General features: G+C 49.3%; 7 protein-coding genes across 8 annotated transcripts; 3 read left to right on the forward strand and 4 right to left on the reverse strand.

Moving 5' to 3' along the window:
* Positions 1–16360: 16360 nt before the first annotated feature.
* LOC112887962 (transcription repressor OFP8-like) lies at positions 16361–17352 on the reverse strand. The gene has a single exon (XM_025954265.1). The coding sequence runs from the start codon at positions 17227–17229 to the stop codon at positions 16501–16503; it is 729 nt and encodes a 242-aa protein (XP_025810050.1). The 5' UTR covers positions 17230–17352; the 3' UTR covers positions 16361–16500.
* Positions 17353–20367: 3015 nt separating this feature from the next.
* LOC112886412 (serine/threonine-protein kinase Nek4-like) lies at positions 20368–26013 on the reverse strand. 2 transcript variants are annotated; one of them, XM_025952311.1, is made up of 15 exons: positions 25683–26013; positions 25145–25379; positions 24993–25059; positions 24849–24914; positions 24725–24771; positions 24592–24637; positions 24431–24511; positions 24308–24350; positions 24149–24198; positions 23640–23721; positions 23488–23537; positions 23252–23325; positions 22937–22988; positions 22211–22855; positions 20368–22129 (listed from the first exon to the last, which is right to left on the reverse strand). In XM_025952311.1, exons 2-15 carry the CDS (start codon positions 25240–25242, stop codon positions 20681–20683), a joined length of 2850 nt encoding a protein of 949 aa, XP_025808096.1. In that variant the 5' UTR covers positions 25243–25379; positions 25683–26013; the 3' UTR covers positions 20368–20680. The 2 variants fall into 2 exon arrangements, with proteins under 2 accessions (XP_025808096.1, XP_025808097.1); XM_025952312.1 differs by lacking the exon at positions 25683–26013 and having other exon boundaries at positions 25145–25593.
* Positions 26014–30228: 4215 nt separating this feature from the next.
* Positions 30229–32984, forward strand: LOC112883853 (histone deacetylase 8). The gene is made up of 3 exons (XM_025949107.1): positions 30229–30565; positions 30676–31256; positions 32429–32984. Exons 1-3 carry the CDS (start codon positions 30277–30279, stop codon positions 32729–32731), a joined length of 1173 nt encoding a protein of 390 aa, XP_025804892.1. The 5' UTR covers positions 30229–30276; the 3' UTR covers positions 32732–32984.
* Positions 32985–46502: 13518 nt separating this feature from the next.
* On the forward strand, positions 46503–49176 carry LOC112887281. The gene is made up of 3 exons (XM_025953420.1): positions 46503–46660; positions 46789–46862; positions 48225–49176. Exons 1-3 carry the CDS (start codon positions 46641–46643, stop codon positions 48941–48943), a joined length of 813 nt encoding a protein of 270 aa, XP_025809205.1. The 5' UTR covers positions 46503–46640; the 3' UTR covers positions 48944–49176.
* A 4899-nt stretch (positions 49177–54075) lies between these two features.
* LOC112888000 (DIBOA-glucoside dioxygenase BX6-like) lies at positions 54076–56135 on the forward strand. The gene is made up of 3 exons (XM_025954313.1): positions 54076–54267; positions 54607–55507; positions 55612–56135. Exons 2-3 carry the CDS (start codon positions 54644–54646, stop codon positions 55978–55980), a joined length of 1233 nt encoding a protein of 410 aa, XP_025810098.1. The 5' UTR covers positions 54076–54267; positions 54607–54643; the 3' UTR covers positions 55981–56135.
* Positions 56136–56451: 316 nt separating this feature from the next.
* Positions 56452–59312, reverse strand: LOC112886732 (ankyrin repeat-containing protein At5g02620-like). Its single transcript, XM_025952710.1, has 2 exons — positions 58558–59312; positions 56452–58467 (listed from the first exon to the last, which is right to left on the reverse strand). The coding sequence occupies exons 1-2, from the start codon at positions 59285–59287 to the stop codon at positions 57116–57118; spliced, it is 2082 nt and encodes a 693-aa protein (XP_025808495.1). The 5' UTR covers positions 59288–59312; the 3' UTR covers positions 56452–57115.
* Positions 59313–61954: 2642 nt separating this feature from the next.
* LOC112887095 lies at positions 61955–63297 on the reverse strand. Its single transcript, XM_025953186.1, has one exon. The coding sequence runs from the start codon at positions 63212–63214 to the stop codon at positions 62153–62155; it is 1062 nt and encodes a 353-aa protein (XP_025808971.1). The 5' UTR covers positions 63215–63297; the 3' UTR covers positions 61955–62152.
* Between the last annotated feature and the right edge of the window lie 6268 nt (positions 63298–69565).

The raw sequence follows: 69565 nt of genomic DNA on the forward strand, positions 1-69565 counted from the left end.
CTATGCCGATACATCACTCGACTAGTTCTACCCGATGTGTAAATCGGCTAATATGCCGATGCACTAAATCGGCTAGTATGCCGATTCACCGATCGACTAGTACACATACACAAATCGGCTCAGCCGACGTTCACTAATCAACTAGTTTTGCTAAAGCATGGATCGACTATGCCGATACGCACGCGATTGGCTAGATACGCCGATACTCACACAGACCAGTTAAAACACAGCTGCTTTAGGAAACACCCCTCTGCTAAAATAATCGATACCTTCATCGATCAATTAGGAAGTCGATGCACCTATCAATCGGCTACACAGACCCAAGTACACAACCCTAGATCAGTAAGATAGCACAGTCGACACACCTCTGTTAGGCACAACCAAGGCACATCAATCGGCTAAATCTGATGCACCCTCATCGACTAAGGCAAGCCAATGCACCAACCAACCAGCTAAACAAAAACATGTTGATAACTAGATCCAATCAGCAAGATCCTTCCTCGTTCTATCCTTGAAGCACTGTTGAAAGGATCGATGGACCAAGAGGGGGGGTGAATTGGGCCTTTTTCAATTTCTAAAACAAGATAAAACAACCTTAACCTATGCAAAACTAAAAAGGCACCAATTCACCAACCGGATAGCTAAACAACCTACACAAGCTAGTTAAGATGAAAAGAGATAAAGCCTAGCAAGGTAGAGCTAACTAGTGATCCCTAAATCAAGCACATGAACAAATTGCATGAAAGATAATGCTTGAAATAAGTAAAGTGGACAAGGGACAACCGGATTTTTTCCCGTGGTATCGATGTGTTGGCACACACCCCTAATCCACGTTGTGACACTCACAAAGAGTATTGTCACCTCCCAAGTCACCAAGACGAGGGCGCTCACTAAGAGTCTCCGTTCACCATCCCGGTGTGGTGGAGATCAAGCCACGTACAAATCTCTTCTCCGGACTTCCACAATCCTTGGCAAGCTCCGCGAGAATCACCTCGATCACCAAGATCGCCTAGGTGATGCCAATCACCAAGAGTAACAAGCTAAGGCCTTCACTTGAGCAAGAACCAATCACAAAGAATGGATGCACACAAGCTTCTCTCTACTCAAGTCCTTAATCTTGCTTCTTGAATGATTGAATGAACAAGTGTTTGAAATGTTGAAGCTCAAGGTGGCTCTTGACTATAGTATGAGTGTTTGGATGTTGCCTGGTGTCAAGAGTAGTAGAATGACCCATTGGAGGGGTATATATAGGCAGCTCACACGAATAGAGCCGTTGGAGAAAAAGCTGCCAGAAAAACTGCGTAGCGCCGGTTAATCCGACGTCCCTCCAATAGTCATCGTCGGTTTAACCGGTGAATGTAAAACTCCCCCTTTGAAAAACTAGCCGTTACTGTTTGGGAAGATTAACCGTCGTTGCATCGGTTTAACCGGTGAGTGTAATCATCCATTGATCAACAGAAATACCAAGTCACTGGACAACTGCACCGACGTCAAATTTCAAATAGCGTCGGTTTAACCGGTGAGTCTATTTGTCCAATGATCAACTGAAAACCGAGTCTCTGGACAACTGCACCGACGTCCAATTTCAAATAACGTCGGTTTAACCGGTGTATTGACTTGTCCAGACCAGCTGACCTCGTTTAACCGACGTATAGAAAACTTGAGGCGTCGGTTAATCCGGTGATAAGGATTTTTCTGGTTTTGTCTTTTCTGACTTGAGTCTTGAATGAAATCCAAATATTTTTGAGATATAAGTTGAGAACCACTTATTTGAGCTTCTAGAAACCTGAGTGACCATTGTGTGCATCCATTTTCAAATGACCATGTCCATGCTCAAGTTACTAAGCCTAAACCCCTCTTAATAGTGCGATCACTACAAAACTATAAAACCTATACTAACCTAAGTGTCCTTCTCAACCTTATGACACTTAGGACTAGAAAGATCCTTAGTCTTGACATGTTATAGAGTTGAATGCCGAGATCGCCTTTTTGAATAATGAAAGTTAGGGGCCTCTTTTGACATATAACCAAATGAGCAATAATGATTTATAAAGCTGCACAAACTCATTAGTCACAATAATGGTTGTCATTAATCACCGAAACATACCTTAAGGGCCTAGATGCTTACAATCTCCCCCTTTTTGTTGATTGATGACAACATAAACATAGATATCGAGAGAGCGAGAAAGATAAGGCACGAATAAACACAAGCAAACTCGAAAAGAAAGGAACCAAACGAAATCCATAGATATGTCTCAAAAGCTCAGCATGCTCAAATGACAAATGTACATATCCATGAACTAACATCAAATATAATACAATAAGAAACATCAAAAGTCAGATCGAGCTCTCTCTAAAGCTACCCTCCCCCTGACTCCCTCTCCCCCTTTGGCATCAAAGCACAAAAAGGCTACTGATCGGGGTGCCGCGGGACGGCGAGGAAGCGATCCGGGTCATCGTCGTCGTCGTCGTCGTCAGACGGAGGATCCTCAGTGACTGCCGGTAGCTGCTGGTCTGAAGGGCCTGCTGGTGCTGAGCTGACCGGAGGTGTAGCTGTAGTCGAGGCTGTCGTCGAGGCCCTGGTGCTAGCACTGCCTGGGAGAGGGTCCGTGGACGTAGTAGCTGGCTCAGCAGAAGATGTATCAACATCTGAAGTGGTGAGTGCTGAAGCTGCCGGCTGTGAAGACTGCTGGGCTAAGGACACCTCTCCGCCTCCCCCTGAAGGTAATGACTGTGGTACTGCGGGGAGGCCAACTGACTGCACCGCTGTGGGTGACTCCTGGAAAAGTGAGGTCGCAGGCAGAGGAGAGAAGATAGGACGACTCGCAGACCCAAGTAATGCTGACAGTGAGAACATGATCTCCGGGGTCGCAGAAGAAGCTGGAGCAGTGGAGGCCGGAGCAGGTGTAACTGCAAGTGGTGGTGCTCCGGCGCCCTGAAGGCCTGACTGTCCTGGCTGCTGAGGGGCGAGTCCGGTGTGAGAATATAACTGTGAAATCATCCCGAACATCGCCATCATGCCCTGCTGCATCTGCTGGAACTGAGCGTCCGTCCTCTGTGAGACTCTGTCAATAAGGCCGACGAAACGCTCCTCCGTAGCAGCACGCTCTCGGGCGGCCTCCCTCTGGATCTGTGCAAGCTGGGCCTCATGGGCTCTCCTGGCCTCCTCCTGTGCCCGGCGGTCCTCCCTCTGCTGAGTGACCAGCTGCTGTAAAAGTGCGGTGAGCTCAGACGGCTGAGACACCTGAGACTCAGAAACTGTAGCAGTAGCAGCTGTCACTGGAGCTGGCTCTCCGGACCCCCCTGCCTCGTGATCGTGACTCGCTGGAGCAGGTGCAGGGAAGTACTCCTCGTCCTCGGAGGAGTCTGACTCAAGATCGGACCAGTGAATCTCATCCTCTCCTCCTGGAAGCTGTGCCTCTGCAGCAAGTAATGCCTCGTCCTCCTGGGCCACTCGGGCCTGTACCTCGGGTGACAAACGTGCCATGGCAGCTCTATCAGCCTGCCTGCCTCTCCTCCTGTCCGAAGGTGCTGTCGGTCTGTAGACGGGGAACCAGGGAACCTCGTCCTGTCTGTATACGGCACTGACTGGTGACTCAGCTGGCACTATCATGGAGCAAATGAAACTGATCCAGTGAGCATATGGGAACTGACGCACGACTCCCATCCCATCAGTGATGACATCCTCAATCTCTGCCAGTATGAAATCAACAATGTCGAACGGCTCGTGAGTGAGGATGTGCAGTAGAAGCAGCTGCTGCAGACCTGTGAACCCCTCTGGGTAGCCACTCCTCGGGAGCAAAGTCCTCCGGAGTGCCATGTGAACTGCGTAGGCCTCAGGGGTCAGCAAGCTGGGGACTCTGGCGTAGGAAGCAGGGAATGGCTGACGGAAGCACTGAGAGATCGCCTCGTGAGAAGGTGCAATCCCGCCAATCATAGCCCTGCGTGGTGGATCGGCATCACCGTAGACCATCTCGTGCAGAGAGACATCAACAAGATCAACTCCAAGTATCCCTGCGAGTGTCGCTCTGGACAAACCAAACACCTGCCCCCCAAACATGAAGTGAACTGCTCTGCGCTCTGGGGCGATCCAAGCTGTGGCGTAGAAAACTCTGACCCAGTCCTCAATATATCTGTTCCTCTCAATCGAGAGCAACCTGGGCAGACCCCTGAAGTGCTCGAAGTGCTCACGGACATCGGCTCCCCCTGCAGCTGTCCTCAGTGAAACCCAGTCAAGAACCCTGTGAGGGAAAATCCTGTGGCCCCGTCTCTGGTAAGTCTCGTAGAAACTGGCCTGAAGAAGTGTCCAGAATCTGCGATCGACCCGGCTGTCTCGTGTCACGGGAAACCACTCCTCCTCCTGAACACTCCACCTGAGCCTCTTGACCTTCGCCGCATTGGCCTTGGTCAAGTTCTGGAGCAGTACACCTGGCTCCAGACGCACGACAGTGTCCATGCGGAACACTGCGCGCTCGGCCGCTAGGGCCTCGGCTCTACGAGCTGCTGCTGCTGCTGCGGTGGACCTGCGAGGCTCCTGTGGCTGGTGACCTCCTCGCGTCCTAGGTCCAGTGCGACGCTCGGTCGCAGGTGAGGGCTGCTCTGCAGGGGACGTCTGCCGAGTGCGGCCAGAACGTCGTAGAGCTGGTGACTGAGGTGTAGCCTGCCCCTGAGACTGCTCAGACTGGTCTGTCGCTGACTCTGACTCGGACTCTGCCGCTGAAGCTGACTGTGCTGACTCTGCTGCTGCTGCTGCGGCTCTGGTGGCCCTGGCTCCTCTGACTCTGCCCATGCCTCTGCCTCTGCCTCTGCCCCTGGCTTCTGGATCTCTGATCGCGAAAGGACGAGCACGGCCTGACGCCTGCTCCTCGGCGGCCTTTGCCACCATCTCGGCCCTTTCGGCCTCTCTCGCTGCGCGAGTCCGCTTGCGCGCGGGCTCCTCAACAACTATCTCCTTCCCCTTCCTTTTGTCACGACCCATCTCGATCACACAAGACGCGGCGCTGCGAATTAGGGCTAGCGAAAGAGAGCGCGGCGTGAAAGCGGTGTAATGCGGCGGCGCGTGTGCGGCAGAAGACGCGGTGGAGCTGCAGGACGTGCTGGCGATGGCGTGGAGCAGCACTGGCGGCGGCACTTTGGAGCGTGGGCGGCGCTGTGGTGGCGGCGACGGCGAGGTGGCGCACGGGTGCAAGTGAGAGGCGGTGCGCGCGCGCGGGCGGCAGGTGACGGCGGTGGCTGCTGCGCGGGCGCGGGCGCGGGCGCGGGCGCGGGAATGCGTCGGCGCACGGGAATGCACGGGCGTGGCGCAAGTGCGAAGGCACGCGGTGGAAAGCGGCGGCGGCGCGACGGACGGCGGTGCGAGCGGCAGACGGCGCGGAAGGCAACGGCGGCGGACGGCAACGGCGGCGGGCGGCGACGGCGGTGGCGGGAGCGGGTGCGAAGGCGAGGAGTCAAGCGAAACACGAGCGCGAGTGAAGGGTTGTGACCGGTCAAGAGAGGAATATGACATGTGGACCCCGCAATTTTTCTTATCGCCGGTTGAACCGACGCTTAGGTTTTGAACACCGGTTGATTGCGTCGGTGTAGTTCACCAGAAATTCTGCCAAATCTGTATCTGTACGCCGGTTGAACCGATGATCTGAAAAGTGAACGCGTCGGTTGAACGATGCAAATAACAGTTGATTTTCAGGTCAGAATTGTGTTCTGTTCATCGGTTGATCCGATGCTGCAAACTTTGTATACGCCGGTTGAACGCCTGAAATGACTGAGCTGTGGCTGTCACTTAGTAACGCCGGTTAAACCGATGGGTATAGATCCATTGAGCGTCGGTTTAACCGGTGAACCCAAAAACCCTCTCTCAGCTCACTTTTCTATGCTAAGTCCAATGAACTTATAAGATTCAACCAAACTCAAGTTAATGGACTTGCATAGGCGACTTTACCCCTCAAAATAGGATAGCTTAATCACTTAAATAGTTTTTCTTTTCAAAATCAAGGGTAAGTCGCAAGAGAGACAAAGCGTCAATTTAAAATGTATGAGCCATGTCATAGGAATATTGAAGGAGGAAAGCTTCAAACTCACAATGACCTTGCTCACTAGGCAATAACGCACCTAACACTTTACTCTTTTCACTTCTCATGAATTAAGATCTTGCACGTAAAACAAGTCTCATTTTCATCAAGTGATCTCCTTTGTGACCTTTACGCATGCAATGATAATGCAAATTACAAACACATGCGAAAGAAAGGTAAACATGAGATGCACAACTATATGACAAGAAATGCATAACGAGAATTCAAGATCTACTTGTCAAATTTGATCCCATGGAAAGCTTCATCATGATGAGCCTTTCTACAAGCCTAGAGGAAAACAAGTGGACCACCACCTCTAGCTAAACCCTTGCTCATCACTATCTTGCCATGGTTAGACAAGTGTCCTATATGTATGCATTTTTCTATATGACATGGCAACTTACATGACGTTTGCCGCATCTAACACATTTAGCTCATTTCTTAGCCTAACAAAGGTACTCTCGTCTAAAGGTTTTGTGAAAATATCCGCCAATTGCTCCTCGGATCTCACACCTTGAAGGGAAATGTCCCCCTTGGCTTCGTGATCACGCAAGAAGTGATGGCGAATATCAATGTGCTTTGTGCGAGAGTGTTGAACCGGATTCTTGGCAATTTTTACGGCACTTTCATTGTCACAAAGGAGTGGAATTCTTCCTAGTTTCACACCAAAGTCCAAAAGGGTTTGCTTCATATATAGAATTTGGGCACAACATGCACCGGCAGCTATATATTCCGCTTCCGCGGTGGACAAAGCCACGGAATTTTGCTTCTTGCTCGACCAAGAAACTAGAGAACGCCCAAGCAAGTGGCAACCCCCGGAGGTACTCTTGCGATCCACACGGCTTCCGGCAAAATCCGAATCCGAGTATCCCAAGAGATCTAAACTGGCGCCTTTGGGGTACCACAAGCCTATGCTAGGAGTGTGCTTGAGATACCGAAGGATCCTATTCACAGCAGAAAGATGTGATTCCTTAGGGTTAGCTTGAAAACGGGCACACAAGCACACACTAAACATTATATCGGGCCTAGATGCGGTAAGGTAAAGCAAAGATCCTATCATAGAGCGATAGAGGGATTGGTCAACCGGTTTACCGTCCACATCCAAGTCGAGATGCCCATTGGTTGCCATGGGTGTCTTGATTGGCTTACATTCATCCATCTTGAACTTCTTCAAGATATCTTTAGTATATTTTTCTTGATAAATGAATGTCCCTTCCTTCATTTGTTTGACTTGAAAACCAAGGAAGAAGGTCAATTCGCCAATCATGGACATCTCGAATTCCCTAGACATCATGGTAGCAAACTCATGGCTTAGTAAATCATTAGTTGAGCCAAAGATAATATCGTCAACATAAATTTGACAAATGAAAAGATCCCCGTTGACGTCTTTTGTGAACAAGGTGGTGTCCACCCTCCCGATCTTGAACCCTTGCATGATTAGGAAGTCACGAAGCCTCTCATACCAAGCCCTTGGAGCTTGTTTGAGCCCATAGAGTGCCTTGTGCAACCTATAAACATGATTAGGATTCCTCGGATCTTCAAACCCGGGAGGTTGCTCAACATAAACAAGTTCGTTAATAAAGCCATTTAAGAACGCACTTTTCACATCCATTTGATATAACTTAATATTATGATGGGAAGAGTAAGCAAGAAGGATGCGGATAGCTTCAAGTCTTGCGACCGGAGCAAAAGTTTCACCGAAATCCAAACCTTCGACTTGAGAAAACCCTTTTGCCACAAGTCTTGCTTTGTTGCGTACCACCACCCCATGTTCATCTTGCTTGTTTCGAAAGACCCACTTTGTGCCGATGATGTTCTTGTCTTTCGGAGGAGCTTCGAGGACCCAAACTTCATTGCGGGTGAAATTGTTCAACTCTTCTTGCATGGCCATCACCCAATCCGAGTCCTCAAGTGCTTCCTCTATGCTAGTGGGTTCAATACAAGAAACAAACGAGTGATGTTCGCAAAATGAAGCATGCTTAGAACGAGTTCTTACTCCTTTGGAAGGACTACCAATGATTTGACCAATTGGATGATCCTTGGAGATGCGACCAATGATTTGCGTGGATGCTTGTTGGGGTGGATCATGAGTGACTTGTGCTTGTGGTGGAACATTTTGCTCTTCTTGTTCTTGGACTTGGGGTGTTAGCGTTGACACATTTTCTTGAGGTAGTGGATCAATTTTATCTTGATCTTCATCCACTAGGGGTGCCGTGGAGGTGCTTGGTGTAGATGAGGAAGGTCCTCCCCCTTGATCATTGCCTTCATGCATCTCTTCCGGCTTGATATCCCCAATGGACATCTTCTTCAAAGCTTCTTCAATCTCTTCATCCCCTACATTCTCATAGCCAACAACCTCCTCTTGGGAGCCATTAGATTCATCAAACTCCACATCACATGTTTCTTCAACTAACCCGGAGGTTTGATTGAATACTCTATATGCTTTGGAGTTTGACGCATAACCAAGAAAGAAACCTTCATCACATCTACTTTCAAACTTACCGAGACTTTTCTTCTTATAAATGAAGCATTTGCAACCAAAGACCCGAAAGTATGATATATTTGGTTTCTTCCCGGTAATGAGCTCATATGGAGTTTTCTTGAGGAGTCGGTGAGGATACACACGGTTGGATGCATGACACGCCGTGTTGATTGCTTCCGCCCAAAACTTCTCGGACGTGCCATAATCATCCAACATTGCTCTTGCTAGGGTGATGAGTGTCTTGTTCTTTCTTTCCACCACTCCATTTTGTTGAGGCGTGTAGGTGGCGGAAAACTCATGTTTGACTCCTTCTTCATCGCACCATTCTTCAATCTTCATATTTTGAACTCGGTGCCGTTGTCACTCCGAATCTTCACGATTGGGGAATCATATTCCCTTTGAGCTTTTCTTGCAAATGTCTTGAAGATTTCCGGAGTTTCACCCTTATCGCCTAGAAACATGACCCAAGTGTAACGTGAAAAATCATCAACGATTACTAGGCAATAGAGGTTACCACCAATGCTCTTATATGAAGTTGGACCAAAGAGATCCATGTGTAGTAGCTCGAGCGGCTTGGAGGTAGACAACATCGTCTTGATGGGATGATGAGTTGCAACTTGCTTCCCGGCTTGACACGCTTTGCATAGCTTGTTCCTGTCAAAAGTGACGTCCTTAATACCGGTGATCATCCCTCTCTTGTGGGCTTTCTTGAGGTTGCTCATGCCAATATGAGCAATTCTTCTATGCCAAAGCCACCCAAGAGACGACTTGGTGAAGAGGCAAGTCATGGTGCTTGTTTGCTTTGAAGAGAAATCCACCAAATAAATATTGCCATGCCTAAACCCCGTGAATACCAATGACTTGTCTTTTTCATAAGTCACTACAACACCATTCTTGTCAAAGGTACACGTTAGTCCAAGATCACACAATTGTGCAATAGAAATGAGGTTAAAACTAAGTGCTTCTACAAACAAAACATTTGAAATGGATAAATCTTTTGAAATTGCAATTCTACCCAAACCTAAGACTTTCCCCTTAGAGTTATCACCATAGGTGACATGTTCATGATCGCCGGGGTCTTCAAGTGAGGTGAACATGCTATCATTGCCGGTCATATGTTGAGAGCAACCGCTATCAAGTACCCAATGTTTTCCACCGGCTTTGTAGTTCACCTACACACATGAGAATTTATTTTTGAGTTTTCGGAACCCAAACAAGCTTTGGGCCTTGCACATGTGTGACAAGAGCTTTTGGGACCCAAAGTTGCTTGGGGAGCTTCTTCTTTGACTCCTTAGCAATTTTGCCAATGAACTTGGCCTTCACCTTGCCTTCACTTTACTCAAAAGAAAATGATTATTTTGAAACATTGATGAGTAATTCTTGGGTAATTTAGCAAGAGGACGTGATGGTAAAGTGCACTCCCTAGTGTGGTGCCCGGTGACTTGGCAATGTTGGCAATATGAACCAACTTCCTTGATGAAGCTTGTCTTGATCTCCTGAGAAGGAGTTGTAGCCATGTTTGGCTCCGGAAATGAACCAAGACCTCTCTTACCATAGTCACGGGCATTGTTGAAGAGAATCTCCTTGTGGATGTATTCTCCCTTGAGAGTTTCTCCACACTACTCTTGAGGCTTGCCACTTGATCCATCAATTCCTTTTCCCTAGAAGAGGCAAGCTTGGGCACAACATTAGTGGCATATGCATCAATGAGTAGGTCATCACATGAAGTAGAAGCATTGACCTTTTCGTTAACAACTTTCTCAAGACTTGGGTCAATTACTTCATAAGCAAATTCAAGTTCTTGATACTTGTGAGCCAACTCCCTATGCTCTTGTTTGAGCTTTTTGTGGCTCTCTTCAACTTGCTTAGCAAGTACAAGTGACTCATTGTGCTTTTTGAGCAAGTCATTGTACTTACTAAGTAAGTCGGAGTGGGCAAGCTCTAACTTGGCATGAGTGCTCTCAAGAACTTTAACTTTGCCCTTTTCCCTCTTGATGACGGATGTATACTCATTGATGAGGTTAGTAAATTCATTTGGATCAAGCTCTTCATCACTATCATCTTCACTATCTACCTCACATAACTTGGTGTTACCTTTTGCCATGAGGCACATAGGAGGCGGAGGTAGAGATGGTTCTTCATTGGTGAGGGCGATGGTGACAATGTCTTCTTCATCACTTGAGTCTTCGCTTGATGAGACATTGGTCACCCATTCTTGTTTCTCCACCAAGAAACTTTTCTTGGTGTGCCCTTTCTTCTTTGGGAAGAGCTTGGTCTTCTTATCATGGGTCTTCTTCTTCCCAAATCTCTTGTTTTTGTTCTTCCTCTCCTCTTCTTCATCATCGCTTGAATCATGGCGATGCTTACTCTTGTTGTCCTTGCTTCTTTTGTCCGGCTTGGGGCAATTTGGACGGATGTGTCCTTTTTCGCCACAATTGTAGCAAATCTTGTTCTTGACATCCATTGGCCGGAACATTCCCTTCTTGGAGTCAAAGTTGAAGCCCTTCTTATTGATCTTCTCATTCAAGCGTGTGAACTTTCTCATCATGAGAGCAAGTTCTCCATCATCTTCAATATCGGATGAGCTCTCAAGATGATCATCTTCTTCATTGCTTGAGCTTGAGTCTTGTTTGACCATCTTGGGCTTGCGGGATTTGTTTGTCTTGGTCTTTAGAGCAATTGACTTGCTTGAAGTTGGCTCTTCGGTCATACCAAGAATGCTCATTTCATGAGCGCGAATTTCGCCCACAAGTTCTCCAACTTCCATAGCGGCGAGATCCTCCTTTTGAAGCATAGCATTGATAATGTTATACTTGGGCTTCGGGAGTAGCATGAGGATCTTGCGGTTGATGGATGCCACTGTCAATTTTGGATATTTCAAGTGCGTTAATGTCCTTGACAATGACATTCAAGCGAGAATACATATCATTGCAATTTTCATGAGCTAGCATTTTGAAGGAATCATACTTAGCTCTAAACAAGTGATATTTTTGTTCACGAACTTTGGTGGAACCTTCATGTATTTCAATGAGTTCCTTCCCAAATATCACTTGCTAGGTCCATGCCCATTAACTCTAGCAAAGACCTCCTCACTAATAGCTTCGAAAATTGCATTTCTAGCTCTAGCATTCCATTTTAATTGGTCGGGGGTGGGTTCTCCGGTGAATCCGACTTTAGTTGCCAACCATACTTCGGGGGCAATCGCATCAAGGTATGCGGCCATGCGAACTTTCCAATAGGCAAAGTTCTTGCCCTCGAAGTGAGGCGGCGAACCACCCATCTTGGCCATAGCTCTAGGCGGTGAAGCCTAATGATCCAAATGAGCAACGAGGCTCTGATACCAATTGAAAGGATCGATGGACCAAGAGGGGGGGTGAATTGGGCCTTTTTCAATTCTAAAACAAGATAAAACAACCTTAACCTATGCAAAACTAAAAAGGCACCAATTCACCAACCGGATAGCTAAACAACCTACACAAGCTAGTTAAGATGAAAAGAGATAAAGCCTAGCAAGGTAGAGCTAACTAGTGATCCCTAAATCAAGCACATGAACAAATTGCATGAAAGATAATGCTTGAAATAAGTAAAGTGGACAAGGGACAACCGGATTTTTTCCCGTGGTATCGATGTGTTGGCACACACCCCTAATCCACGTTGTGACACTCACAAAGAGTATTGTCACCTCCCAAGTCACCAAGACGAGGGCGCTCACTAAGAGTCTCTGTTCACCATCCCGGTGTGGTGGAGATCAAGCCACGTACAAATCTCTTCTCCGGACTTCCACAATCCTTGGCAAGCTCCGCGAGAATCACCTCGATCACCAAGATCGCCTAGGTGATGCCAATCACTAAGAGTAACAAGCTAAGGCCTTCACTTGAGCAAGAACCAATCACAAAGAATGGATGCACACAAGCTTCTCTCTACTCAAGTCCTTAATCTTGCTTCTTGAATGATTGAATGAACAAGTGTTTGAAATGTTGAAGCTCAAGGTGGCTCTTGACTATAGTATGAGTGTTTGGATGTTGCCTGGTGTCAAGAGTAGTAGAATGACCCATTGGAGGGGTATATATAGGCAGCTCACACGAATAGAGCCGTTGGAGAAAAAGCTGCCAGAAAAACTGCGTAGCGCCGGTTAATCCGACGTCCCTCCAATAGTCATCGTCGGTTTAACCGGTGAATGTAAAACTCCCCCTTTGAAAAACTAGCCGTTACTGTTTGGGAAGATTAACCGTCGTTGCATCGGTTTAACCGGTGAGTGTAATCATCCATTGATCAACAGAAATACCAAGTCACTGGACAACTGCACCGACGTCAAATTTCAAATAGCGTCGGTTTAACCGGTGAGTCTATTTGTCCAATGATCAACTGAAAACCGAGTCTCTGGACAACTGCACCGACGTCCAATTTCAAATAACGTCGGTTTAACCGGTGTATTGACTTGTCCAGACCAGCTGACCTCGTTTAACCGACGTATAGAAAACTTGAGGCGTCGGTTAATCCGGTGATAAGGATTTTTCTGGTTTTGTCTTTTCTGACTTGAGTCTTGAATGAAATCCAAATATTTTTGAGATATAAGTTGAGAACCACTTATTTGAGCTTCTAGAAACCTGAGTGACCATTGTGTGCATCCATTTTCAAATGACCATGTCCATGCTCAAGTTACTAAGCCTAAACCCCTCTTAATAGTGCGATCACTACAAAACTATAAAACCTATACTAACCTAAGTGTCCTTCTCAACCTTATGACACTTAGGACTAGAAAGATCCTTAGTCTTGACATGTTATAGAGTTGAATGCCGAGATCGCCTTTTTGAATAATGAAAGTTAGGGGCCTCTTTTGACATATAACCAAATGAGCAATAATGATTTATAAAGCTGCACAAACTCATTAGTCACAATAATGGTTGTCATTAATCACCGAAACATACCTTAAGGGCCTAGATGCTTACAACTGTACCTTTAACGTTCCTATCCATATCAGCCGATTTGACCCCAGGTGAACTCAAATCGGCTAATCTCTTCTGCTCATATACAGAGACCGCTCCTGCCGATTTCTCTTCCAAACAGAAATCAGCAAATTTCCTAAAACTGTGTAGATAGCTCCCTCCTTTACCGATTCTATCGGCTGAACCCCTGTTGTTTCCAATCGACTCTGTTGTAATCTTCAACAAATAGCCGATTTTAATTAGTTATCCACCTAAAGCTCTATCTAAGTTTAGTTTCAGATCTTTTTGGTTGTTATATGAGTAATATGTTAAATGAGTGTTGGGTTGCAATTTTATCGTGAAGTAAAATAGTTTTATGTGCACACTTTGAATGTAATGTTGCATTGCATGTAGATACGACTACTTCCGCAAATGGTACCTACGAGATCTCCCAGAAGTCTGCAGAGGATATTTCTGAAGACCAAGTGAACGTCACCAAGGGATTATCTGAAGCCCCGAAACAAAGTTCGGAAGATAATAATACTAACATCCCTGACTCCAGCCCCACCAGTAAAGGCAAGCCCCGGTGCATAATCCAGTATTTTAAATTAGTTCACTTATACAGTTTTATCCTTATATATATGCATTAAGTCTAGGAGTTGAAATGGAACCCTAGATGCAAGAATCCTAGGAACCTTTGTATTGAGCCTGAGTCCTTATCGAATAGATGCTCTGCTAATAGGACCGGCAGAAGTCGAGTGATTTCCTGTCACTCGCGCAATATAGGAGTTGAATGTTTACTATTCTGCAATCACTATAAGGACGATGGACGGGGTCATGTGCGGTATCATGACTTGGAAGATTACCCCATCTGTGTTGATAAAAGTTGATAAGGTCGCAGTGTGTGGTAGTGGTGGCTAAGCGTTTGAAAGTACTAGCCACATGCCGTAAATATGGTACGCGGTAAGCCTAGTACCTGATTGGCCCGGCAAATGGACATGTCTCCACCACTCGATTAATTGGTTTCTGTTGTACACACGCACCGACGTGTGGGAGTACGTTCTGCGTAGCAGACAGGAGTACGATCACGTAGTCGTGCTACAGACGTACGTCCTGCACATTGGATGTGCGTACGGTCCTACAGTCGCTTGTGGTGGCCCTGATCCATAACCCGGAATATGAGGGAAACGGTTGCTTCGGAACGATCTTTGGATGTTCCAAGCGTGTGAGTTAGGTTTACCCTTGCAAGGTTTGGAAATTGGATTCAGAATCGTCCGTTTCTGGCGGAGATTGAGACTGCTTATTCCTTCTGCAACATAGAGTAATAACAGTAACCATTGTTGGAATAATCTTGATGGATGATAATCTCTACCTTGCTTGTCTAGAATAGGTGCTTACCTAGAATGGTTAATGAGACTAGAATCTAAAAGTTAAAATATGAAAGTAGATCATACTCTTTGTTACTTTTCAGCTGAAATTAAACCCAGAACTATTATAAGCCTTCATAAGTTTAGTTACATGGCTAAGTATAGCATGAAATGGGTAAGCCTTGCTGAGTATTAGAGTACTCAGCCTTGCAATATGACTTTATTTCAAGTAATGTCTCTGAAGACCCTACTCTTACCATGCCATGGCCCTATGCTCTTCCCGATGGTTGGTCCGTGGAGTGGGATCCGTCCCCGGCCAACACAGGTCCCTCCGAGTGCTGTTGAGCATGGGTTTAGCTCAAACATCCGTTGTGCGACGTCTGTAGAGTCGCTTTTATTTTCCGCTGCAGATATTATAACTTTGAAAAAGTCTTGTATAAATTCGAACTAGTTAGGTTTTTATACTATGGATGTATACCATGTAACATTATATCTGTGATGTAAAAATGGTTGGCGTTTGTATCTCTGAACTCGCCTTCGTGCGAGGTACCTTGTTTTGATCCTGAGTTAGGTGGTTTTATCAGGACTTTACCCGACAGACCATGGGGTTACACCGTTTGAAGTGCAGTTAAACCTTTAATGCCTTCCAAGAAAGGATCAGCGCACTTGAGCCGGTGTAATTCAGGTTGGTTCTGCCACAGACTGTGTGTTGGTCCTCTGGCCTGGCCAGCTTGTTTTGTCCGTAGAGACGTTTTATTTATGGCTTTCGTGTCCATGACGCCGTATATATAAAATTTTTTGCTTCAGGTTTCGTGGCTTTGATATATTGCTTTTACTGTTTTAAATGAAATAAAGCATACTCTTACATGTTCATGCTACCATGAGTGTTCACGCTATGTCATGGTCCAGGTCCTGAGCCCCTCCCTGAATGTGATGAACGGCCCTGGGTAGCTTAGCACGGGAACGGTGTCGATCCGTCACGGGTCGACAGCAACGTACCTCAGCTGTTTTTGCTTGCATTGCTCCTCAACACGTCTAGATTATGATAAAAGAGAAAAAAAACACACACACGGCTGGACTGGACGACCCAGCAGTTAAGCAGTAGCACAGAGCCGAGAAGAGCAGGGCCCGTGCCCCCGTGCTAGAGAAAAAGGTGCTGGAGGAAGGGGGCAGCGAGCAAACAAACGCAACGCGCCAGACCGCAGCTTTCTCTAGCTCTTGTTGCCACGACACGCCCCCTTCACATCACGAACAGTATCCTCGGAGCATCGGGCCGCGGACAGCGCGGAAACACATCTTCACACGCAAGTGCTCGTTGCTCTTGCTGTTCCGGACATCAGATAACGTGCAGCGCGCCCTGCACCGTGCATCCTGGATTACAAGATAAAAGAAGCACTTTACAAATTACAAGAACAAGTTCGGGCCACTGTCACATCACATGCACGCTTGCCTTGCACACGCGCGGCGCATGCACATTACTGCACTGCTGATAGTAGTAGCCTTTTTTTTTTTGATACGTAGTAGTAGCCTGGTATTAGTACACTGGCATCTCACGAATAAAGCTTCTTAGTTTTAGCTTTAGAACACGTATGCGTCAGCGTTACAATCTTACTGGCGGGCGAGGGCGACGGTGAGAGCGAGGTGGTAGACTCAGAGCCTCAGCCCTCAGAGGAGGCACGGGGACGGGGGCAGAAGAGGCCGCCGCGGGGCGCCCAGAGGTCGGCGAAGGCGGTGAGGATGAGCGGGTGGTGGCGCGGCGAGTTGAGCGCCAGGAACTGGTGCAGCAGCGCGTTCAGGTCCTCCCACGCGTAAATCTCCTTCTCCGTCACCATCGCCACCATCGAGTCCCGGAAGTCCTCGTACGGCGCCGCCGACTCCACCTCCACCGCCACCGCCGCCTCCTCCTCCTCCTCCCCCGGCGCCGCAGCCCTCCTCCCCTGCCCCGCTCTCCTGCACCTGCTGCTGCTCCTCCGCCGACGCCGACGCCGCTGCCGCCTCTGGCGCCTCGCGCGGTCGGTGTCGTGAACTCCGTCGCCGTCGTCGTAGAGGGCGCTGGCGTTGACGGCGTACGTCGCGGGGCCCCACGAGTGGAGGTGGTCGGCGGCGGAGGAGGCCGAGGTGGCCGTGGTGGCGGAGACGGAGGGCGTGAAGGCCGTCGTGGTGGTGGCCGATGACGACCACGACGACGACGCGTGCGGAGACGACTTGGCCTTGCCGGCGCCGCCCGCGTGGGACTTAAGCGCGGAGAGCAGGGAGCCGAGCAGCCTCGCCCCGCGGCAGTTGCACCCGACGTCCACCGCCACCGGCGGCTGCTGGCGCGGCAGCTCCAGCCTGACGCTGCCGGTGCCAGTGCCACCACGCCGGTCCCAAACCCCTGCCAACGACATGGTGTGGCTTCTCACTTCTGGCTAGTATCTCGTCGCTCTGCTTGCGGTGTCACACGGCCTCACTCGTCGGAAGCCGGGACTGGCGTCGCTTGGCTTGGCGCGGCGACTCGTGAACTTGTGAGTGGTGCGCGACTCGTGACTTGTGACGGAGCGCAGGGGAGCGCCCGGCTTAAATGGTAGTGGAGTGAACTAGCGTGGGGGGTGGGGGGGGAGGGACGGCCGGTGTGCCATGATCGCGGTGAACAGTGAGAGGTAAATTGAGGCGTCGTGCGTGACGAGATGCCGCTTGGGCAACTAGGGCAAGGGGGCGAAGGCTAAGCCAGGGAGGTAGCTTGGGAATCATGGCGGTGCAGTGAAAGCGAACCGATGGTTCGGGGCGTGTTGCAGCGGTTGCAGGAGGCGGCAGGCGGCAGCGTGTCCTTCCCTCCATCCACGGCCCGTCTGATTTGACACATCGTCGGTGAGATCGATCATCGATCCAAGTTCGTTCGTTACCGTGGTAAAATCATCCTGTGCAAGCGTGAAAGGACATTTTCGTCCTAAAGAAAACGTGAAAAAAAAAGAATATGCTAGTGCTAGCCCTTGTCATTGAGAAAATTAAAGGAGCAGTACCACCAGGGGCAGGAAAATCAATTTCGGTTTCAGCTTTCTCTTATTCTAGCTCTGCCGCGAACGGGCCTCTAGCTGACTTAGTTTGATGATTCTAGCAGCACCCTGAGGTCCCGCGCTCCGTCGTCCTAGCTACGACGTGCGCCTTGTGCAGGACAGGGTAAAAATCGGCAGCAGCCAAGGGCACGAAAGCCTGGCGCGAGTTGACCAACCCATGGCGTGAGGACAAGCGGCTAGCAGCCGAGGGAAATCAGAAATGCGAGAGGCAGAGTACTACTGCTACAAAAGTACTGTGCAATATGGAGTAGCTAGGTACCTCCCGCGGAGTGGCCAGTAATTCTAAGGAGAAAAGGACCGTTGCCATCAAAATTTGGTAATTTATTGGCCAATGAAGTATATGGCAAGAATTCAATAAAAAAATTTATTAGCAAGGACTTTATAAAAGGATAATTAGAGTTCATATACCTTAATAATACTTTTATTTAGTTTAGATTTAGTTTAGATTTTTCTTGCTAGGCAAGTTAGTATTCGTTTAGAGTTTTGTGTCAGTCCAGCGTATAAATATAAGGCCCCACTATTGTATCACATATCTCTGGATCAATGCAACATAACTTTTGGCGCATCGCCACCCTCTTTCCGAGATTTTCGTCACCTGCGGAACTCGGCACCTGACGCGGGATTGCATCACTTTAATCTCCGACGAAGGGGTAAATTCTAAGTTCCGCAGGCCCTGGCAATTATATCGGCTCAATTGGTGTTGTTCAAGGCTACATTGTTTCGATCTCTTGGATTGCTCTTGTTTGGATGGTATAATGGTCTACTAGTTATCGATTCAAGTCTTGTAAGGCTGCATGGTTCAATCTCTTGCTAGACCTGATAGAATTATGGTTATCTTGATCTTGTTTAGATCTATCAGCTTATATCTTTTAAATCTGTTACTTAGATGCTAGTAGAAGATTTATTTATTTATTATAAGCACCAGATCAGCCCTCGTTAGCGGATAGTTATCCTGGTCTTACCGTACGTGTATCTTGTCGCAGCTAGATTCATCGGTTTGTAGCCTTTAGTTTATCGTCCTGCTGCTAACATTGTCTCGGTTAGGTTCGATCCGATTGGTGGTGACGGTAGATTAATTGCTATAGGCTTGGTGGTTCCTTTTGCGACAAGGTGGATGTTCAGTAATCGCTCCATCCTCATCAGACTGCTAGCCGATGGCTTTTATCAGGGAACCAGCCGATAAGTTATTTTTATATTGGACTCCCAGCCGATGCATGCTGTAATCATCGAGCGTGGATTTAATATTTTGTATTAATATCGGCCGATTGGTTTGTATCATTATTTATCTATCAAGATCTACATCAGACATATAGCCGATCGTTTAAAATTCTATCGATATCGGCTGATAGGCTTATATCCTTACGTCGGCCTATCGGCCAATTGACTCTTTCTATCTATTTTGTGCTGCAAATTAAGTGGTAGGTTAAGAACCTCAAGATTCAGCATCCGTACCGAACTAAGCAGATCTCCCTTGTGGATGTATTGCTAGCGAGGAATCATCATCCGCGGAGCGATTTTTTCGGCAACAAGGGCACTGTACGTGTACGCGTACGCGCGTACGTACGTGCTGCAGGAGAGTTACTGGTGTGCAACGTCGGGCGTCGGGCCTGCCGGCACGCACGAAATGCACAGTATACTTTATACGTAGCATATGCACGCTGGCACCTGCAGCTGCAAGCAGCAGAGTGGCAGAGTATCGAGTTTGTTTCGACGTGCAGCGCAGTGCAGCCGATGATCAGAAGCCGAAAACTTTACCGTCTTTCTATGACGATGACCACCCCAAAGACGTCAGAAGCGATCTTGCATGAGACGCCCAAACATTTTTCCTTCTTTCAAAAAAAAAAAAGATTGCACGGCTGCACCATAGCAGCAATGTTCAGCGGCGATGGCACGGTGCGTATCTGCTTTTCCGTACGTAACGTGCCGAGCTCGATGGAGTGCGCCCATGGCCGAACTGCAAGGTCGCACCATACCACGCCCCTAATCATGAGCAAATCCGGCACGATTGGCACGCACACCAGGAATTCCCATCGATTCACCACTCGCCGCGGCGGTGCTTTTAAGAGATGAAACGCTATCGATCGACCATGAGCATATATATATGGCTCTGCGGTCAGGTACAAGGCGCATGGGACGTTGAAAAAAAGGTGGTCGGGTCAGCTGCCAAATTTCCGAATGCCTCTCGCTCCCAAAAGCAATGCGCGCGCGCAGGTATAATAAGAAGATTTGCGTGCAGAGTTTACAGTCGCCTCCCAAAAACAACTGAACAAGAACCAACTGGTCACGCAAAGCAAAGCATTTTCAGGTTCCCGAATAGTGTGCTTAAACATCAATTAGGATCACCACATAAGGAAAACATGCAAGTCGACATTGATGCATTCTGGCTTTTGCTTACAGAACAACTCGATCAACCTGCACGATGATGTCACCGGTCCGAATTTGTTTGCTGGAACTGGAGGGTGAACATATCAGTTGGAGTAATCAACTGTTAGCTGGATCATATGAGTTTTCTGCATCACACCGGAGGCAAGGCTTTATTGCTGTTTACAGTTCTTGGCTATGTACAACATACGCCAGAAAGAATGGAGCAATCAGAAAAGGCAAAACTGGCAAAAGAGACCACAAGCTGTCTTCGCAAAAATTGAAAAAAGAAAGAAAGAAGACCGCAACTCCACAATCTGTAAGTTTGAGTAACTCAGAGCACTGCTGTTACCAAATCAAGCGGCTCCAAGTGAAATCAACCAAGCAAAAGAAAAAAAGGAAAGAAAAGAAAAGAAAAAGGAGCTCATGGCGACGGGCGACCTGCATCGTCGCTCATCATCCCCTTGAAACTTCTGGCAAGCCAGATAGCGGTTTCTCGTGGAGACACCTTGTTCTTCCCAAATGGCTTGAGAACGATGGAGAGCTCCTCCAGCCTCTGGTTCTCCAGCAGCTCCGCGGAAAGCTCCAGAAGCCCTTCGAGAGCCTCAGCTCGTTGCCGAAATGATGTAACATCAAGTGCTTCCTTAGCGGGTGATGCCTCTTCCTTGATGCCGTTGCGGGTCTCTGATGTGGCAGCAGACAGTTTTACCAAATCCGAGGTGGCTGGCGCCTTAGTAGCAGCACTGGCTTCTGAAACATGTGATGTAGCAGTAACTGAAGAGGCACGTGCTGGAGGCAGTGTGTTTGATGAGCTGCTCCTTGCATCAGCTTCTTCTGGTACCACATTCAGAAGCTTGATGATATCTGTGCTCCGAGCTTCTCTTTGAACAGTTTCTGGTGTTGGCTGCTCATCACTAACACAGAAAAGGCTGTGTCCTATGGTCTGTGCAATATCATCAACTGGAGGGTTTAAATGAGAAACTACATGTTTCTTCCATGACTGAAGAGAAACAGGTGCCTCCGACAGTGTGCCTTTTGTTACTTGAATAGAGGGAGCAACTTCTGGTGCCAATGGAATTGAAGTAGCTACTTCTGAAGCCGATAATATTGGAGGGGCTTCTGGTGCTGATGAAAGAAGTTCTTGAACCGTGAACTTATCCTCACCACTTTGGGACGTGGTGCCCTTTCCATGCTGGTTAGATTGCACGTCATCCTTGGAAACAAATTCTTGTACAGAACTCAGAAAGGATGGCTCCAAAGAACATCTCAGGGTCGAACCACCATTATTAGTCACAATAATCTTGTCAGTGCTAATTTCTGAATATGTTATGGTGCTTAGGTCATCCTCCTTGCTGACAGTGTTGGGTGCAGAGCCTATACATGGCGAAATCAAGCAGACAGATGAATCAGGCTCAGATAGTTCAGAGCGGTCCATATTTTCAGTACAACCAACTGTAGAATTTGAGCAGGCACTGTTGTGTTCCTTTGTTGAAACAGAGAAAAATTCCCAAAGATTTGTTGATTTTGCTTGTAAATCATCCAGTTTCATATGCTGTCCTTCTGAAGGATCCGCAGAAATCATTATATTACGTGGAGGATCACTGAGAGCATTATCTGAGCCACGGGATGGTCGTTCTGGAGTTTTCTCTCTCTCTGTTGTGACCTTGGTATGAGCTCGTCTTGTCACTGTGACTGGGAAGCTTGGCGTCCCTACTCCAGCTTGCCTCTGAGGGCTAGGGCGTCTAGTAGCAGGTGGTGTCCTGCTCTTAGTTTTTCCTGAAGCTACAGCACCATTTTCTGTGATCTGTTTGGCAGGTTCAGGAGTTGATGGCCCAGCAGTTTTGATCTTTGGACTATGTTCAGCAATAGGTGACTGCAAGATCGGTACCAGGAGACATAAGTAAGCAACATATGTAAAAGGTTTGATTTAGTTACTGAAAAAAAAAACTCATACCAGTTGCTTCAGGGGTGGTGATGCTTCAACTTGATTTGCATGTTCGTCATGAGATAAAATGTTGCCAGACTTTAAACTGCATGGCATATCACTGTTTGTCCCTGAAACCTGTAATGGGTGCTCCACTTGATTATTATTGCTGAGGCCAGTACTTGGCTTTACACCACCTCTGACAGGAGAGTTGATTTCTCTCAGACGGCTCTCCTCTCTAAGGGTTGTCATAATCTTCTCAATGATCTTTGGTTGTTTACTCTCTGTTCTGGGATGGAGATCAACATGTATGGATTTAGATGAATCTTGCCTTTTAAACTGAACACTATAATTGTCTTTATTGCCTCGAAGATCTTCAGGTGTTGAACATTTTTCATCTGACATAGCTTGATCCACATCTCGAGTGTTTAAATTATCATTGGTCTTTCTATCATTACTTGTAGTTCCACATGATGTGCTTCTGTCGCTTGACTGGGTACTGTCTATGTCACTACTAGAAATGCTACTGCTTTGGCTGTCGGACATGCTTCTCTGACTGCTCCGTGAAGTGGGTAGTGGTTTCTCTGGCATCCGCATGGGGTTTGAAGCATCATAAAGAGGACGGTATTGATTAACATAAGGTTGCAGGTATGGATTCTTCAGGATCTCAGATGCCTGTTCAAATGATATATGTTTTCAAAATTCATATGGACGAGAAACTATTATCTGGAAGGTTTAAGATTTATAATAGCTTACAGTAGGTCTATGCTCTGGACTCTTCCTCAACATACTTTTGATTAGGGTTTTCCTGTACCCAACAGTAAAGAAAGATCTTGTAAGCTTTATATTTTATATGACCCGTTTAACAATATGTCAATAGGTGTGTGGAAAAATGCAAAGAAGCATTTAGCAGTTTGCTGTTAGCATTACTTTCAGGAACAAGAATAAGCATTGCTTATACAGAGAGTGCATACCATGTTAGTGCAACGGTTACCAAGATCACTTTTAATCATGCAAAGGACAACTGCTCAACTTCCACAAGACCTACTCCATGTGGAGAAGTACACTTACATGGATACTGAGTAGCAGGCAGGCAAGGGACCCATGGAAGACCGATTTATCTTGCTTATTAGTCCAGCCATATCCTGCAAGCAGTGCAAATCAGGTAAGACGATCAGAATTTTTAGCAGTCTGAAGAATACCGGAATTCAATATTTTTATATGAAATTTCTAACTCATATGAACCAAGGGAATCTACTTCTGGGTAACCAGTGTGAACTAAGAAAAACAATCTGATAAGATCTCACAAATGCCTTGAAGGCGGGTCGATGAGCTGCCATCTCATACATACAGCACCCTATGCAAATGCACACATGTTAAATTAGAAATTTAGAATAAATAATCAGCCATGTAAACATCTTATATTAGAAAGAGCACTGAGCCAGGTAAAATGTAATACCAAGAGACCAGATGTCTGACTTGAATCCATAGGGAATATCAGCTAGTAGCTCTGGGCACATGTAATTTGGTGTTCCAACAACCTTAAGAAAGCATAGTGCCACCAGTTATTGCACGAATTTAGAATAAGAATTACGCTTCCATACTTTCCATGAGATGAACGCATGTTTACTTGGTTCGTGGCAAATATAGGAAGGAAGGTTCCGAAATTAATTCCTTTCTTCCACTAGACTCTAGCGTGAAAATTGGGTCCGAAGTCCCAAAGGCCACAGCTCATCCAGTGCCAATAAAGAAATAAGGTTCCAGTTCAGTGGTAAAATGAAATATAATCCGAATGTAAATGGTATATGGAATATACTCATGATTCATGGCAAACATCATTTTTAGTGTTGATGTACGATATGAGGGACTAATAAATCAATAATTTTTTTATAAACAGGAAAAATGGTGGCATGCTATGTTTAGATAGAAACAAATAGGAAAGGAAGGAAACATGAAGGAAGATCATACAGATGAAGCTAGATCATCTTCCTTTAAAGTCTTCGCTAAGCCAAAGTCTCCTGCATAAAAACCAGATAATATTATAGCTTATATGATGAAGCATAAAAGCAACAACTGTAACATGTCAGTTACAGACTCTCATTACTGTATTTGTCATGAGAAACTAACCAAGGCGTATGTCCTGATCTTTGGTGAGAAATATGTTGGAGCACTGCAAGTTTGAGGAAGAAGCATGACCATCTCTTGCATATAAAAATCGACAACGATGATGATCTATTTATTTCCACTTACCTTCAGGTCACGATGCAAGACATAGTTCGAGTGCAAGTAGTCTACAGCCAATACCAATTGAGCAAACCATTTAAGCAATATCTGAGAGTTATTCAAATTTATGAGCACAATGTGGATGATTCCCTCCCTCCTATTAGATAAACAAAATAGACAAGTCATACCTCCTCTGGAAAGTAAGTACCGTTTGATTTCTTCATCAGATCATCCCTGAAAAACAAGACCAAAGTGAGACATAACACAATCTATAATGTGGTAATGAAAAGGCTAATCACCAAAGCCCTAAATCACACTCACATATCTCCACCTTCACAATAGCCCGTGACAATGCAGACATAACAACCCTGCATATGTCACCTTGCCAATTAAACGGGTTCAAACAGAATAAATAATGTAAGAACAAGTTCCTGAACATACGAACCTTCTCAACCCAAGCTTCCTTGAATTCAACAATGTAAGGGTGCTGCAGCCGAGCAATCAGTGCCATCTGCGGTTCATTTTTTCCCTTACTAACTCCTCAAGGCATAGCCAATGAATCAAAGACGAGTTTCAAATTTTTACCAACCTCTTGATGGGCAGACTTGCGACAGCGCTCTGTCTGCCTCGCAAGCCGGATTTTCTTCAACACATACCTGCAAGGCAAGCATACAGTTACCTCAACGCAAGGGAGAAAGCCGTCCATATCCTACATACTGATGGATGGGTGCTATATCTTACTTCTTCTTTTCAATCTTGTGATTGACAAGGATGGCAGCACCAAAGGCTCCACGGCCAATCTGCTCCATGATTTCGTACTGATCCATGCGCGACTCCATGAGCCCCAATCCGTGACAAAACAATCAGTCAGCAGCAGCTCGCAACAGGTGCGTCAATCACTAAATAGCCGAACCAGTCACATTTCGCCTGCTCAAGCCCAACTGGGGCTCAAACACCACCACATCCTAATCGAGCTCTGCAAAACAAAGCACCCAGACACCTAATAAGCCAAGCAGCTTTGGTGAAAGCGCACGCGCTATCACGTGGCGTCCAATCAAATCCACGACGTGTGGCTTTTCTTAGAAAGGAGAACCGATGCTGCGCAGGAAAGTTTTTGAACCACGGGAATCGATGAACTAGGCAGCGAGAATCTAGTGCATCGGTCATCCAAAACAGTAGCGGCAAATTTACTACTGGTTTCGCAGCAGCGTTGCACACACGCACAGCACGCTGCTCCCACCAACCGGAACCCGGCGCGGACGGAGACAGGGGAACTTACCGCGGCGGTCTCCACCTGCATTGGCCAGCGGTGAGGAGCACGGGCGCGTTGGCGGCGGCGGCGACGCTTCTCCTCCTATTCCGGCGGGAACCTGCGGCGCCGGCGGCGACTGGACGGCGGCGACCTGGAGAGATCTCCGGCCTCGTGGACGAGTCCGCTTCTGCGCTCTCGCGGGCCGCGGGGCTCTCGCGGCTCCGCCTACCACTCCCTACTGGCTCTGGATTTGATTTCGCTGTTGGGTTCGCGCAGTGCGGCGTAGGCGTACCGGCGTCGGCGACGGAGTTTTGCTCGGCGGCTTTTATACGGCGCGGCCGCAACAACCGGCGGTGGTGGTGCGGTGGGGTTAAAGGCACATCGGCAGAAGCCACAAGCCAGGGAGATGGCTGCTCGGTTAAAGGGGGGCGGGCCAACATTGTCATTGCAGGCGTGGCGTCCACTTCTTTTTTTTTTGGGGGATGGGGCTTCCACTAATTACTGTCCTGTGACATGTGTTATAGTGTCATAAAATTGCAGCAAGTACTCTTTACCATGCTGAACGGAATTACCATTTCCAAAAGAATACCATTCCTGGGTCCATTATTTTGAATTTTGATTTTAATCTCTGTATTTGAAATACTATAAATTCAAACTTCCAGTTGGATTTCAAATATCAATGAGCATCTCAACTTGGGCAGCACTAAACGTAAGACCACGCCACACCCTAGAAAGCACGGCCACATCTAGCTTCTCTTGACAGTTTTTTTTAAGGAGATACGGTAAAACAAAGTCGCATTTATTTCAGCTTACCTTTTTCTCTCATGAAAGAAATATCGAAGCCAAGCACAAACACATAGAGGATGCACATATTTGCGCACGAGTATCATAGCATGGCAATGCTATGCCTTAGGCTAGTTGGGCTGGTACATCAGCTTCACTCGCAAGAACAGTGTAGTGTGGTCCTACAACGTACTTCTTTCATCTGTGTTGACGTATTCTTTTTGCGCAAAAGCATGTTCATCTCTCTAATTTTGTTTATTTTTGTCACAATCAGCAACTTGTTTGATGCGAAATCATGCGTGGCAGATTAGTATAAATATTATGCAAACCGACGATATGAATCTGGTTGGTTTTGCCACAAATATGTGGCAACCGTCCAACAGGACGATTTGATGTCTGAACTGAACCAGGGCAGAACCATGTAATCCCCCGAAAATTTAAAAATATTTTCTCAAGAAAAAAAAATACACACAACGCATTGCATCGGATATTGTCCTGCATGCCGTTTGGCATGGCCGACTATGCAGTGGTTGTCACCCAGAAAAAGAAACATATACAAGTGGTCAAATTATTGTTCACTTGCGCATCTCAACTTGCCTGACACTTCTTTCTAATCTAACAATGCGTGCACGCATCGCTGGTTCGTTTCGCCGCACTGTACTTTTAGCAGCTCATTATTTTAGGTCAATCACATTGGACGATTCTCTAGAGAACGGTTCGTGTTTAACGGTTTCCCCTCGACGACAGCGTCAACAGAAGCGCCAGTCGCCAGAGCATCAGGATGAAAACCATCTCCCCCAAACCCGTCAGGATCAAGGTACTTCCCCGGTAATTACAGTAACCGTAGGCGCAGTGATTAGACTACCGACGATCGCAGCCTAGGAGACTGGAGACAGGAGATCCGGTGTCACGGTAAGTAATTAATTTTTCTGCAGGGCGGTAATTATTAATTTCCGGAGCACGGGGCCGGGCGGCGTGGCTGCTCACCAGATGAGTGAAGAGCTGCACCGTCCGTCCCAGTCCCCAGCATCATGAGTAACAGGATACTAGTACGGTGCTGCCCAAAATAAATACGGCGCTGCTCACCGGCGTCACGTCCGGCAAAAACGGCTGTCGCTTCTTCTGCCAATGACAGGTGGGTCCGGTGGTCCGGGCTTGCCTCCCTGCTGTTAACCCAGGTAGGCGACGGCGTGCTACACAGCAAGATAAACGCCATGGCGACCAAGGTTCAAGCCAGGCAATGGGATAATGAGAAAAAGGCGCAGAAACATGGGGCTGCACGTGACGCTCCCGTGCCGGTCGCTCGTGCTCGCGCGCTGCTCCGGCCTCCGGGGCGAGCTCCAACCCCGAGGCCGGGTCATGGGGTCATGGCGCAATGGCTGGGTCCGCTGGAACCAAAGCATTGACCTGTCCACCTGACAGAAGCGCTGAAGGTCACCACAGGTGACGGCGTGCTGGTGATTCTCCATGCTCCCCGCCGGTGCCGGTGCTCGTGCGCTAGTGGCAGTGAGTAGTGACGGTCATTAAGGTAACAGCGACTGCAGAAACGTACTAGTGGGCATGCCGTCAGATTGAAGCACCGACCACGGGTGTGCTAAGTTCAGCCCCCCCCCCCAAAAAAAAAAGAAAAAAAGAGATAATTACGGTCCAGCAAAGGCCAAAACCCTTGGAGTAACCACCGTAATCTTGCTCGTCGGACAGTATCATTCCGAGTGATGATTAAACCTGGCCGTGTGCGTAGTACCTGAGACGATGCCACGACGTGATCCATGCACCCATGTATGATTACAGCTCCAAACGTACCGTATGTCACGGGCTGGTGGCTGCTGGAGACGAAAGGCATTGAAGATAACCGGTCTCGTCTCCTCATTAAGTTCCGCGAAAGGTAGCGCCAACCCCGACAAAAAGGAAAAAAACGAGCAGCCATGAAACCGTACCGTTCGTCGCCTTGCCGGTTGCCAGCCTTCTTCATTCCCTCCCTGCAAAAAAAAAAATCCAGTTCGGAGGTCTGGATCGGAGGCTGTACGTGCACGGAACCGCATCTATGGTTGGTGCCCCGTCGCCGTCCGGCCGGGGGAGCCGCAACGGCGACCGGCTCGCAGCCGCCGCCGCTCGATCGAGCCAGCGTCGCGAGGAATACGAATATCACACCGGCTGCGAAGAGAAACCGGGACGGAGATCGAAGAGAACGACGCCGCAACCGCCGGAGGACACGCGACGGCCCGACGAAAGCAACGGGCGTAGCCGGGCGAGAGGGCAGCGCGGAGAGCCGGGAGGCACCGGGCGACCTAACCGAAGAAAGGTTAGGGCGGCATCGATCAGGATGCTCCCGCGGGCCGGAGGCGAGGCCTGATCCGCCGACGGCGACGGCTCGCCCTGCCCCGAGCGATCTGGTCTCCGCTTTTCTGCTGGTAAAGTACTGTACTTTAGCCCTACCCGTTCAATCATCGCCCGGGCCCGGCCGTGTCGTGATTAAGCTGCTGATTTGGGATTCTGGAGAGATCGCTTTGTCTGCCGCTTGATGCCGCGATGGGGCCTACCGGCACCTGCTCGCGCGGGGAAGGAATGCGGAGGGGGCGGCGGCGGCGGATCTTGTTCAGGGAAGGGTTCTGCGTTAACATCAGCGCGGTGCGACGTTTCTGTTGCAGCTGAAGCGGCTTGTACTGGGCCCCAGGACGCGCGCCAGGCGACCGGACCTGACCCGAACCCCGCACCAGGAATCAATTTGGCGACGCAGCTGCTGCCTGGGTCGCCGAGATTCCCCGGTGGACTCCACGTGCGGCCGCGTTGGCCACGGAGAGGGTGCCGATCCGCCGGGGAGCAGCGGCACGTTGCCTGCGCACGAGCGTGGCGTCGAGCGCCTCCGCGGCGAGATCGCAGGCGCGGCGCTGGTGCTTGAGACCCTACCGGCGCAGGCAGTGTTGCCAGCCGCTGGCGTTCCAAATCGGATGCATGGCAGCGTTGTCTGGAGGTGGCGAGGAGGCAGCTTAATTTTCTAGGACCCAAAATAAAAAACAGTCCTGCCTCGTTGCCATTGGCACGAAGCACATTTAGGAACGGGCTTAGACTTGGTTTTGTTGTTGGCAGAGTTAGGGCATTCAACGGCTGCCATGGGTGGTGAAGAATGATGGTGGTAGTAGCTGTGTGGACTGTCGTGGCACCGGTGGTGCCATCGGCCACGGCAAAAATGGGACGGCGGTACGAAAAGCGACAGAGAAATGTCCTTGTTGCCACGAGAACGAAGGATATGGTTGTTTTTGGTTCGGCGTACCAGTAGCGACGTGCACGTGCAGTGCAGGGTCCCGGCCCGGGACTTTTGGTTTGTCCTCCGGATCAGTCCTGCAGCAGAAGGGAAAAAACACGGAGGCTGACAGGCATATAACCACAATTACAGCACTACGTACGGTCAGATATTGTACTGACGAGCAGTTAAATTCGTCTGCCGACACTTATGCACATCAAGTGAACTTGTCTAGCCTCGATCTACAAACAGTGAACGTGTCGTCTGCCGACTGCAGACACTTTCTTACTGCCGCCAAGTAGAGTACTGCATGCTGCATTGCATGAGCAGCACTGAGATGACAGTGCTGTTGTATGCCTGTATTTCGTGTCGTCAGGGAAAAAAAAAGAAAAATAAAGAAAGATGCACAAGAGAAATACTCTACCAAAGGCCCACAAAGCTCCCTCGCTCAAACTTTGGGCCCATCGGTCCCCAGTTTGGCCCATGCAAGGACCAACTGCGTGTTTCTCACTCTCGAACAAGGCGACTCTGCTGGAACCGGAGTCAGACTGGGGCGTTGAACTGAACAGGGGCCGCCACCGGAAAAATCCACCGCCGATGGCCTCCGACTCCTCCCCGCCGGCGGCGGCGTCGTCGCCGCAGGGTCCTGGAGATAAGCTGGCGGTGTTCTGGCAAGAGGGCATGCTGGCCCACGACGCAGGCCGCGGCGTCTTCGACTCGGGCCGCGACCCGGGCTTCCTGGACGTGCTCGACCAGCACCCGGAGAACGCCGACCGCGTCCGCAACATGGTCTCCATCCTCCGCCGCGGGCCCATCGCGCCCTTCGTCTCCTGGCACTCCGGCCGCCCCGCGCACGCCTCCGAGCTCCTCTCCTTCCACTCCTCAGGTCAATCCCCAGATCTCCTCACAAACCTTCTTGTAATCAATTCCATCGCATTATTGAATTAATCGCTAACCACCACGGTATATTCTCTAAAATCTTGTTGTGGTTGGCAGAATACATAGAGGAGCTCGTGCAGGCGAACGCCACCGGAGCCAAGAAGTTCTGCGAGGGCACGTTCCTGAACCCCGGCTCCTGGGGCGCTGCGCTTCTGGCCGCCGGAACCACGCTCTCCGCGGTGAAGCACATACTAGACGGGCACGGGAACCTGGCCTATGCGCTGGTCCGCCCCCCTGGCCATCACGCGCAGCCCGACCGCGCAGATGGCTACTGCTTTCTGAACAATGCCGGGCTTGCCGTGCACCTGGCTCTGGATAGCGGGCGCTCAAAGGTTGCAGTCGTTGATATTGATGTGCACTATGGGAATGGTACAGCAGAGGGTTTCTATCGCACGGAAAACGTGCTAACGATTTCGCTTCACATGAGGCATGGGTCATGGGGTCCATCGCATCCGCAGAGTGGCTCCGTGGATGAGATTGGTGAAGGCAAGGGGCTTGGGTACAATCTCAATATACCTTTGCCTAACGGAAGTGGAGATGCTGGGTATGAATATGCGATGAACGAGTTGGTTGTTCCAGCGATTGATAAGTTTCAGCCTCAACTTTTGGTTTTTGTGGTCGGTCAAGATTCTAGTGCGGTAAGTTTCCTTCACATTTGTGTTTTCCTTACTACATTACATGTTGCATCCATTAATCTTGTTACAATTCCATGTATATTTGTAGCCTATCCATTGCAACAGTAGTCAATTTTGCTAAGTAAAGATTATGCTAGCAATTAGTGGATATGGTTGTGGTTTACAAATAACGGCAAGAGGTATATGATAAAAAGGAAGAACCATCTTTGTGCTAAACTTTTGCTTACTGTTGTGATGCTGAATGTACATACACGAAATATATCTGGGCATTACCTTCCTCTTATATGTGCATTTGGTGATTTTGTAGGTGCTACCCTTATATCATCAAGGAAATCTGAATGACATACAAAAACCGCAGTCTATATTAGATAGGGTGATATAAATTTGGCTAGGTGCTCTTAACATTATAGGGAAACATTGCTGCTGAATTTATTGTGTGGCAAATTTTACTGAAGTTGTTCAAATGCCCTTATTCTCTTTTCTGCCTTTCCTCAGACCAACTATAGAAACGAAACTAGCTTTTGGGTGGTGCAAGCTTGATTGCCTCTCCTGAGACTATTGCCTGTAGTGGTTAGTGCAAACTTGATTGGCTCTCCTGAGACTATCACCTGGATCAGCAGAAGTGCAGAACCATATCTCAAATCTGGAGTTTTTCATACATTCCCTTTGTGTTATGTAAAAGATTAGCAAGAACTCCTCTTCTAGTCGTCTCCTCTGTCATGACTCTTAACATTAGCAAGAACTCCCCAAATAGCTCCGGAGGCATTAGAGCATGGTTTCCTGATGAGTTTTGTATGGTTAATCTGAACCGAGTTAAACTCTTGGTTTAAAGGTTACTACAAAAGCCCAGCAATCAATTTTGATAATTCTATTCTTGCAATTTTTTTGATAGATTTTAGTGGAATCAGAAACAGCTTGCTTTATTTTTTCTAGTTATGTAATGAATTTCTTAAGCCAGATGGTTCTGTTGCCCTGCTGGATGAGACCTACTTTTACATTTCATCCTTGTTTTTGTTTATCATAATACTATGCAATGCATTTGGTGGTTATAATTGCACATATTCTTAGAAATGAAGGGTTTTTTTACATGGCATGATGATGCTGTCTTAGAAACTTTCTTTTGAACTCTGATACTACACTTAACTACTACTGATTTATTTGACTATTTTGTGCAGTTCGATCCCAATGGAAGGCAGTGCTTGACCATGGAAGGCTATCGGAAAATTGGGCAAATAATGAGGAGCATGGCTAATCGGCATAGCAATGGGCAAATATTGATTGTCCAGGAAGGTGGTTACCACATCACTTACTCAGCATATTGTCTGCATGCAACACTGGAAGGTGTTTTGGATCTGGAAGCCCCACTGCTGGATGACCCGATCGCTTACTATCCAGAGGATGAGAGATACACTAAGAAAGTTGTTGACATGATCAAGGATTCCTGGAAAGAATCCGTCCCTTTCCTGAAGGACATCTAGCAAGCACAGTTTAGTCGCCCTCAACTTCAAATCATTTATGCACCAAGTTCATGGTTTTCTATTGGAACTGGAATGATATTGCGCGTTGTTTTGTACATTTATAGGCTTTCTATTTAAGAACCCCCCGCTTCCGATGCAGTGTTGCACGCCATAGCATGCCATGTCAAGTTCAGTATTGTTTGCTGCTGCTGTTCAGTTTCAGAACATTAGGATCTTGCTAGCAGTTCATAAGCAGCCAGTCTTTTCTCTGGAAGTGTTGGTGATGACCTTGCGTCTTAGGCTATCACCTAAGGCTAGGGGCCCTCTTTGTGTAAAAGAGGCTAAGTTATGGGTCTAACGCCTTGTTTACGATGTCTAGGGATTTAGTTGCAGCGTTTAGGGGTCTATTTGTAAGATGCAGGGATTTCTTTATAAATCTTAGGAATCTTCTTGTAATATTTGACCCTAGTAATAGAATAAATATAAATAGCCTCCTCCTCCTCCTTATAAATAGAGCCTAGGGCTTAGGGTTTGGAGGAGAGAATTTTTGGCCCATTTACTCTTTTGCTTATCTAGTTTGTTTTCATTCCCACTATATCACTCTAATATCACTCTAAGATTATCTCGTTGAGCTTGGACCATTTTCTATACTTTCTGTCTGATCTTACCTCGTCCGAACCCAATAGAGACACCACCGTGGTCAAACAACCTTCGATGTTCGATGACACCGCAAAGAAGAAGCCCACCTTCGCTCGAGACAGGCCGCATCACTCGCTGAAAGTTGGATAGATGAGCCGAATAAAAAAAGTCCAATCGATGGCTACTAACCGATTACAAAAGTTTAAATTCCAGAGCAGGGCGCCTTCGATAAGATAAGTGACTTAACCCTCTCGTTAAACATTGCAAAAATCATGTTGCCATGGGCCGGGGCTTCAACAGAGCCACGGACTTAGAATGATTAACCTCCGATTCACGCTACTTTAACGAGCGAGGAGCAGTTCTGTTTTTGCTTTCCCACAGGACCAGTCAGCGAAGCAAGCAAGAAATTTTCTTCTCTCCTGGTGATGATCGCCCCCGTCAGCAAACGATCCAAGCTGATTACCAATCTTGTGTTCGTTTCCCATTAGAGAGCTCTAAAAACTTTAGAGGGCTCGCTCCCTCTAAAGAATCGCGGTCTTATTAGAGGCCGGATTAGAGGGCTGTTCGGTGCCGGATCTCTAAAATTTAGATGTTTCGGGTTTTAGAGGGGTGAAACGAACGGACCAACCGGTTATAGTCCGTTGGTTTGGAGCTTCGCTGCTGCGTTTATGAATCCAAATGTCTATCAGGCGGATTCCAGGAAAAAAAATCATCAAGCGAAGGTGCCGGGCAAGACTGCAGGCACCAATGTCATCAATACGTCACCTTCGCTCATCACCTCCAGGATAGGAGCTCGACTTCGCTTGATCGAAGCTGGCAAAAGCTCGGCCTATGTCAAGCTGGCAGAGAAAGCTCTATGCAGGTGAGTAATCCGGCCACTCAATGCCATAAAAGCACATTGTTTTTATGAGGTCTTGGGCCTCGCACAGGAAATTTCATCCATATGGTGCAGTAACCAACGAGCCACACTATCGTGCTTGTTTGTGCTAGAGAGTAATTCTTATTTTAAAGTAACCCATATGACAATTGCGAGGCGAAGGTGCCAGACAGTTTGTTAGGCACTGCAGCATCCTCCAAGATCTTTCCTTTGCCAATTTAACCATTTTGATTTTCTGGTGATCTTCGGCTTCTCTGCTACGTTCTATAGTGAAAAGAAGAAAGCATTCTCCCAGCCCATTTTTAATTTAGTGACAAGCTTCACCTTCGTTCTTATTCTTTCCATATATTATTCACATGCATGCGGCGATGGTCATTTACTAATGACTAGCTAGCTAGTCGTGTCTTTTTCTCTCTTTCGGAGCTAACCTTCGATGCGGAGTTCCCCATCCCTGCATGCAGGTTATATTAGCTTGTCGAATAATCATCCAATGTTTGTCCTCGCCATACGTTAACTTTTATAAGCTATCAGAAGTATACTCATCATGGTCGAAGGTAATGGTTTTCTATCCTCGACGACCACAGCAAAAGGGCTGCGATTTTCATTTTGGCAAAGGCCAGAGCCGAAGGTGCCAAGCAAGTTGGCAATTACAGCATCCAAACATCGAACGAAGGTTAAACTCCACATCCCCGCTCAAAATACTCTAATCCTACCACCTTCGTTGTTTTCCTTCGTGCTTTGCAAATGTAAAAAGCGCAAGACAACCGCATGAGGCAACCACAAAAGCTTCGATCGGCAAAGGGCTGCCATGTTGGCCTGTTAGCGTCGTCGCGCCGAGCAAGCAACAAGCCGATAACTACTCGAAGCTTCCAGGAAAGCCGAGCCACGCCACCGAGCAAGCAACAAGCAGTGGAGGCCTGGGTTCGAATCCCAACAAGTCAAAGGCAGTTTTTGCCAAAAAAAAATAATGAATCGAAAGTGCGAGGCAAAGGTTGCCGTACCAATACTATCATCACATAACCTTCGATCACCATCTATGCATGCAGCCGACGCGTCCAGACGATGTCGCTTACTTCGAGGCCGGTCTGTTACGATTACCGATTATAAGCTAACCTGCTTTCCCATGTGAAATTGTTAGGCAAGGATGCAGGTCGAGCTTCACCTCCGATCAGTCATGTACTCATGTGGAAGCCATGCAAGCCGCTGTCGCACGAGGATATTTCCTACCATCAAATAAACAGAGACACGTCCAGCCAGTATACTTTACCAATCATATGCAACACCATCGATCCTCAAAGTGCTTTGACTTTATTTCTTAGAATACTAACTATGAAGGTTATATTGAAGGTCATTACCTTTTTGATATTATGTCTCTATTGACCTCCGGATAAAATTATAGTTCTCATAGGCCATAACGAAGGTCATTAGCTTTCTGATTTCTTATCACTAATGATGATTAAAAAAATTCCATGATTCGTTGAGAAGGTCATGACAAGGCTTTGGACTCATCGGTTTTCTACCTTACTCACAAAACAATTCTCACTAAATTTATTGAATTTTTCTCTCACTAAATTCTATATTCGCAGGGTATATCCTTTAAAAGAACTTTACTTATTATTTATCTGGTACTGCATTTGCATGTTTTAAGTTATCTAAGCTTATAGTTCTTCAACTAAGTTTGTTCTATATAGTGAAATTAACTCACTAACTCCTCTCTTGAGGATAATTTCTCTTCCAAAAATGCAGAGTTTTCATACTTGGCTTTCTTGAGAAGGTTATGATTTTATTGGTTTTCTACCTTCATTGATCCAGAGAAGGTCAGATTTTTCGGAGAAGGTTATGACTTTATTGATTTTCTATCTTTATTGACCTAGAGAAGGTCCGTGTCGGTATTTTACCACCTGCCCACCGAGGGTATACCTGAGGTGGTAAGTTTTAGGTAGGGTGATGCCGAGATCAGGAACTCAAAGGTGCAAGCAACACAAGGTTTAGACAGGTTCGGGCCGCGATGTGCGTAATACCCTACATCGTGTTCGGTGGTTTGTATTGCCTTGGGTATTGATGTTGTGTTTTGAGGGGGTCTCTGCCCGCCCTTATATATCTGGAGGACAGGATTACATGAATCCTAGTCTGACACTAGCCTAGGAACCGTACTCGAGTACAGCTCGAGTAGCTTCTTCTGTATCGGCTAGTCCTACTTCGCATGCGAGTAGAGTATAACATAGATAAGGTATAGGACATGTCCCATCCCCTAATCCTGTATGAACTATGTTATGTACACAGTTCCGTAGTCCCGGGTCTGATAGTCCGAGCTTTTGAAAAGATTATGGTGAAAGTTATCACCATACTGGTTTTCAAATCTCTATTAACCACCAGAGAAGGTTACACCTTTTATTAACCTCTGAAAAAGGTTGGGACAAAAATCCCTGACTTAATTGACTTTTCTTAGTCATGGACGCGGACTATCCTCAAACAAAGAACCTTCAGAAGAAAAGAATATGTTTCAAAAATTAAAGTTCGAAGGTCCTCGAGAGACCAAGTCATTTATAGAGTGATTGTTGCTCACCTTAGATCATGTTCTCCCCAAACAAGTAATCTTCAGAAGCAAATAATATATTTTGAAAATGGAGGTTACAAGGTACTTGAGAGACCAAGTCATTTACAAGCATTCTTCGCTAACCTTAGATCATTGTTTCTTTAAGCCAAGAACCTCTGCAAGCAAAGAATGTGTTAGAGAACTCCAAGCAAAGAATGTGTTAGAGAACTTCAAGTCTTCTTTTGTATGGGGCGCGATGGAAAATTGCACTCCATATGGAGTAGCCCCCGAGCCTTAGGTTGAATCGAAGAATCAAGCTGAGGGTCAAATTAGTCTTGAATCTTCTTTTCTTATCCTTCGAGTATATTCAAAAAATAAATAGTCGATGACACATATCCTGCAGCCCCCGAGCCTTGAATCCAAAACTCTTATATTCGGAAAAAGGATCCAAGAATCGTGGCATTGGTGTTACTCTGAAATCCCGAGAAAAACTCTTTGCCTTCTGCACAGTGAAATTAAGCCTCCCGCTAGTTTATTTAACTGCGCGGTGACTTAGGATTTCTTCTGCACTCTCAGTCTTCATATGAGTCGTCTTCGAGTAGTTTTGCGGCTTCCGGCCCCCGAGCTTACGAGCCAGGAGAGCCGAAGGAGTCATGTTGAGTAGTGTGCATCGCCTAGCTCCCGAGCCTGGGAACTAGCGGAACTGCACGCCGTGCTGCTTGGAGGGTTGTTGCCGAAGCTTGATATGAAAAAAGACAATGCATACATTATGTAGCATAATGCATCTTCCGAGTAATACTCAGTAATAATGTGAAGATACCAAAATTTATTCGGTGTAAAAATTGCTGTGTCGAGCTCTTTTTTAGGCCATTTAAATCTCCCGAGTAGTCCACCCTTTACGTTCAACCGGTCTCAGTTTAGCCTTCGCCCATAGCATGTACAAGTCGCTTAGGTCTATAGCCTTCGCTCATATCATGTACGAGTCGTTTAGGTCTCTAGCCTTCGCTCATACAGGATGGGTCGCTTAGGTCATGACTAGAGATTCGAGGTTTCACGGATTAAAGCATTTGCTACTCGATTAGATTAGCGACCGTTAAGAGGAGACAATGAGCAGAAAGTAGTCATCATGCGATAAAGACGATGCACAGTGCGCAAAAGTAGTCAACGAAGTGTAGCTCTGGAGGGTTTCAATGCCCATCGAGAGTTGTACACGGATAAGTAGTCGACGAAGTGTAGCTCAGCAGGGTTTCATGCCCATCGAGAGATGTACACGGATAATTAGTCGGCGAAGTGTAGCTCTGGATGCCCATCGAGAGACGTACACAGATAGGTAGTCGATCATGGTGTAACCCCCGTGGGTTTCATGCCCGTCGAGAGGCGTACCCAAAAAAGTAGCCGATCTTGTGAAGAACAAGTCGGAAAAGGTACAAGTCACTTAGCTTGATTCGTGGATGAATGTCGACGAAGCCGTGGAGCTCGTTGATGGAGCTGCCACGGTTTGTTGATGAAGCTCAACTAGTCGAGAGCGAGCCTCACAGCAACGACTACATCAGCTACTCGTCTCGACTTGAAAACTAGTCGCACAGCAACGACTACATCAACTACTCGTCCTCGCGAAGTCGAAGTGATCGCCAGTGGGCCATGAGCCTTCTCGCGAAGTCGAAGTAGTCGCTGGCGGGCCGCCGAGTGAAGCGTCCCCCCATCAGGGAAGACTTAAAAGTGTTACTTTATCAGTCCCAGGAGGCTGATAACACTTTTATTACATCAGATGGTACATCACCGTACAACTCTTCACGGTAATGGGCAGTGAAGCGCCACTATCGCGAGGATTACAACTAAAACCCATACCACTACACCAACTACGAATAGGGGATCATCAGAGTCTTGCGTCATGCGGAGCTCCAACGGTGACCTCACCCACAGGCAAGACTGGGTGCAGGACGGAACCCTATAAAAGTAGTCGGGATCTTCCACTGTAAAAGTAAGAATGGGGTGAGTACGAACGTACTCAGCAAGTCCAATCACACCGCGGAGGGGTTATAACAGGATTAAATGCGCAGGATAATCCAAGGATAGGGTTATGGTCCATTTGTGGAAAACTTGACTTTATGCAAAGGTTCATTTAAAACATTTTCAAAATAGTCCATTAAGCATCAAGGAGCACATGGCGTTGATCCACACAGGATCCAGTTTAAAAACTGCTACCGGACTCCCCGTTCGTCGTAGCAGACGGCACGGCGGCCGGACATTTCCCACACAACCCACACCAGTCCAACCATTCCCAGAGAGAAACACTAGTTATGTGACCACACCGTAACTTGCCCAATATCGTGGGCACGGCTATTCGAATAGATTTTCAACTCTGCAGAGGTGTGCAACTTTACCCACAGGTGGGGTACCACAGCACGAACACCTTAGTGCCGGTGCAGATCCCATCAAAGCCATTACCCACCTTAGCTAGACCTGACTAGCCACCACGGGATCCACCAAGGGGTCACACAACCTATCTCTGAGGTCTAACCAGGGCATAAGTCACACAGAGCTTATCCCTTCTCCTTGATCACCCGTTGCTCTCAGCTCTCCTGATGGCTATCAGGCTAACTAGTGGGATTTATGCTAAGCCGTTGCCCATACAACGGTCAAGTGGTTCGCACGACAGGAAGCTAAGTGAGATGACACATCAACTCGGTCCTTAGGGGTGACAAGATGGATATCTCCCTTCCTCGCTCAACCACACAGGTACGAGCACACCAACGGCAATTCACACAGAAATGCCATCCATCTCGTCTAACTCACTTTTCAACACCCTATTTTATCCCTTCCCACACACACATTTTCTTTATAAGAATCCGGTGGTCAAGATATGGCTATCTCTAACAAGGGTGGCTATCCTACCAGGTTTCAGCACGCAAAACCATGCAATTTTATAAAACAGGCCACTGGGTTGAGTTTATAAAAACTAGGACAGAAACATGCACCAAGGGCGGGATTGAACTTGCCATCGTCGAGTCCTTGCGAAAGGTCCTGATCGAAGCACTGTCCTTCGGGTTCGAGGTCGCAGAACTGGTCCTCGGTTGCTTGGTCGCAGTCAGAAACTCCTTTGTTCACTCCGTGTCCTACGACGCAAACAAACAGGCATGCAATCAAGCGAGAGAACTAAAAGCTTTTATCGTTGAGCTTGAATCGGAAATAATTTAGTTACGGAGGTAGGGGTAATATTTTCGGGTGGTTTCTTAATGGCGTGGTTAGAACTATACTAGGAACGGTGTGGTAAAGTTTCGGGTCAATCGGAGGTCGTTTCGCACATAAAATGACGAGTTAAAGATGGTTTCAGGGGTCAAACGGGGGTCCAGGGACTTATTTGTAAGCTTTCTAGAAAAGGAAGGGCCTTTTCATTTATCCTGGAAACATTGGGGGCCCAACGAAAAGTGTAAAGGACCTACTTGAAAATAGGTTTATATCGTGGAGAGGTCTAATTTGGGAAATGTCAAAAGGAAAAGGTTCCTTTTGCAAAGTGGTCAAGGGTGAAGGGGTCTTTAACTAAATAGAGGAGAGGGGGGGCCTAGGGGCAAAATTGCCCCCTTTCTTCCTCCTCTTGCCCGTGGAAACAGAGAGGGGGGGGGGAAGGGAGCTCGGCGCCGGCCCAATCCGGCGGCCTAGGGCCTAATGGCGGCTAGGGATCGGGGGGAGAGGGAGAGGGGGAGTAGGGGGTCTCATCCCGAGCCTTACTCCGGGCGGGGGTGGCTCGAGGTGGCCGGCCGACGGGGCGGGCGGCGGCGGGCAGAGCGGGTCGGCGGGGCGGCGAGGGGAGCATGGGAAGGGAGCTGGGGGGCGGTGGCGCGGGTTGTGGTGGTGCCGAGGTGCGGGGGGGCTACTTATAGGCGGCCGCGGTGGAGGAGCGGTGGAGACCGGTGGGGAGGGCCGGCGAGCGGCGCGGGGCGCCTTAATGGTGCTCGGCCGCTTGCGGCCGTCGCGACACTGCGTGGCGGTGAGGGCGCCGGGCGCCGTACGTGGTGCTGTGCCGGCACAGGAGCGACGCGCGCGGCGGGGCGCGGCAGGGAGCAGCGGCGGGCGGCGCGGTGGACGACGGGCGGCGCGCGCGTGCGCGCGGGCGGCGCGGCGTGGCGCGGGCCAGGGGCGCACGCAGGCGGCGTGTGGCGCGGCGGGCGGCGCGGCACGCGGCCGGGCAGGAGCACGCGCGCGGGGGGGGGGGGGGGGTTGCTCGGGCGCGCGCTCGCGCGTGAGGGAGGGAGGGGCCGTGGCTCGGGGCCAAGCAGAAGGGGGCGGCGCTCGGGAGCAGGGGAGAGGAGAAGGGAGGAGAAAGGAGGAGGGAAAAGGAGAAAGGAAAAAGGAAGGAAAGAGAGGGAAAAGGGAAAAAAAAGAAAGAAATAGGAGGGAGAGAGAAAAAGAGAAGAGAGAGGAAAGGAGGGGCGCGTCGGCGCCGATCGCGGTGGCGACCGCGGTCGGTCGGCCACGCGCGTGCGTCGTCCGCGTGCTGCGCGAGAAGAGCAGCATCGCGCCGGCGCCGATTGCGGACAGCGGTCGCGCGTGAGCAGTGCGGGATGGGACGGCGATCAGGCTCGCGTCGGCGGTTAGTGTGGCGGGGAAACGGAGAGGGTCAGGGTCTTACGACGAATAAGTCTTTGGTCAGGACACTCTAACGCGTAGTTTAAATCTGAAATTTTCGGGGCGTCACACCGAGCCTCCTCGCGAAGTCGAAGTAGTCAAACTCGTCGCTGCTGCGCATGGACATTGCGGCACAAGCCGAAGTTGAACCGGGTCGTCAAGGTCCGCGGCCGCGGTGCATCAACGTTGCAGCGCAAGGTGAAGTTGAGCCCAGTAGTCGAGGTCGATGTAGCCGTTCGCTGAAGGATCCGATCTTGAACTCGATGAATCGATCCGCCGATGCATATGTACGAAGTAGCAATCCGCCACTTTGAGTGGATTGATGTTGATGAAGAGGTCCTTCAAATTCGCCCAATGATCGCGACGATCGGCCCCTACCTGGCGCCAGCTGTCGATGTTTTACCGCCTGCCCACCGAGGGGTATACCCGAGGTGGTAAGTTTTAGGTAGGATGACGCCGAGATCAGGAACTCGAAGGTGCAAACAACACAAGGTTTAGACAGGTTCGGGCCGCGATATGCGTAATAGCCTACCTCCTGTTTGGTGGTTTGTATTGTTTTGTGTGTTGATGTTGTGTTTTAAGATGGTCCCTGCCCGCCCTTATATATCCGGGAGGATAGGGTTACATGAATCCTAGTCCGAGCTTTTGAAAAGATTATGGTGAAAGTTATCACCATACTGGTTTTCAAATCTCTATTAACCACCAGAGAAGGTTACACCTTTTATTAACCTCTGAAAAAGGTTGGGACAAAAATCCCTGACTTAATTGACTTTTCTTAGTCATGGACGCGGACTATCCTCAAACAAAGAACCTTCAGAAGAAAAGAATATATTTCAAAAATTGAAGTTTGAAGGTCCTCGAGAGACCAAGTCATTTATAGAGCGATTGTTGCTCACCTTAGATCATGTTCTCCCCAAACAAGTAATCTTTAGAAGCAAATAATATATTTTGAAAACGGAGGTTACAAGGTACTTGAGAGACCAAGTCATTTACAAGCATTCTTCACTAACCTTAGATCGTTGTTTCTTTAAGCCAAGAACGTCTACAAGCAAAGAATGTTTTAGAGAAAACATTTCGAAGGTATCACACCTAGAGATGCTTATCTATCTTGAGATGCTTAACTGCTTTTGTGTAAGTGTTTCAGCTTATCTTGGGTCGAAGCAACGAAGAGTTGCAAACATCGACCATCGCATCTTGAATGCTCCAATTGTGTAAGTTAGCAAAGTTCGTATGCCTCGCAAATTTTGCATACTTATCTAAACGTGCAATAAGCACTTGAATGGCAAGAGGCTTCCACACCTAAGGATCTTGAAGCCAAAATACCTTATGACCTCCAATCCAGACTTCACCCAAAGCACTCAGCCAGAAAAGCTGTTTTTGAAAGTTATACATTTTTTATACAATGAAATTTACCTTTATCAACATGCAGGTTTTCTTCAAGGTACCCTTTATGCTAGACATTCTCATTCATTTAGCAGGAATATTGGTTTTCGTCCCAAACTTAAGTGCTTGATACATTTGTTTTTACAGTGTATGAGTTTTCATCAAGAGATATCTCTTATTGACCTCCGGCTCTTACTGGTCATTGGATTAGTTTCTTTTGGTGTTCATCAGTCATTGACTTCCATTATAATGATATTCATCAACAGTTGGATTCCACCTTAAAAATGGCAATTCATCCGCTCTGGTATTCAAGAGCACTATCTTGACCTTTGGTCCTTATTAGCTTTAAGGATCTAGAATTGTCAAACCTTGCCATATCTTTGCAAATGTATCCATCTCCATTCATATGCATCAAAAGCATACATCAAATCATCTCATTGCATGAACACATCATCATGCATGGTAAAAAAAATAGCTCCAAGAAGCAAAGAAGCTTGCGACCTCAAAAGAAAGCCAATGGGCTATCGATTCTAAGGGATGCGAAGCCAAAACACCTTCAGATAAGAAAAAAAGGTGCAACAAGCATAAAAAAAGCTAAGGGGCTATCGATTCTAAGGGATGCGAAGCCGAAACACCTTCGGCTAAGAAAAAGAAAAGTGCAACCAGCACAAAAAAGCCAATGGACTGTCGATCTAAGGGATACGAAGCCAAAATCCCTTCAGCCAAGAAAAAGAAAAGTGAAAAAGCACTTGTGTTTATGGATAACTTCAAGAAATGGTCGTCGAACTATTCTACACCCGTTGCAAACATATCACCTCTTTCAGGTACAAATCGTCGAATCAACTTCATTTAAAGTTGTAGATTTGATAAAGCCTAGCACTCAAAATTTCATCCCCCACTACTTTGGCTCGAGGGGCTTGCCGTCACTTTTAGCATCGTCAACGACTCCGCCTCGGCCGATACTCCAGCTCGAGGGGCTCGCTGTCACCTTCGGCATCGTCAATGACTCCGCCTCGACCGATACTCCGGCTCGAGGGGCTTGCTGTCACCTTCAGCATTGTTAACGACTCCACCTCGCCGATACTCCGGCTCGAGGGGCTCACTGTCACCATCGGCTTCACCTCCGACGTCTCCCTCACCGCTACTTTGGCTTGAGAGGCTCGTCGGGACCTTCAGATTCACCTCCGACATCGCCCTCGCCACTACTTCGGCTTGTAGGGCTCGCCGGGACCTTCGGCTTCGCCTCCGATGTCTCTCTCGCCACTATTTCAGGATGAGGGGCTCACCGGGAGCTTTGGCTTCACCTCCAACGTTTCCCTCGCCACTACTTCGGCTTAAGGGGCTCGTCGGGACCTTCGACTTCACCTCCGACGTCGCCCTCACCACTACTTCGGCTTGGGGGGCTCGCTGGGACCTTCGGCTTCACCTCCGATGTCTCTCTCACCACTACTTCGGCTCAAAGGGCTCACCAGCTCATCATCACCTTCAACGGCTTGGGTGCATGACAACTGCATCACCTTCGATCACTACTATAACTACCTCAACTTTTATGTCATCTACATCAACTATTTCCACTACATGCGAAGCTTATCTCATGAACACCAGCCAAGAGGAGCTGGGGGTGCACTGAACGACTAGTCCTTTTTAGACGACAGAGTCTTGTCCGATGCTCATAAGAAAAGACTTGAAGACGTTGCGGCTACCTTCGGCCATGACTTCTCCAACTACATCACTGACTGCGGCTACCTTTGGCCATGACTACATCGAAAAATGAGCCACTCGCTGATTGAAGTTGCCTGCAAAATTGAAACTCTGAAGGATCTAAAGTTGGCATTTGTACATGTAAATCAAAATATGTGCGTGTTCTTTTCTCCATGCCTTTTTTTTCCACTGAATTTTTGGATGGAGCTTTTAGTGAGGCGCACGTGTCTAAGTTGCAAAGGACATTTCTTGCAACCGGGGATCGGATTGTAGATATATCTCTTTTAACAGAATCAGCTACTCGGTCTCGTTGTGCCAGCCGAGACCGAATAGTTGACAGGCTACTGTTGGGGGTGCGCCTTGGGCCATCACCTAAGGCTAGGGACCCCTTTGTGTAAAAGAGGCTAAGTTATAGGGTCTAAGGGCTTGTTTATAATTGTTAGGGACTTAGTTGTAGCGTCCAGAGACTTATTTGTAAGATACAGAGACTCCTTTATAAATTCTAGAGACCTTCTTATAATATTTGACCCCACCAATATTTAACCCCACCAATTAAATAAATATAAATAACCGCCTCCTCCTCCCTCCTCCCTAATAGAGCTATAGGGCTTAGGGCTTGGAGAAAAGGACTTTTGATTTATTTGCTCTCTTGCTTATCTAGCACGTTCTCATTTCCACTATATTATCTCGTTAAGCTTGGATCTAAACTTTCTGTCTGGTCTCGGCTGTCCGAACCCAACATGAAGCTCTCGTGGTGGCAGAGGCAGTAGGAGGCATGCGGTGCTCGAGACTGACAGTGGGCCATGCCGCCATGGTACCAGCGGCCAAATCTTGATTGGCTAGTCCAAGTAAAAGGTACCGCTCCTGCTCGCTACCAGAATCGGAATGTGCTTCCAATCTGGTTCAGCTGATGGTCCAAATCGAACACATGCCAAGGCCAGTCAATTCCAGTGCATGAAGCATCTATATCTGTTGGAAGGAAAAGCTCAAGCTTGGTGTCAACTGTCAAAAGAACCGGATCCTTTCTGGAAACGACAGGCAGGAAGGAACGGACCTCCTTATTTGGCTGGTGGCCGACGTCTTCCTCGTCGCGTCGCATCAGATTCCTCCTGGACTGCATATGCTTCGCTTCCCTTTCTACGTCACCTAGGTTTTGCAACAATCATTTGCCAGTCATTCGGGGTAGTCGTCGGTCTATCTTCGGACCTGGTGTTCGCAGTGAATTTTTTTGTGGTAATGGTGTGTGAATCCGTTGTTGGATGTGGTGGCCAGGTATAGCTGCTGTTCTTCTGGAGGATTACACGACATTTTTTTGGTCATCCAAAAGAACACAACCTATTTTTTGGATGCGGGTTCAGCGAAATTGTTGCTGCAAGATGAGAATCATCTGAGATGGCAGCGCAGTCCAGCGCACGTCTATTTGGCTGAACCCGCTGCCTGTGCAGTTCGCGCGCTTCTATCCGGCGGCGTGCTCCTCGGCTGCCCGTGCCGTTTGCCCGTTTCCAAGGGCTCCATATGCAGGTTGTGCCACGGAGTTGTTTACTCGTCGTCCGTTCCAGAAACCCCTCGAACGAGACGCGTCTTCGCCGCGGGTCGTGCCTGCCGACAGCGCTTGTGCTGCCGACCCGACCGGCGAGCCAGCGACCATCAATCATAGCTCCCTCCAGTTCGGAAACCTTCGTCGTTAAGTCTTCGGCATGTCCCGTAGTCAATGAGCAAGATAATCATTGTCAGCGCGGATGATCCAGTTTGGCTCAAGCACTGCTTTGGTTTAGAATGACACTCGCATGATGCGAATGCTATTTTTGGAAGAAAAAAACCAATTTTCTGGTGACAAGTTTGCAACCATGCAAAACGGTGACAACTATTAGCTGTGTAATTCCTAATTCGAACAAACACCTATCCTTTCGACAAATACGGTTCGCAAGCAAAAACTCCCTGACAACTTGCTCGGGCCAGCCAGCAGCAGTTGCGGGTGTCGCGTACGCGTGAGATCAGCGTCTCGTGCATCCTACGGCCACCGCTTTCCCCGTTTTGTCCTTTACTCGAAAGCGCAAGCCACCCCTTCGCTTCCGTCCCTTTCCATCCTCTCCTCGTCTCTCTCCCTCTTCGCCGCCTCCGCTTGCCGTCCCAAATCGGCTCTCCGGCCGCGCCAGGCTCCCGTCTCGATGGGTCTCCTCTCCAATAGGTTATCACTCACGCACCTTCCTTCTCTGTTTTCTTTTTGTTCTTAGATTCATTGGGTCAGTCTGATCTCTGCAGTGCGCGGTTATTTCCCCCCCTTTTTTGAGAATTTTTGCCCTCGTATTTCAATAGGATTGGGAAGGAGAGCCTCAAGGCGGGGGATCACATCTACTCGTGGAGGGCCGCCTGGGTCTACGCGCATCACGGTGCGGGGATTCGTCTTGTATTGCTCACTCGGTTGTGTTTATACTTTGATTGGATGATTGAATCGGATAGATTTTGCTAGGTTTTGGGCCCCTTAAATTTGCGAAATGGGTGATTTAAATGTTATGCGTCAACCTCATGTTTTTAATAAAGATTAAACTAGTTCACGTGCGTATATCTCATTACTGATTTTGGGCATTTTGGGTTAGCAGGTGATCCATTTGAACTAATTGCCCCTGAAAATATTGTTCGGAATAGGGTCTGTTAGCTGCTCGGGGGCTGGGATTGATTAGCTAAATATCCTGTACACCAGAACCGTTTTGTGAGCATAACGACATGCCGTTGGCTTGTGCATCAGATCAGCATAGATGATTTTGGGGTACTGTCCATGATTTGTTGTACCATCCTCTGAAATTTGAAGTCCAAGCTTAATAGTAGTACTTAACAAAACAAAAGAGATGAAATACTGTGGAAATGTTTTCCTTCCAAATGGGGCCTAAGTTTACTGTGGTTATTTGCTTTTCTTTTTTTTTCCTCTCTTCTTATTTTTATTTACCATTTCCTGAAATCCCTGAAAAGTTGAATGGATTAAACTGGAAATTTTAAGCGAGTATAGTAGTTTCAAAAGTGCATCTGTAAGATCAGATGTTGAATATGTGCACAAAATGGTGCATCCGTGCATTGGAACTGGACATCTTGGATTGGCTTGGTAATAGATGGTTTCAGTAAGTCATGAGACACTTTGGTTAGTGTGGCTGCAAGATCAGATCATTCAATTCCATCATACAAACTGCATAGGCAATTAGATTACTTTTCCCCCTCAAAATGGCTGGAGAGCTCTTCATTATATTAAGGCAGAATAAATGATCCTATTACAATCAAGGAAAAAGAAACAAGAAGGACCACATGGCCCTGGCTAAATAGAAAACTAAGCCCCACAAACTAAAGGAGCAACCACAACCCGGGGTCATCAAACTACTTTCAGTGCTTTGTCCAATGGATAACTGTATTTGGTTTAATTGACCACCATTTGAGATGCACGACTTGGCAAAAATGATATTGCTACAACAGTTCTTCTCAAAAGAAATTGCTACAGCAGATTATGTATCTTGCTATAGTAACAATCTTGTGGTGACTTTGTAGGAAATGGTCTGAGTATTTTGTCGGGGAAATTCTTTACGTACCATTGCATGTTCATATTATCCGTTATATGCCACTCATTATGTCAGTCACATGTGGATCTCAACACTGAACTGAACCTATCAGTGACGCGTTGAGGAAATTTTCAATGCATATAATCCTTTTTGGTTTGTGGTGCCATTCGCAGTAAATTTTTTGCAGTGTTAACCATACTTTCCTCACAGGAATATATGTTGGTGATGATAAGGTGATTCATTTTACAAGAGGAAGGGACCAGGAGGTTGGAACAGGAACTGTCATTGATATTCTTCTTGTGAGTTCTGCACCGAAACGAAGCGACACGCCATGTCTGGTATGCACCAACGAAGACAATGATGCCAGCATGGAGACAAATGGTGTGGTATCCTCCTGCCTCAACTGCTTCCTGGCTGGGGGTGCCCTTTACCGTTTTGAGTACGCAGTCAACCCAGCTCTCTTCCTTGCCAAAGCGCGAGGAGGGACGTGCACGCTCGCTACCTCTGACCCCGACGAGGCAGTGGTCCGCCGTGCCAAATACTTGCTGAGCAACGGTTTCAGGTGCTACAACCTATTCAAGAGCAACTGCGAGGACTTCGCAATATACTGCAAGACTGGCCTCCTTGTGGCGGAGCGGGGTGTTGTTGGGCAGAGCGGGCAGGCCATCTCGATCATTGGTGGACCTCTTGCTGCAGTGATCTCAACCCCGTTCCGCCTGGTCACCACAAACATCTATGGAATGGCGGTGATGGCCGTCGGGGTGTACTGCGCCAGCAGGTACGCGGCTGACATTGGCAATCGCCGTGATGTGGTGAAAGTGGAAGTCGAGGACCTGACGGCGGGACTGGCCAGCGGCAGGATCCGTGCGGTGGAGAACCAGCTGGTGGTTCCTGCAGAAAGCCCGGCTGTGACCACAGTCGCAGCTTAAAATGCAGCATTGCTGTTGTAACATCTGCAAGATTTACATGAGTCGAGACCTTTACTGCTGCCAAGTGTATGGATTGTTTGTTTGTTGAGTTAAAGAATCTTCTGAACTCTGTCGAAGTGAGGCTTCCGTTCGGCAATGTCTGTATGACTGTATGATTATCGTGTATCGCTTGCCCAGTGTTGTGACTCAAGGTAAAAAAGAAGAAGAAAATACTGTTGTGTGCCTTGTCGTAATATCGAGCTTGACTTCTAGAGAATCGTGTTTATATGACTGCTTGGAGAGGTACTTTCTGCCGTCATTGGATGCTCAGATTTTTCTCATAAGCAGAGGATCCGAGTACCTTAGACACTTCATTCTTTGGTAGCTCAAAGCCTGAAACATTTGTGCGTATGACATCAAAATTTATCTGCTGGTATGATTTTCTTATCTAGCCACAATAAACTTGGCTGTAGCCTGCATATAGCATACTGGAGTAAGCATGTTAGCGTTTCCTGGACCATGGGCCAAGTTTATCGTCTAAGGGTGTGTTCGTTTCCTGGGGTCTAAAGTTTAGAGGGGTCACATCAAAAATAATCTTATCATTTATAAATATTAAATAAAGTCTAATTATAAAACTAATTGCAGAACCCCAGTGCTAATTCGCGAGACGAATCTAATGAGGTATATTAGTCTATGATTAGTGGATGATTACTGTAGCATCACTGTTGCAAATTATGGATTAATTAGGCTCATTAAATTTGTCTCGCGAATTAGCACCCAGCTGTGCAAAAAGTTTTATAAACAGATTTTATTTAATATTTTTAAATAGCAACATTCTTTTTGATGTGATGGGTCTAAAATTTAGAGGGCTGGAAACGAACAGGCCCTTAGTCGGATAAAGCCCATGTGCTTGTGGGCGAGCATCCTCTCGCCCACCGGTGTAATGGCCGGAAATCCACTGGGCGGCTACGACCGCCAGCTAGAGAGCTGCGGGATGCAGCGCCCACCGCCCGGGTTCGAGCCTAGCTCATGGCGGATTTTCACGCATGGATAATTTGCAGCCTCTCTCGCGTGATGCCACAAAGGCAATGCGATTTGCCTATTATCTATGAAGTTAAGAATGGTTCCGGTGATCTTTCGAATGGCGCGGTCTTTTGGTCTGTGTGGTTGTAGACAGTTCTAGTTGTGTACATATGTGTTGGCATGCGTGCGTGCATGAATAGATTGTATCAAGATGAGTCGTTAGAAACAAACTAGAGAGTTGCAGGTGTTCTCGGACACGAAGGCGGCGTGGCGGGCTTCGCGGATGCGGGAGTTTTGCACCGCCTCGCGCTGCAGCACGCGCCGACGGCAACGTCTGCCGCGACCATCCCGGGCGGTCATCGACCTGACGTGCACGCTGCGGGAGGAGCTGGTCGGAGGCGGGATGGCTCAGATGGCCGTCAAGGTGTCCTGCGCCAGCAGGTACCCGACGGAGCTGATATCGGCAACGCTGCAACAGTCGAGATGTGCTCAAAGACTACTGGAAGTCGATGATGACCTGACGGCCGGACGGGCCGCCAGCGGCAGGATCCATGCGGTGGGGAACATCGGCCTCTGGAGAGATGTACATCAGTCCAGATCTATTTTACTACTCCCTCTATTAAAAAAACTGTTATTTTAGCTTTTAAATTTTATTTTATAAAAAATATTTATTTAACTTGTAGTAAGATCCATCTAATTAAAGAAATACTAAGTATCAAGAAAAAAAATTGTATAAAAAGCGCATAAGGAACTGTTTGGTTATGCTTTTGGCTGTGGCTTTTATCCCCAAAAGCTAAAATATAACAAAAAAGGTTGGCTGTCAAGAAAACTAGGGTAATTTCTGCTTGAAATTACCCACCTACCACTTATTATAAAAAAAAATAATTGTTTATATTTTGCCAAGCGACATCCCCTTCCTCTGCTCCCACCGCTCCTTCCTTGCCGGTTCCCACCGCCACCTTCCTCGCCGGTCCCGCCGCCGCACGTGTGTCTCCGCCGCAGGCGGGCCGCCGCCGCGAACATCTGCTGCGCGCGAGAGCTCCGCCGCGGGCCGGCCTCCCCGCGCGGGCGGGCCGCCGCCGCCGCCACGAGCCTCAGCTGCGTTCGCGAGCTCCGGCGCGGGCCTCTGCCACGCGCGTGCCTCCGCCGCAGGCCTCCCTCCCTCGAGCGCGCGAGCCGCCGCCGCCGCCGCGAGCCTTCGCCGTGCAGGCGCTGTGGTCGTGAGCTCCGCCGCAGGCGGGCCGCTACAGGGAGAACAGCGTGGGAGGAAGAAGAAGATGATGACAAGTGGGGCCCACTCATCAGGAGGACAGAGGAGAGTTAAGCGGGGAGGGCTGTGGAACACGTGGGGTTCGCTTAACATTTCTCAATAGTTTTCGTCTTTCTCACAGCTCATATCTCAACAGTTTTTTTACGGTCCACGGCTCACGTCTACCTTTTTAAAGTCACAGCTTAATAAAACACATCCTTAGTAGATTCTATTTTTTAGTTCCAATGCATATATATTTATTGGCGATCTAGAAAATCAAATAGATAATACGGTTTTCAATTACAATCGCTATATTAATTAGATGCAATAAAATTTTTAGAATAAGTAATGTGTCTGAAATTTTTTAAAAGAATTTTTTTGGACGGAGAGAGCACTTGCTAAACGTGTGAACCGTTCGTTACTATTGCGTTCAAAATCTGCTGAAACTCTGTTTATTTGTGAGCTCACCATCCATCAATATCTGAACGAGTGTCATGGGTGGCCTGTCCAGTTCTGTATCGAGATAAAACACAAAACTGCTGCGTGCCTTTTTTTTCTTAATCAAAATTTGACTGATTTTAAGAGTCGTGACTTCATGTAACAGTTTTCACTTGTTGGGAGATTCATGTTTTTTCTCGTAAGCAGGACATGACTGACTGAGGCAAGCCGTAGGTATGACAAAATCTTTTGTATATATGTACCTGGGTATCATGTTTCAAGGTGTGAGCTGCTGATTTAAACTCATATGTAACCACAAACCAAATAAACCTGGCTGTATATATGGCCTAAGCAAGTTAGTAGGGTACGGGGAAGCACTCTTGATCATGAGCCAATTTTTATCTTCGCCGTAGGTTGGAAGCCCAACCCAGGCGCTGGTGATCGAGCGATGACATGAATCGATCGATCACTGCAACCAGCCATGATGCACAATCATTATTTTCCTAGCATGACCCTTAGCTTGAAATGGATGTTTCAAGCTTGCGTGTGGGATCCCTTTTTCTTCTGACTCTACTTTACAATGGGCCTACTAAAAAAACAACTGCACAGTGAGCAGCTTTCCTGTTGTTTTGTGACAAAATTGCAAAAGTACCTGTCTGTCAGTGAGCTTTCCTGTATCTCAATTTTTTTTACCGTCTATCTTTTTTGTGAAACGAAAAAAAAAAGATTCTCCTCACTGGTGATCTATTTACGTTTTACTCCCTTCGTCTTCCCTCCGTCTCGTAATACCGGGCATTCTAGTATTTTATATATTAAGGAGATGAGGAAATGACACATGTAGCTCTATTTAATGTCTTGTTTTGTTGCTATTTTAGTGATTTTATGGCCGGCTGGAAATAATTAGTTTTCAAAACATCCTATAATATCTTATGTTTATGTACAAATGTTGAACCCTTCAATATCTTATATTTCAGGACGGATAATATTTTATATTTCAGGACGGAGAGAGTATATGATGTATATGACGCAGGCTAGTCCAACATTAAACTAACTAGTATCGTGTACGTGTGTGTGTATATATAAGAAGACTAGTATCGTGTGTGTATAAGAAGAGAAGGAGTAACATATTTTTTTTGTGTGGATTGAGGAGTAGTAGTATTGACAGTCCAACTTCTCTCAATTGAGCTTTGATGTTGCTTCATATGCTCCACCAGTGCCTAGTGCCCCTGTTATTCAACATGGGCTGCACACTAGTGTCGTAGCACTCTTCTCTTCAATCCGTCGCATCTGTGACAGTGTCAATGACTCGACTTAGCAGGCGAGGATAGTGCTCCTGTCATTTCTTTTGTTCGGGTAAAAGGAAATCTTAAATGGGTCACGTTTTCTTGTTTTGGGAAAGAAAGAAAAAAGGACGGCTAATGATGTGCGATCGATAGAGGAAGCACGAGTGAGGCTGGTGGCAATGGCGGCGGTACCGCCCCCTGTCGGCCCGGCTCAGGCGGGAGCGAGGCGGGAGGGAGAGAGAAGGCGGGAGCAATCACGCCGGGCGGGAGCGGGCGCTATCGCCCCGCTCTCGTCTGCGTTGGCAGGGGCGCGGAGGCGGGAGGCGGGCGGTAGCAAGGTGGTGCGCTGGCGTCGGCGTGCGCGGGTGAGAGGACGTGACGTGGCGCGTTTCGATTGGTCCACGCGGACTATCCGTTGAACTAGCCGTTATTTAACCGTTTGAACTCCAAAAAATTCGAAAAAAATTGTAAAAAATCCTAAATTTCATCTCCAACCCCCTATAAATACCTGATCCGGTCTTCACTCCTTCCACACCCCATTTGAGCTCATTTCTCTCCTCTACAATCCGAAAGCTAAACTATTCAAGCAATGGAACATAATGAAGTCCCGATCAACCGCGGATATGGACGAAGCAGAAAAACGTGCTCATTTCAAGACCGTCAAGATGGTGGAAAAAGAGCTTGGACTAGACGAGGATTCGGAGGAGGATTAGAATTTTCTTTGGAACATAATGAAGTCCCGATCAGCCGCGGATACGGACGAAGCAGAAAAACGTGCTCATTTCAAGGCCGTCAAGATGGTGGAAAAAGAGCTTGGACTAGACGAGGATTCGGAGGAGGATTAGAATTTTCTTTTAATTATTATGTATTTTTGCTATTTTTATTGCGATGTAATTTTCTTTTTTAATTATGATGTAATCGGTAATTTTTTAGTTGAATAAAATTAGTTTATTGAATTATTTTGCGTACGCGAATAAAAGAGAGTGAAATAATTAAATCTGGAAAAGAAAAGCTGACGTGGAGGAGAGAGAAGTCAGAGCTGACACTATAGCCTGTGTATTAGAAGGGTGGGGTGAGAGTGAGGGTGAGAGCTGACGTGGTGGGAAAATATCTTCCCCCGCTGCTGGGCTCAGCCTGATGACACGATGTTTACTGGACGGACAAGCCTGCGAAGAGTCGCGACGAAAGGCCAGTGGGCCATGTGGACGGGACCATACGTGCCACGAATGAAATATCAGCTCGCCCTACATCTCGTTTGGTGTGGAATACGCGCGCAGTAATCACCATTCTTCGGCAACCAGATCATCATCTTCTTCTTCGTCGTCTGCATCGCATCTCCGCCTAGCAACAGGGTAAGAACCTTCGTCTCCTCGCACTCTTCCTTCCCCTAGGCATGACCCTGAGTCGCTGCCGGCCGGCGAAGCCGGTCGGCCGTGGTAGTAGCTAGCTTCTGTTTTGCCCGTATGCAGTTCGTGAGACATGTTAGAAATGGTGGCAGTTAGATGCGAGATGGGACATGTTTGGGACACACAACTTTCGCGTCAATCTAGTAGAAACGTGTTTAATCCAATAATCCCCATAGGATTACTGAAAGAAAGAAAGAAAAATTCTCGCGTTGCAAACGGAAATGGGAGCTATCAGTACTGGCGCTCTGCTCATCTCGCCTAACTTGTCTTGCGATCTTGTTGCAGAGAGGAGCAAGATCGAAGCAGCATTTATCACTCGATCATGTCCGCCACGAGAGCTGCCGGCGGCGTGGGAGGCTACGACCGCCAGCGGGAGCTGCAGGCGTTCGACGACACCAAGGCCGGCGTGAAGGGCCTGGTGGACGCGGGCGTCACGGCCGTCCCCGCTATCTTCCACCACGCGCCGGACTCCCTCCCCGTGCTGCAGCAGGCGGCGGCCGACGGCAGCAACGTGGCCGCGACCATCCCGGTGATCGACCTGTCGTGCGCGCGGCGGGAGGAGCTGGTACGCGGGGTGAAGGCGGCGGCGGAGACGGTGGGGTTCTTCCAGGTGGTCAACCACGGCGTCGCGGGCGGGCTCCTCGCCGAGACGTTGGCCGCGGTGCGGCGGTTCAACGAGGCGCCCGCGGAGGCGAAGCGGCCCTACTACTTCAGGGGCAACGCCCGCAAGGTGAGGTTCAGCTCCAACTTCGACCTGTTCCAGGCGCCGGCGGCCAACTGGCGCGACACCCTCTTCTGCGACGTCGCGCCGGAGCCGCCGCGGCCGGAGGAGCTGCCGGAGCCCGTCAGGCACGTGATGGTGGAGTTCGGCGACGCGGTGCTGGGGCTGGCGGAGCGGCTGCTGGAGCTGCTGTCGGAGGCCCTCGGCCTCGCCCATGATCACCTGAGGGAGATGGGCTGCGTGGAGGGCGTCGGCGTGGCGAGCAACTACTACCCGCCGTGCCCGGAGCCGCACCTCACCCTCGGCAGCACCAGGCACACCGACGCGTCTTTCCTCACCGTGCTCGTGCAGGACGGCATGGGCGGCCTCCAGGTGCTCGTTGACCGCGGTGGCGGCCGCCGGGGCTGGCTGGACGTGCCTTCCTTGCCCGGTGCTCTCGTCATCAACATCGGCGACCTTCTTCAGGCACCCTCTCTCGACCGCTCTTCATCATCTCTCAGTTGATTTGCCTACAAATCGTTGCTCCTTCCTTCCAGTCTTACTTGCTCTCGCTGTCGAACGCATTGCAGCTTGTTAGCAACGGCAAGTTCAGGAGTGCGGAGCACCGGGTTTTGGCGAACAAGAGCAGGGACACGGCGAGGGTTTCCGTGGCGGCCTTCTGCAGCGCGGACGTGATAAGGTCGACGAGGGTGTATGGCCCCATCGGAGCGCTCTCGTCGCCGGACGGCAGCGACCCACCGCTTTACAGGAGCATCACCATTCACGAGTACCTCGCGCACTTCCTCAAGAAAGGACTGGATGGTCGCCATACGCTGGACCACTTTCTGCTGAAGCAGCCCGACTCCTACTGCTATGTAGATGCAGTGCATGCTGCGGTCACTTCTCAAATGAAATTTCGAGAGGTTTTGCGAATTGAAAAGGAAGGGTCCACTAAATAAGTAAGGAACTTAACATGGGGAACAAGATTCCAATTATGAACTAGTAAAATATTATGCAAGTATCCTCGGCGAACCTTGTGTATTTTGTGATATAGTAGCAAGAATGGTTGTGCGTTGCAACGGGGAAGCGATGATGTTTGAGCGGGATTGTCATACTTTCAAATGCAGGCCCTCTCGAAGCCATGATTCTTCTATTCCCTAAGATTCAACAGATAGAGAAAATATGTATAAGACCTCAGAGAATAGATTGAATATGATATAGATCAAGTGAGAGGCAAATTTAGAGAGGTTCGGACAATTATGTCCAACTCGGTAGGGCTGGTTTCTAACAGAACAGTTAAAATAGGCTTCAATTGATCACATGGTAGAGAGAGAGAGAGAGAGGAGCGGAGTCTTGACGGCGACGATAATGGTGGTTATAACAGTGGCGCGCGGGACTGAGGCAAAATGGCGCACGCTATGTTTCCGAGTCGAGGCCATCCCCATTTCCATTGCTCCAACGAAAATACAGTCTTACAAACAGAGATAGACGGTGGGGTAAATGGACAGAATGGGGTACAACGAGAATGTTTTCACCAGAGGAGAGGAAGGAACACCCCTGACCCGACTTTCAGGGCAGGAGGCGCCCGACTACAGTGACATTCAGAAGCCCAAGATTCCCGGGCACCCGCGCATACAAACCAAAAGGAAGTTTCATGACCCTAGAAACAAGAAGAAAAAAAGAGTGGTCTGTATGAGACAGGAACCCCTTGACCCCATCAAACTATTTTGGCAGATCTTCTCCCAGCGTAGAAGGCGAGCTCCCTTCCTCTTCGCTCAGTCTTCTTCAGCGTCCTCTTCCTGGTCCTCTTCTGGGGCATCTGTCAGCAGTAATAATGGACCTCGAGGAGGTTGAGCAGTAATGGCGCACGCTCTTGCCAGACGTGTGGTGAAAATTTTTTCACCATGCTAAAATTTTTCAGAATTGTAGACAGTGATGCTCATGTATCCTTCATGACATGTTTGAAATTTTTTGGGCCATTAAAAGAAGCATCTATTTATCATCAGTTTCACTTTAGTGGCAGGAGTTTCAGTGAGGCACGAGTTGACCGGAGCCATGCTCTGCTCACTGCGGTCGTCATCAAACACTATCAGATCATGTAGGGAACGAGTAAACCTGGCACTGAGATTGCAGGAGAAGAGTGGAAGAGAGGCAGTGGTGGTGAATTGCAGGTGACCGCAGGTACGCCACGTCCCAGAGAAACGTGACGAGGATCAAGGCGAGGATGAGCAGCGTGGCCAGCATCTTGAAGAGGTTGAGCCAGGGCGTGCGCGAGAGCAGCAGTTTCTGGCAGGGGATGGGCCGCGGGCCCAGCAGCACGCCGAGGAGCCCCTTCAGCCCGAGCCGCGCCCATATGGGCCTCGCCAGCACCACGGGCCACCAGGTCGTGCCCGGGTGCGCGAAGACCACGGACACGCACGCCATGGCGCACACGGCGGCGTTCAGGTTCCCGACGGGGACCCCGGCCGCTCCCGGCGGGCTGAGCGTCAGGTGCACGCCGAAGGCGAAGGTGGCGATGACGAGCAGGACGCCGACGTGGAGCAGGTTGGAGGACCAGACGTGGTAGCGGCTGCGGTACCTGGGGTGCACGGTGGTCAGCCCCGCGTACATGAGCAGGCACGTCGCCACCGTCGAGCACATGAACGCCAAGGCGTTGCACAGGACGAAGGCCCGGAACGCCGGCCTCTCGGCGGCGTCGGCGGTGGCCCCGGGCACGGTGAAGGGCGCCGCGAACGTCACCGTCGCGATCAGCACGGACCCGATGGCGCGGTTCTGCGTCAGGTTGGTGTACTTGCGGAGCTCCCTATCGGAGCCCCCGGCCCCGGCGCGCTTGTCCAGGTACTCGTCCCGCCGCCGCGGGCTGCGGTGGGCGCCGCACCACACCAGGCACTGCGCGATCAGGACCTCCGGGTTCATCGGGTACGTGTACCCGTGGTCGAGCTCGTTGATGGCCACGTCCAGCGGCGTCGCGCCGTCGTTGTTCATGACGCTCAGGTTCACCTTCACGTCCTGCGTCAGCAGCATGGCCATCCCGTCGCACCCGTGCTTCACCGCCAGGTGCAGCGGCGTGTTCCCGGCGCCGTCCCTCGCGTTCACCATCCGCCCGAACCTCGGGTTCCTGCACATGTGCTGCACCACCTTCTCCTTCCTGTGCTCGATGGCGCAGTGCAGGACGTTCCGTCCCCGGTTGTCCAGCAGCTCGTCGCTGTTGGGGCACGTCTCCATGAGCAGCTCGATGACGTCGATCTTGCCCATCTTCGCGGCGGTGTGCGCGGGGAAGAGCCCGTCCACGTCCGGGATGTACGCCAGCGAGGAGTCCTTCTGTAGGAGTAGCTTCACTGCTCCGATCTTCCCAGCTGAGGCCGCATGGTGGAGGGCGGTGTTCCCAGAGTTGTCCACCTTCTTCGCCAGCGTCGGCTCCCAGCACCACAGTGACTTGGTCATCTCTTGAAACGTTCCGGTTGCGTGCATCACATCAGGAACCGTAGCAGAAGTACAAAACATACCAACGAAGAAGATTCGAAGTTTACTAGTACCTTCACTGACAAGGACCGCCGCGTGCAGGGCGGTCTGTCCATGCGGTCCGACGTAGTACGCCGGAGATTTCACCCCATCATCAGGAGGCGAGCCTCCGATCAGGACGGCAACCATGTCGGTGCGGCCTAGCGCGGCGGCCAGGTACAGCGGGGAGAAGCCCTTGCCATCCACCACCGCGGCCAGCCCGCCGTCGGCGGACACGAGCTTCTCCAGGACGGCCTCGTGGCCGTTCCTGATGGCCTCGTGCATCGCGGTCGTACCCTCCGCGTTCCTCGCCCTCAGCACGGACTCCTCGTCACCGGACGCGCCGGCTTCCAACACCGCCGCCGCCGTCGCAGGGTCAAGCGCACGGTCGATGAGGTAGCACACCACGTCGACGTGCCCGGCCCTCGAGGCGCTGATCAGGGGCGTGTTGCGCAGGTTGTTCCTGGCCCTGATGAGCGAGGCGTCCACGCCGCACATGATGCGGACGAGCTCCGTGTATCCGCGGCCGGCCGCGGTGTGGAGCGCCGTGTTCCCCTCCGAGGTGACGCCTTTCAGGCACCGCCGGCTGATGCCAGCTTCGAGCTTGCCTCCACTGTCGCAGCTCAAACCGAGAACCTGTTCTAGGAGCGCCTTGTCGCCGGTCGCGGCAGCTCTGAGCAGCTCGTGGCTCATCGTGTGTGGGGTGTGGCGTGGTGCTACCCCTGCTGAAGGAGACATGACCATGGTGTGGTTTGAGCACAGCATTTCTCTCCCAGTCCTCCTAGAGTAACTCCTGATGGTTCAGTGCAGTTTAAGCGAACCCTCCTGCATTCATATACTAGATACTTGTGGGGGTATTTGCACGGTAATTTACCCCATCGAGAAGAGGAGTCAAACACACAACCGCGTAAGTCTAGCTCTATCAAAACAGTCAGCATCAAAACCGTAGACAGAAACGACCAAATTTGAACTGGATTGACAGGCAAAAGCGCGTGACGCTGCAAACCTGCAAAGTTTCAGGATATGCGCAGTGTCATTATGGATGTAACGGACATGAACGGAAGCCTTGTGAAGTTTCATGAAAATTGAGCTGCAAGCATGCTGCATCGATCACAATTCAGTTTATGCTATCCAAGTACCCTTTCAGATGTGTCACGGTCTTTCAGATGTGTCACGGTCACCGGAAGTCTTCGAGTATCATCTTACCCGGTGAAAGAGGTTAGAACAAGAGCATACTTAGCTCATGCATGAGAGTGAAAGTAATCAATAAATTTGCTACGCTAATAGCCTTAAGTAATTTAGTGATAATATCCAAGATGCAACACAGGTGAATAATTAGGAGGTACTCCCTTCGTACCAAATTACCAGTCGTTTTGGTTTTTATAGATCATTAGACTTTACTATACACCTACACATAATATATATGTAGATGTATAGCAAAAACTATGGATCTAGAAAAATCAAAATGACTAATAATTTGGGACGGAGAAAGTATATGTCACGATCTGATCATCCTAACTGATGCTCAAATAACTATATTTTAGAATGTTTCGTGAATCTGGCCCTCTGCGACCTTGACCGCACGCAGTCAAGTTCTTACTTCATTCTCAGCTGATAAGCTAATCAAAATGAGCATACAAAATGAGAGGAGAGCTCAAACGCAGGTTTGCTACCCTTATTTGTAAAGTTTGTAACGATTCATTCTGCATTGACTAATGATGCCACAAGCACTGCCTTGTCCTGCTTCCATTTCTTTACTGACGTCGACTGGGGGAAGTGCACTGCACTGAGTCCGTCCTAGATGAGACAAACAATGATAACCACCCTGGCGTGTAGAGGAGAACTACGAGAGGACGTGAGTAGCTGGCACTGTCGTAGTGTTGTCCGTCACAATCGAGCCTCAAACACCATGAAACAGAGGGAAATTGCGAGGAATGCGAATTGTTTTGCGATTAACCGTCCCATTTCCAGTTGCACACGGTGTGAAAATGGCGTGGAAGTTCGGGCAAGTAAAGTAGGAGAACACGGAGGGAAATCAAGCTGGCAAGGTGACAAAACTTCTGCTGGATAATTGTGTTTCTTGTTGAGTTGTGTGCATTTGAATTTGAATTAAGAAAATAAATTTAAAAACATGCTTTTTGAGACAACTTGAAATTTCATTGCAACATATATGTATGCTCGAGTTAATTTGATAAATTCTTATGATACAATTAGTAAATTTAGAAGAATTTTCATAGATTTTATGGAATCGTCATGAAGGTCAAATTATTAAAAAATTGCAAATATAACAAATTTGAAACCTTCCTCGTCTGAAATCTGCAGTAGTTATGGCTCTAAATCCATGCAAATTAGGTTGCACTTGAATCTTTGTATCAATAAAAAGTAGGTAGAATTTTTGGAGACTTGGAAGGTCATTGTAAGATGGAGAGAAAGAAAGAGTTACAACTGCTCCAATGATAATGCCAAATGCATGGTCCATTGGTTTTACTAAGGGGTAAGTCTTGTGGAGTACGGTACTCACGATGCTGCAATCAAGTTCTTCTAGTTGTCCTAGAGGGCATATTCAGCGATGGTCATCTCACCAGCGCTGGCAAAGTGGATGAGTTGTTGAAGCCTGATCGAGTTATGTAGGTGGTGTCTTATGGACAATGGCGCCATCTCTTATTTATATTGCGATTTATTTTACTATGTACTATATAAGTGTTTTCTAGGTGAACCTCTTTTCGCTCCATCATCCAATTCTTAACTTCTAAGATAAACACTCTAAATTGTCGAGAATAGCCCCAATGTTTAACTTTAGATTTAGAACTTCTAATTTGAGAACTCGTAATCTATCCGAGTCTTGTAACATGTCAAAAATTTCTTCCACATGTATCCTTGTGATGATGACTATGTTGTGCAAAGCGATATGCATGTTGATTTTAGGCGTTTTCATGAGATGCATACCAGGGACTGCTGGAGTCACTTGAATTTTAATTTAATTTAACTCGATTGTGTTGACATTTAGATGTGTGTTAGCACGTGGCACACCAAATGGCAAGCATGCATGTGCTACCTCTCATGAATAGTTAGCGGTCTAATAAAACCTAGTGCAGTTTGGTCAGTTCCTCACACAAGTACCAATTGATCCAAGTTTCAAGTATGTATTTAGTGGCCATGACGTAGTGATCATATCTCATCTAAGGATTAACGTATAAAACGATTCTTCAATTAGAAACATAGTGAGAATTGAAGGTGTGCCGCATACCATTGCAAGCGAAAGCCTCTATCTGCTTCTTCTGCGTCTGCAAGATTCAGAATACCATTGATCACGCTGTGCTTATTACATGTTTTTATGTACAAGAGGACGAAATTTGAACGGATGAAGTGATGAAATATGAACATCCGGTTAGATGCTAGTAGTTTGGAAGGGGAGAACGATCTGTTCAGCACTACCAAACAAAAGTATTGAATTTTTATTGCAATTCTTTCTATCTCACATGTATACCCTTGTTCCCTTAATATGCATGATCTGGACATGTATATATATTATCTCTATAAATTACTCCTGAACGTGATCAAAACCTGAAAAAAAAACAAGAATGCATAAAACAATCTCAAGCACGGTAACCATTAAAAGATGAGTAAAAATTACGGCCTGCAGAGAGCTGCTTCCAGTCCTTGGCAGGCCAACGCACTGCTCCATAAATCATCACCGCTGGAGCTGCCACCTTGGAGGCTCATGGCGGCGTCCTCGGGCAGCGGATCGAACGGCTCGTACTTGGCCTCCGGATGCCACGTCGACGGCAGGATCAGATCGCCGTCGTCCGTCGGCAAGCCGAGCGAGTCGAAGCAGCTCTGGTCCACGCTGAAGCTGATGAGCTCCCCAAGCACCTCCGTGCGTGCGTGGGGGCACTGCTGCGCGGCTGCTCTGGGATCCGCGCTCGCCGGTGCGGACAGCTCGACGAATCCGTCCTGCCTCGCGAAGGGATGGTGATCCGGCGGCGGGATGTTGGGGCTCATGTCACTTGATGAGCCACTCGAGGTGTCGAGCGATTCCGGCAGGATGGCGCACTGCTCGACCGCCGCCGGCTGATGGTTCAAGAACTTGGCGTACAGCAAGGCCAAGTCGATCGTGGATCCCTGGACCACGGCCGGCCTGTCGGTGGCGTCCATCGGCTGGCAGAGGCCGCCGGCCGGGCTGCCGACCATGCCCTCCAGGAGCAGATCCGGCCGCAGCGTGCAGGGGAACGACGACCGGTGGGCGAAAGCCGCCGCCGCGCCGCCAGCGCTACCGGCCGCGACCGCGCCGGCGACGGGCATGGGGCGCACGGGCTTGCCTCGGCGGTTCTTCCGGCACCCGCCGCCGACGGGCACGTTGCGGAGGGAGCCGCCCTTGGTCCAGTAGCGGCGGCAGCCCTTGCAGAAGTAGCGGGGCTGGCTGAGGCTGTAGTTGTTGTAGTAGCAGAACTTGGTGTTGGGCGAGTCGCAGCGCGGGCAGCTGGGCGCCACCTCCACTTTCGGGCGGTACCGCCGGTGGTCGAGCAGCGCCGCCGCCCGCCGCCCCGCCGCCGCGTAGGGCATGAGCGCGCCGTTGTCGCAGTGGGAGGACAACATCCGCGTGACGACGATGCCGCTGCGGCGCTGCTGGTGCGGCGGGAGGAGGAGGATCTCGGAGCTCTCCGCGAGGCGCGAGGACGAGGAGAGCTTCATCTGCCAGAGGAGATCGATCGAGCGGATGATGGGGCGGTGTATATATATGTGGGGGAGAGGGGCAGCAGGACGAGTTGGTTTCCTTCCCTTCTTTCTCCGGTTGGTGGTGGTGCATGGGGAGCTACTAGTACTAGCAACAGCAAAGCCTGTGGTGATCGCCACCACGGACGATGCCTGCTGTGGCTGTGGATCGCGGACATGCATGAGTGACCTGGCCTGTGCGGTGAAACGGAGAACTGGCGAATCAAAAGGTACCAGAGCCCCCAACAACCAGTGTCTGTGCAGTCGCTTTAGCAGCTACAGCGATGCGGATGGTGTCCCGTAATGGCGCCGTGCACTGACGATAACAGCCATGCGATCGAGAACAGTGGTGCGATCCATTGATGGGAACGTAGAAAAAAACTTTGAGGTTAAAAGAGGAGAGCGTGTTCTGGCTGGAGTTTTAAACCAGCGAGCTACTAGCGCTAAGGTCGATCGGCATCAGGTCACGATCGCTAGGGTTTAATGTCCCGCGACTTTGGAAGAAGCCACAAATTAAACACTGTGGCATCTCTCGCCCTAGCTAGAATATATGGAGACGAATGCAGTACAAGGTAGAGCTGCGTGCGCATGTTTGGCGGAATCGGCGCTGGTCATGTGAAGGTACTCCGAAACCGAAGCGCGCAGCGCCATGGGCACATGGTGCACGCCGGGCGCTGTCGCCGCTCGCTCGCTCGCCGGCGTGAACTCGATCGGCAGCCAGCAGGTTAGCAGAGCCTAGGAGGAGGCGGCCGCGCGCCGCCGCCGTCGTGTGGTCCAGGTTCCTCGCGTGCATGGCGGCGCCTACTACACGTGAGATACCGGGACTCGGGAGCTCGTCGGGAAGTAGACCACTCCATCCTATCCTCGGGATCGCCGACGGCGTACGCTCTCGTATGCCAAGCTAGCGTCCTTTCCCCGGTGCGCCAACATGTGGCGTGATGTGCGCCAATGATGCGCCCCACACGTTCGCGCATCGGGACGCAACGCTTTTATGGCCCCGGAGGTCCGCGTCAGTCATTGGATCGGCCACACCTACAGATGCGTGCCCGATCCGGGCAAGCGACGTCGTCAGCTCCGTCACTCCAACAGCTCGGCGACGTCAGCGACACTTGCTTCTTGGTTGGAGCCAAGCCTCCTAGCTACTGTGCATTATTGTTGCTTCCCAGCTGCCACTAGCTCCACGTTAACCCAAAAGCTAGCCAGCCATGCCCTACTAGCTGATGTACGTAGGGCGTCCTTGCAATCGGAACGAGTACGTACATCAGCTAGCTAGTATAGTGCACTCTCTCTACGTGTTCATATGGATGTTCACGTACACATTGCCAAGATGAGACGTGTTCACGTATCGGACACGAATAAAAGTTGCCAAGATCGATCGTCGACCAATCATGCGACGCTAGCTGCGGGTCGTTGACGGTGCACGGCCCGGACCCAGCCTCACCCACCAAGCAGCAAGCAGGTGCATTGCCTACAAGCCAACCTGAACAGTGCACGCAGCACGGCCCCATCCGTCGAACAAACCAAACCAAACCGGGCACTCAAGCGCGCCGCGCCGGGGCCGAGTACGTGCGCGTACGCGCGCACCAGGACTCGCCCCCCGCGCGCGCGTCGAATGCCCGGCGCTGCGCCCGCCACGCGCGACCCGTCCGGCACCGCGCGCGCAGCGCAGGCCATCAGCCGGATCTCGCTCGACGACCACTGGTCCACACGCGCCGACGAAGCCTCGCTCCGTCCGTGCGCGCGGGGGCGGCCAATCAATAGCCGTGCCCGCGCCCGTGCTCCCCCCGACCGGCCCCGGCACGGCGCGCGGCGGTTGGCGCGCCCCGCCCGTCGTCGTCCTGGCTCCTACCGCCGCGCGCGCCTCGGCACGCCGCGGAGGGCCGGCTTTCACCCAACGTGGCGGTACGTACGGCGCCTTCGCTTGTCCCCCGCGCCCGGCCGGCCGGCCGGTGGAGGCGCGACGCGTCCCGATCGGCCACCGGTCGGCGACAGCGACGGCGCGCTGCGACGACGGGGCGGGCTCCCCCTCCCCCTCCGGCCGGCTGGTGGAAAGATCAGCGCCCGCGGGCGCGGGGTATTAACTCCGGGAGAGCGACCGGTGGCAACGGAATCACATGGGCAGGCAGAGCCGCTAGCTGGGTGACTCCATCGGCCACACAAGCACAGCCATAGCTGGCCTGGCCGGCCGTCCAACCGCTGCGCGCTTCGGGTAATCCAACGACCGCCGGGCAGTGTTGACACGGCTGTGCACGGAAGCGCGCTTTGCTTCGCGCTGATTCTCTAGAGCTCTCCCGGATATATACGTGTATATATGTAAATATATATAAGTTCGTTGCTCTACGGTATGGTGCGTGTCAAATTCGTCAGGGGATCAGCTGCACGTTTACACGCAGAGGATCTTCGACCGTTGCGACGTGGGGTCCGCGGGCATCAAGGCCGAGCCGGGCAACGTGGGCCCGGTCCAGACGCCGATCCGTTTGCCGCGACCACGACTGGGCTTGATGCGAGAGAGAGAGAGAGATGGGCCCTGGCGCAGGGGACTGTTCACCACGCGCGGGCCTGATGTTGCGGCGAGGGGTTCCTCTCGCTGTTCCGGTTTGAAAAGGACTGCTATTAAATGTGCAAAAGCTGCATCCTCTCACCAGCAAAAAACTTGGTTGAAGAAGCTGCATTCTCTCAAGTCTCACCGCGGCAACTTGATTTTAAGCTGCATTGCGATGGTACAAATACTAACAAAAGCTAGCCGTTTTATGAGAGGAAATACTAACAAGAGCCTGCAGATAATAATGTAGCCGGTTTAGCTTTTCGTGTATGCCAGCATTACATGTTGAGACAAAATAAATACTAACAATATCCTGGAGATAATTCAACTTCATTGCGGCACGTTTCATTAGCATTCTAATACGTTATACTTAATTATCATGTCACTTTCTAAAGTATCACCAAAGGTTTTTTGCGGTTCATATTGCTGATGATTTAAATTACTCCACCAGTACGTTATATCCTTTTGCTATTGTTGTTAGTTTATATTACAATTTTATCCTCACTGAAAACTAATAATTTTATTCGGTGATTTTTTTGAAATAGCATTAATGTCGAGTAGAAGTATTTTAGACGAAATAAGTAAAAATAAATTGCCATACAACAAAAACCTCATGAACCAGAACCACGAAGCAGGCAGGCCGTGAGTACACGATTGATGTTTCAACGATTCTGTCCTGACGCCCAACTGTTCATGCCATCGCTCCGATGGTACGAGCTGTACGTTTTCATGGAGATACTGGTCCGCGGCATCATGATTTGCCCAACGTACGTAGCTGGATCCTATTGCCTGCATACTGCGGCGTTTCACGTCACATTTGATACGATGTTCCCGCGGTTATCTTATGATACGATGTTTTATGAGCGCGGCAGAGAACAACTAAGTCAAAGCAATGAATTATTAGCGGCTTGGGGGGGGCTCTTGGGTTCACATAACCCACATCAAATCATTGCAAACATGTCGTCTGTTACATGTCATGACACTGTGCCTTCCAGGTTGAATACTGGTGGTGCCTGCAGCTTCTAGTAGTCGCTTCTCCAAGTGCTGAAACGTGACGGTGTGTTGGAGAATCGCTACTAGACCCATTGGATTAGCTAGCTGTTTGATTGTTGCGTGCTGGCTTCAGAAACCTGGAGAAACAGTTCGTCCATTTTTAATTTGCACTAAAGGAGGGCTGAAACTTGGTTTCCATGATGATACATTGACAGGAAAAGGTGGGAGTTCGGCTTTTTTTCATGGAGCGCAACGTGTGAACAGGCTAAGCATGATACGACATCGGATACTGCTCAGCATGATATGAAGCACGAATTGAAGCCACGCCGCTCCTATGCGCACTAGTCTCTCTACTGCAGTCTGACGAACAATCCGCACGGCGCCAAAGTTAAGCTGCCGACAGCTTAGGGCATGATGAAGGTTCGCCTAGCCCGATCGCTTGGCCTGCACGCCTCTGCTAGCTGACGCCGCCCGCTCGTTCGCGAGTTAATGCCGCGAACTACCAGGGCAGCGGCCGGCCAATCGGTGCTCCGAGGAAGCTAGAGGCTGTGGACCGGCGGCCGATCGAGGACGGCCGGCGGGGGAATGGATATGATCGGGCTCTCCTCTAGCGGACCATACTCATACGCGTTGGCGTTAGAGTGTTGGACGACACCGGCCGGTGCAGGACGGACGACCATTACTCGGACTGCTTGGAGAGAGAGCACCGCGCGGCTACGGAATACACTGCCCAGAGAGCCAACAGGGGCCGGCCGGCCGGTTGCGGCGAGCCAAGGAGCTATTACACGCATGTAAGGCAAAAAGAAAGCGACGGTGATCGTTGTCCGATTGCCAGAGTGCGTGGGTGCTTCGATCGGGTGGGCAGTGGGCCGATCCAGCATTGCATGCTGGATCTGCAGAGATGCTGCTGGTACCCTAAGCAATGTTAGGGTGTGATTGGATGGGTGGATATCTCAAGCTAGCCTAGCCTGCACCAATGAACCAGGCTCTCCCGGACCAGACTAGTTGCATGCAACACCATTCTGATTGGTTGCATGCATCGGAGCATCCAGGTTCCTCGGAGCAGATGTTTGGTTGCCATGCTTCGCTTCGCTTTCTGTACCTTTAACTTTCAAACTGCGCGCTTGCACCCTGTCTTGCATCTGCCAGGCCTGGCTCGTGGGAAACGCTCGATTCCCACGTTCCTCGTTGGCCTGGCTCGAGCTGTACAGCTACATGACTAGAGCATGGCCCGAGCACGCGAAACCAAGAGGAATACAGGTAACTAAACACGCCCAAACACGCCCTTGTAGGCCCGGGGCGACGCCATTGCAGCTAGGAGACCGGAACGCTTAGACTCGTAGTCATAGACCATAGACGCCAATAGCCCACATCTAGTACATTGATCACACATGGATAACAGTTAAGCAAATAAAGGCTCTTACTCTCTTAGGTCCTAGCTACTATAGTATAATGTGTGTGTCGGTACATACGGACAGGAGTACCTCCTGCTAGGGTGTCCAACCTGAAGGGCGCGAGGTTATCCGTAACCTCGCCCTAAGCCATTGGGTGATGGGGCGTACGGCATGTGCCTGACGGCTGGAGTCACGGTCTCCGGACCTCACCCCGTGCTCTGGCAGGCCCGGCGCCTCCACGTACCCATATGGACAAGGCGCTCAGAAACGGTCACCGCGGGTCCAAACCACCACGGAGGGTCCGGTGCCACCACGTGTGGGAGCCGGACCCCCTGGGGGCCTGTGCTCCTAGGCCGGCCTCGGGGCCCGAACCTCCCTTTCCCCCGGGGAGGAGGTCCGGCGCCGCCACGTACCACTGAGGAAGTGGCTGCTAAGATAGCACTGCCACATGTCCGGTGGCAGTAAGCCTTCCGCGGGACGCCAACCCAACTACCGCATTAAATGCGGGTAGGTGGGTTGTGCGTGCCCATGACAGGGCGTGGGCTGCCCACTGACACGTCGGGCAGGTATGCTGACACCACGGTAAGCCCGCCTATTACCAAGGTGGCGTGTCACGTCACCATGCTCTGCACGCTGGCGGACGGCGTGTAGTCACATCACAACGCCGCGCGCGTGAGCAAAGGGTAATTATGATCTGCTGCAGGAGAGCTAAGGCGTGCGCTGCTACAGTGTGCGTGGAAGCTACGGCGCAGCGGGTCAACATAGCCCCTTCGCCTGTCAGCGGGAATCGGCCCAACAGTGACAGCACGTCTTCCACTGTGCATATCACTAACCGTAGGTACTATGCGGGTAAGGCGGCATATGACCATACCCTGGTTGTTGATACGCACATCAACTTCTCGATCGAGGACTACAGGGAGGAGCTGGAGTGTAAGATCTCTGGATCCATCGCATTAAAGGCTCCAGCGTGTATATTATTTAATATATCGCCGGGCCCACCTGTCGGGGCCCCGCTCAGTGTACGCGCTCCCCTTGATCCTATAAAAGGGAGAGCGCGCTCGTTAGAACACGGGTTCTCTCAAGTTTTCTCAGGTTCTCTGAAGGCTCCCTTAGGCCTTTTCCAAGCTCTCAAGTAATACAACACACAGCAGACATAGGGTTTTACGCTCCGGCGGCCTGAACCACTCTAAAAATTCCCGTGTCCTTTCCGTGTTCTTTCACCCTTTGATCAAGCATTCCTAGGCTTCCCCCAAACTTATCCTAAACTAGGATTAGACGGGTGCATTCCGCCACCCGGTTGGAGAAATAGTGTGATCAACATTCTACATATACCCCTGCTCAGGTTTGCTTGTTGGTTAGACGGGGACGTGGACTAGTGGTCATACACCATGGATGTCAATC

The sequence above is a fragment of the Panicum hallii genome, chromosome 3, assembly GCF_002211085.1.
Source record: "Panicum hallii strain FIL2 chromosome 3, PHallii_v3.1, whole genome shotgun sequence".
NCBI classification, from domain to species: Eukaryota; Viridiplantae; Streptophyta; class Magnoliopsida; order Poales; family Poaceae; genus Panicum; species Panicum hallii.

Coding starts and splice junctions, on each gene's coding strand:
- LOC112887962 (XM_025954265.1), bottom strand. CDS start 17,229: ATGTCGTTGGCAGGGGTTTGGGACCGGCGTGGTGGCACTGGCACCGGC.
- LOC112886412 (XM_025952311.1), bottom strand. CDS start 25,242: ATGGAGTCGCGCATGGATCAGTACGAAATCATGGAGCAGATTGGCCGT. Junction 24,351..24,430: donor TCTTGCATCGTGACCTGAAG/GTAAGTGGAAAT, acceptor TCAAACTTGCAG/TGCTCCAACATATTTCTCAC. Junction 24,199..24,307: donor AGATCAGGACATACGCCTTG/GTTAGTTTCTCA, acceptor GTTTTTATGCAG/GAGACTTTGGCTTAGCGAAG.
- LOC112883853 (XM_025949107.1), top strand. CDS start 30,277: ATGGCCTCCGACTCCTCCCCGCCGGCGGCGGCGTCGTCGCCGCAGGGT. Junction 30,566..30,675: donor CCTCTCCTTCCACTCCTCAG/GTCAATCCCCAG, acceptor TGTGGTTGGCAG/AATACATAGAGGAGCTCGTG. Junction 31,257..32,428: donor TCGGTCAAGATTCTAGTGCG/GTAAGTTTCCTT, acceptor TATTTTGTGCAG/TTCGATCCCAATGGAAGGCA.
- LOC112887281 (XM_025953420.1), top strand. CDS start 46,641: ATGGGTCTCCTCTCCAATAG. Junction 46,661..46,788: donor ATGGGTCTCCTCTCCAATAG/GTTATCACTCAC, acceptor GTATTTCAATAG/GATTGGGAAGGAGAGCCTCA. Junction 46,863..48,224: donor CTGGGTCTACGCGCATCACG/GTGCGGGGATTC, acceptor CTTTCCTCACAG/GAATATATGTTGGTGATGAT.
- LOC112888000 (XM_025954313.1), top strand. CDS start 54,644: ATGTCCGCCACGAGAGCTGCCGGCGGCGTGGGAGGCTACGACCGCCAG. Junction 55,508..55,611: donor ACATCGGCGACCTTCTTCAG/GCACCCTCTCTC, acceptor AACGCATTGCAG/CTTGTTAGCAACGGCAAGTT.
- LOC112886732 (XM_025952710.1), bottom strand. CDS start 59,287: ATGCTGTGCTCAAACCACACCATGGTCATGTCTCCTTCAGCAGGGGTA. Junction 58,468..58,557: donor GGCGGTCCTTGTCAGTGAAG/GTACTAGTAAAC, acceptor GAACGTTTCAAG/AGATGACCAAGTCACTGTGG.
- LOC112887095 (XM_025953186.1), bottom strand. CDS start 63,214: ATGAAGCTCTCCTCGTCCTCGCGCCTCGCGGAGAGCTCCGAGATCCTC.